The following is a 72,089-nucleotide window of genomic DNA, read 5'->3' on the forward strand; positions in this document are numbered from 1 at the left end:
CTGGGGTTTGGAAGTGGATGACAAACCATTCTACTTTAGATCAGTGGTAGGAATATCACCCAGCTACTGTAATTAATTAGCGTTGGGCAACTGTTCAGTTATGTTTTCTATAACATAAGCAGGTGGTCTCCAACCTTTTTCCAAATGGATTGAGATCCACCTGCAAGCTGCTGCCTCGGCATTAGCTGGCTTCAGAAGAGAAAGCAAGGAATGAAAGGATGGGGAAAGGAAACCATTCGTTCACTTCTAGAGGTGGTCCCTGTGGAAGGGGATAGTGTGTTGTGGACCGAGTACTGTTGAGCTGATGATGTACCGGTTCCTCTCAGAAAATTTCTTCCGTCTTTAGGACTAAAAGAAATTAACCTTCTTCTAACATTTTATTTACATCACTCGTGTGTGTGGTTCATCTTGGAACATGAATAGATACAGAATCTTATGATGGATTTTGAAGCCTTTCCTTTTGTTTTAATCCCAGAACGCGGTACCAACTTACCTGCTATGCTTTGCCAATTTAACCAAAGAGGAAACTGAGCTATTTTTTTAACTATAGGCAATTGCATTCACCATGCCTGTCAGAGAGGCAGGCCATAACTTACTTGCATTGTGTTGTTAGTTTCTGTGGTATTATCACAGAAGTCTGTCTGCCTCTAGTAATAATTCTTAAGATCAGATTTTTCCACCTCAATCTTTTATTTTACTTTACCCTTGAGTCTGATTTGAAAAAATAACTTTTTACAAGAATGTTTTATTGTAGGACAAGCAATGCCCATTGATGGGAACTTTAATGATCCTTTATAGGATTTTCTACAGACTGACATCTCCAGTCCACTGATTTAACACTGGTTATAACTCAAATCAGGGCTATATAGGGTCATTTATTTCTTGACACTATCAATTGAAGGTATTGGGTCAGAAGTGGTGAAATTCTTTATGTACATACTTGGAATTAGCCCAGGATTGTAAATTTTCTGAATGGACCTGTGTAACTACAGTATGATATCTGTATATTGCTTGTATTTTCTGTAGCTCCCCACATAAGATATTCTATAAATAAGTAATTAATAAGCACAATAAGGGGACCACATAAACAGGGAAGATAAAATTGCCATCAGAATCTCTTAAGAATATACTATTTGTGTAATGAGACTACAGTAACTCCTCACTTAACGGAGTCCCGGTTAACATTGTTACGTTGCTGATCAGTTAGAGAACATGCTCGTTTAACGTTGCGCAATGCTCCCTTATAACATTGTTTGGCAGCTGCCTGCTTTGTCTACTGCTTGCAGGAAGAGCAGCCCATTGGAGCTAGCTGGTGGGGGCTTGGAACCAGGGTCAGCTGGCAGCCCCTCTATCAGCTCCCCTGTGCAGCAGCTGCCCAGCAGGCTATCAAGTGCTGGGCAGTTCAGCTGTCTCCACCCCCCCACTGCCGTGTGCTGCTCCTGCCCTCTGCCTTAGAGCTGCTCCCGGGAGCTTCCTGCTTGCTGTGCGGGGGTGGGGGGAAGAGAGGGGCTAATGTAAGGGTGTCCCCCTCCCGTCTGCTCCTGCCCCCCATCTCCACAGAGCGGGAGGGGGAACAGGACAGGGATCAGGATGGAGGGAGTTTGCGATCTACTTAAAGGCAGTGTACTTACAGTGGGGTCAGTGTACTTAAAGGGACAATGTGTGTCTCTCACACACGCACGGTGTGTGTCTGTCTCTCTCTGCCATGCTGTCTCCCCTCCCTCCATTCAGGCTGCCTTGTAGAGTGTGAGGCTACATTAACAACAATGTGTTAGCCCTTGAGGGCTCAGCCGAGTGCTAGTTCATCATTTAGCAGTAAGGCACTCCCTGGGAAATATCCCACTCTCTGACTTCATCACCTCAACCAAGCTTCACAATCATCATCGCTGTGTACCAATATTAAATTGCTAGTTTAAAATTTATCCTGTGTATATCTGTGTGTGTGTATATATAGTCTTTTGTCTGGCAAAAAAAAATTTCCTGGAACCTAACCCCCCTTATTTACATTAATTCTTATGTGGAAATTGGATTAATTTAACATAGTTTCGCTTAAAGTAGCATTTTTCAGGAACATAACTACAATCTTAAGTGAGGAGTTACTGTAATTAAACTCGAGGAGTGAACTTTACCCCTGTGCAGTGGGCTGGCCCAAGGCTTATGCATCATTGAAAACTCATATAAGCCCTATTCTCCTACTAGCAGCCCAGTGAAGCAAGCTGCTTGTCTTGGTACACATGGAGGTGGGAGGGAAATCATTTGGTAGCTTGGCATCCCCCTTCTCTGACCCCACTGAGGGCAGAGAAGAATCATCCTCACAGTAAGCCAGGTGAAGATGATTTCAGTTAAAAACAGGCCACAGTACGGATGGCCTTTCCCTCTTCCCACTCCCCCAAATATCTTCAAAGAACTGGTACAGTCTCTATTTTGCTTAGCTGGCCTGTTTTCTCTTCTTGCTTGTTTGGGAGAGTTGGCAAATGGGACCACCTCCCTCTTCCTCCCCTCCCAAAACTCTTGGGTGCTGCAGACTTCTGAAAGAATGTGCTTTGCCAGTATACTATGGGGGTGATTCTCAGCCCCTTACTGTTCAAGGGTCCATAAGGAGAAGGATCAAGAGCAGCATTCAGAGAAGTATCCTACACAGGATCAGAGGCAGGCAGAATACCACTGCACCTGGGCCTTTGAGTGCAGGTATGAATCTGTTTTAATGACCCAACCCTAAGAAAGGCAGTATACTATCTGCCCACATTCTGGAGAGCCATGGACCAGGAATAATGCCAGTCATCTTTCTCTGAAGACATGGGAAAGGTGTGAGGTAATGGTCACTTAGTGTTCCCAACACCCTGAAGAAATCTTTAAGTAAAGAGAGCTAGTAGTTTTTAGGGTAAGGTAATTGGAGCAGAAGGTTTGTTTTTTAGAAGATGCACGGATTCCCAAACATTAGGACTTCCAAATCTGTATGTCATTCAAACTCTAGATTATCTGCTCATCACTACTCATAGTATAAACTCATACTCTTATCCTCCATTTCAGTAAACAGTCGTCAAATGCATAGTCCGTATTTAGCCTCACAAACTGTATTCCCATAGATATAAACCTATAAAGGAGTCGTTCAACATCCATTGTCTCATTATAAGCTGCCTCCGCCCTTGTTCTTTGTGAAGTCTCTTGCATATCTGTGTTCCTGACAAAACAAAATGTGGCTAGTTGAACATACCTTAGGATGTAACTGTCAGTTTTCAGGGTCACTGCCCTGGTATTTTTCTGTTAGGGCTTCAGGCTCCCAGCCATCACCTTCATTGGTGGAGACGTGCATCTTTCTTCCTCCTGATTGGGATTTTTAAGGCTGCACAGCCTCCTGCCTTACACTATGGTAGCCCCAGCAATACAGTCTGCCTAAAGGCCAGCACCTGTGTGTTGCTTTCTCTGTGAGGATCATGACCATGTTCTAATCAGTGACCACGCAGCTCTTCCAAAGCAAAATACATTTATTCTTAGGGCAAAAGCAGTACGGAGAAAACTTATGAAAATAAATTCCTACATGGTTCCCTAATAAGCATATCAGAGATCACGCATCTTCCACATGGGGAGGCCAGTGTCCCTTCCAACCCGTCAGCAAGGGTTGGGCCTTTCTTGGACAGAAGGTGCTGTTTGTTTGCTGAATCAAGCCCCTCTGTCCATTCAATCGTGTCTTTTTATATCAAAAGTCTTGCTTTGTTCCCCCAGCCTCCAGAAAGTAGGTAAAACCTGCCCTTCTCCTTGTTCCATAGGAGATCAAGCTTCAAAGGCTGGAAATCTACAGATCCAATCTTGGACTTCTGCATTAATCACCCCCTTAGTGATTCCAGAATCTGCAGGAACCCCAGCCTCTTACTGGACCCACCAGGAAGCCAGGTGCGCGTGTGCGTGTGCGCACGCACACACACACACCCCACTTAAAGGGCTTTGACTATCCTATACTTCATACTCTCTGGCTCATCTCAGTATAATGACTCTTTGAGGTTTTAATGCTTTAAACACAAAATACAATATGGTCCCCAAAGACACTGCATGTAATTACAATATCTGTCACACTAATATCTGTTAATATGATTGAAAGTAGCACAGGATGAATCTGTTACAGTTCTAGTCTAACAATTGACTATACAAAAATAGCATGTTCTTACTCAGCACTTCTGCTTCCTATGTATTTTCAGAGAAGCATCACTTCTGACAAACATTTTCACTAATGTTTACTCAAATTAACACAGTACAGGCAAGACAGTTAAGACTGAGTGGGCAGGATGTAATTCCTACTCAGCTATAAGATCAGTTAAAGAAGTTACTAATTTAGGGACAAACTCTGTGTTCAGTGGCATGTGACCAACCACAGCTGGGGTTGTGCAGCTGTCATGCAGGCCATAATTTGCAGATGATATGATTTGAATGGGTATCACAGAGAGTATTATTTGAGGACAATGGGATTGTACATGTGTAACTGAGAGCAGAATCTGAGCTGCAGAATCTTTTGGGCTAGCAATTTCGTCATTGAGAATGAAACCAACTTAAATTTGAAAACCTAGGGAGAACTTACATGGGTGGCAGCTAGTAAAATTGTTGACTGAGAAAGTTTGATTTGAAGTGTCACTCAAAAAGCAAGGCTAATGTGAACCCATGTTTAGTCACTTTTCGGAACAGAACCATACCTTAAGCATATGTAAAAATCTGTGTATATTTGATGTAATCCAACTTAATTTTTCTATAATGAAACATTTTAATTAAATTGGAAAGGACTTTTTCTGTAACAGTGGGCTTTGCTACTGTGTAAGTGAAAATTAGTTCGGAGTATGGCAGTTTTATGGAATCAATAAGGCACATTATGAAAACTCCAAGCACAAGTATTTCCAATCCTTTCTATTTTGGTGAGTCTGAGAACAGATCAATGAGTTTATATCAGCCTGCAGCAATACCACTATGTCTTTCTCAAGTAATTGGGCAATTCACAGAATAAAATATTCCAGCTAGGGACATTTTAATGTTCATTTCAGTAAGTGGTACATTTATTTGTGTTTGAGGGAGTTAAAAAGACACTAGGTAGCCATCATTTGTTTGAGATAATGATGCACTGCAAATAAAGAAGAGTTTTCAAAATAAGACTAGAAAGGGAAACTTTCTTCTCATTACTTGTTTCTCATTACTTCATTACCACTGAATCCTGTATTCTTAAGTTTGAGTCCTTGCAATGTGCCAAGCAGACTGAAGGCCTCACAGCCACTTTGAAATGTTGGAGTGTTATGATTACACTACACTACAGACAAGCAGAGTATCCCATTATGCTTGCTCTTCATGGTTTTATTGGGTGCTTAAAAGCAGGATTTCATTTAGTTAGTGATTTCTTGCAGTTGTGATGATGATGCCCTTGCAAGGTGTATTGCTTGCACCAGCTCCCTTGGTAGTAAATTGGGGCGAATGTGTCTTTTAAAGTGAAGAGGAGGAAACATTTGTGAATTGGATATTTAGATTGGGATTAAAACTTTTGAAAATCTCCAAGTCCCATTGTGAAAAGTGATTTGGGCACGTAAGAGGCTAAGTCTCTTTGAAACTCAGTGGAATTTAGGCTTCTAAGTGCCCAAATTATTTTTTTGAAATGGGACTTAGATCTAGTATAAAATTTACAAAAACCTCTAATTTTGTCACATTAGTCATGTTGAGAACTACCTTACTGTAGGTGTAGTCCCATTGAAATAAATGAGCCTATTTGCCAAGTGAAATTACTCTTCAGCATGTATATGGTTGAATTCTACCACCTTATGTAAACAGGGTGTGAAGCCTGGACCCTGTGTAATGGTTCAGGCCGCAACATTATTATTAGAGTGGAGAGCATAGAGAATTGCCACCAGTAATGTACTTGCAGATTAGAGTTCTGAAGCTAACCCAGATTGTCTGTCAACTGAACACAAAAGCTTATGTACCAAACCCCCAAAGCTGCAATATGAAAACTTTGTTGGACTTGACTATCCAAATCTAAATCCCGCCTTTTGAGTGCTCCGATTAACACAGTGTCTGGATAGTCTGTGGAGGGTTCATTAGAATGTCTAGAAATAGTGTCCAAGTGTGAGATATGAACAACATTTACGTGACCATATTGTAAACAGGGCTCCTTTGCAACATAAAGGGACAGAGTGTGTGCAGAAAGAAGGCATACCAATGCTATAGCCTCCTCTCTCCAATCCCCAACGGATCCCCACCCTACATTAAGCAATGGAGACACATTGTGACTGAACCAGAGGCGCTGTGTTTGTGTCATATGCACTTGGCACACTTCTGTTCCAGTTTGATTTCTCATCCAGCCTTCCAGTGTTGGGATATAGTTACTCCAGAGAGAATACATTGGCCAGGTTGTCACCTGGCTTAAAGTAAATTGGCCCCTACTCTTTCTTCTCTTCTCTCCAAATCCCCTCAATTTTATTTCTTTACCTTTCTCAAGAACTGAAACAAACTGCTTGAGCTAGAAGGAATTAGACTGGGACAGATGGCAGTACCTGGTGCCAATGCTTTACTCCTTACAAGGCTTTACAGCAGCTTTCAGTTCATTTCAGGCAAGAGAAGAAGGCGAGGTTATGGGAAGGTGGCTCACTTGCATATGCCAGTTCAGTCTACTTTTCGGAAGGCTATAGAGAGCAGTTACATTATTCTGCTTGCCCATTCTTGTCCATCCTCTAAGCAAGAACTCCCCCTTCCCCAAGTCCTGCTCCCTCCCCAAATGGGACTCCTTCCCATCTGATTAACTCCCTCACCCAGTACCAGAATATGAACCTTGCTCCCCATGAGCCAACAGTCTTCAAGCTGCCCCTCTGCCTCCATCCCTGCTTCCCTACATGTGCTGCCAGCTCTATGCCTTTCCCAGCCTGTCCTGACCTTCCAGTGTTAACCACCTCCTTTCTATTAGTTCCTAATTAGAAGAAGGGTTGGAAATCGACTAGATAGACAAATTAAATCAGGATGGTAATCCAGAGAAGGAAAGGAGGTTCCTATCTGGGAAAGGGAGGGGCAGAACCAGAACTGACTACTGCCAAGAATCGTGATCCACCCTGCCCATAAAAAGCGACAAAGAGTCCTGTGCCACAGGACTCTTTGTCGCTTTTTACAGATCCAGACTAACACAGCAACCCCTCGGATACCTGCCCATAAATTAACTCTAGTTCTAGCCAGGCTACTATGCCAGCAGCCTTGCTGAAATCCGAGAAGAATGTCCAGCCCCTAATCAAGCACACATCTGGCTACTAGCTAAAATCCTAAGAGTTTAAGATTTACAGTTTTTTATTATTCATTGTTTTTAAAAAATGAGATGCACAGTGTAGCCATTAATCAAATACAAATAACTGTCTTTATTAAATCTGTCTAAATTAGGCAAAACAGCTAAAGCTTTAATAGGGCATGATTAAGGCTGCGAGTCTGTCACGGAGGTAATGGATTCCCTGACCTTCCATGACCTCCATGACTTCTGCAGTTGCCCAAGTTGGGCAACCCCTGGGCCAGCAACAGCAGCAGTTTGGGTGTGTGGGAGGTGGCGAGGGGCAAAGGGTTGCAGGGGGCAGGGTGGGCGCTTACCTTGGGGTGGAGGGCTCCCCGGCTCCAACTGGCATGGCCCTGCAGCTCCTAGATGGCGGAGGGGCTAGGGAGCTCCGTGCCGCACACTGCCTGCACCCACAGGCCGCGCCCCTGCAGCTCCCATTGGCTGTTGCTCCAGGCGAATGGGAGCTGCGCAGCCAGCACTTGTGGGGGGAGCAGTGCACGGAGCCCCCAGTGCCTCCGCTGCCTAGGACCTGCAGGAACATGCAGAGCCGGGTAGGGAGCCCCTGCCAGTCCCATCAACCCTCCCCCCGCCCAACACCAGCGGGGGTCCCGGGCTGCACACCATGGCCTGCACCACCCCCCTTCCAGGGCCGGTACAACGACTAGGCAAACTAGACGGTCGCTTAGGGCACCAAGTGGTTGGGGGGCATCAGGGATTTTTCCTCCCTCCCCTTCCTTTCCCTCACGCAGAGTGCGGCGTGGCTGATTGGGCGCCTGGGCCTGATTTAGATGCTCTCATTGGCCTCCAGCAGGCAGAGTCCCTCCCGCGCTGTCCCCCTCCTCTTGCCTCAGCGTCGCGTCGCCAGCAAGCTGCAGGGGAGGGGCTGTGTGCTCCGCAGCCTGTTTGGTTTCGCTCCATGTGGAGCCAGCGTCTGACCGGCCTGGGCATAGTAAGGGGAGTCCCAGGGAGGCTGTCAAGGGGCGGGGGAGGTTTGGATGAGTTGGGAGTGCTGGGGGGGCTGTAAGGGGGCGGGGGAGGTTTGGATGAGTTGGGAGTTCTGGGGGGGCCCTCAGGGGGCAGGGGTGGGGAGAGGGATCGGAGCAGTCAGGGAGCAGGGGGAGGGTTGGATGGGTCAGGAATTCTGGGGGTTCTGACAGGGGGCGGGGAGCAGTTGGATGGGGCATGGGAGTCCCGGGGTCTGTCTGGGGGCAGGGATGTGGATAAGGGTTGGGGCAGCCAGGGGACAGGTAGGGGGTAGGATTGTAGGAGGGCAGTTAGGGTGGGGGGGGTCTCAGGAGGCGGCAGTCATGGGTCAAGGAGCAGGGAGGCTTAGGTAGGGGGTGGGGTCTCAGGAGGGGGCAGTCGGGGACAAGGAGCAGGGGGGTTGGGGGTTCTGAGGGAGGTGGGAAGTGGGAGGGAGTGGATGGGGGCGGGACTCAGGTGGGGCTCTACCCTCCCGTCCTCTTTTTTGATTGTTGAAATATGATAACCCTAAAAAAGCAGTGCCCTGGCTTGGCAGGGAGGAGACGCCTTCCGGAGGCACCGAAGACCAAGACCGTCGGCTTGTGGGGGTGGCAAGCCCCAGACATGGAGGAGCTGGCGCAGTACAGGGGGGCAGCAGCCCTGCAAAGGCAGCGACATGGCTATTGGGGAGCAGCCCCGCCCCCAGCCCCTCCTGCCCAGGCTGCGGCCTGGCGCCCCCCCCCCCCCGGGGGGCTCCTGCAGGCTACAGCAGATGCATGCGCCCCCCAGCTCCCATCTGCCCCCCAGCTTCCCCCTCACCATGCTCGGGCTCTGTGGCTCCCGGGCATGTGAGCCACCGGGGCACGGGGCCCTGAGCCTGCTCCGGGAGGGGCAGCGGCGATGGTGGCGGCTCACATGCCTGGGAGCCACAGAGCCTGAGCACAGTGAGGGGGCAGCCAGGGAGCGCATGGGGGGCCGGCACCCGCATGCATCCACTGCAGCCTGCAGGAGCCCCCGGCGGGGGAGCGCTGGGCAGGAGGGACAGCGCTGGCTCGTCCATGGCTGGGGCTCGCCGCCACCACAAGCAGGACGCTCTAGCTCTCCGGTGCCTCCGGAAGGCAGCTCCTCCCTGCCGAGGTGCTGCAGCGGCCCAAGCCTGGCAAACCCAGTGAGTGGACTCGGGGCGGGGGCTGCCGGGGTGGGGTGCACCCTCCAGGGGAGTTCAGGGGGCGGGGAACCTGGTCTGGGGAGCAGCCCCTGGGCATGGCTGGCCCCTGGGCAGGCTGGCCTCTGAGGTCTATAAAGGCTCATTGGGATTTGCCCCTCAATGAACCGATGTGCGGGGGGGAAGGGGCGCAAGGTGGAAGTTTCGCCTAGGACGCAAAATATCCTTGCACCGCCCCTGCCCCCTTCCCAGCGCACCAGCGGCGTCCTGGGCCACATCCCCAGCACCCGCTGCACCCCCAGCCGCCCACCCCAGAGCACCCGTGGCCCCCCACCCAAGTTTTAGTTAGGGGTATATAGTAAAAGTCATGGCCAGGTTATGGACCGTGAATTTTTGTTTATTGCCCGTGACCTGGCCATGACTTTTACTAAAAATACCAGTGACTAAAATGTAGCCTTAGATATGATTATGCTGAACAAAAGATACAACAATCGATTGCTCATAAGAAAAATTAGTCACCTAACAAATAATGAAGACTGAAATCTAATATAGCAACTCCAATTTACAGCTGAGGATCTAGCTATTGTGGCTGGCAAATTACATATATTTGTCCAATATTTTACACCTCATTAAGGGCCCAATATAGATACGAGGGTGACAAAAACTCTGGAAATGCTAGTGATTAGATAGAAAATAGATAATCTAACTTCCATCAAAATGAATGGCAATTGCTCAAACATTTAGGTGGGAGTAGTAGGTAGTTAGTAAGGAATGAACTTTTAACCAATACTACTAGTAGTCAAGGTTTTTTTTTTTTTTCTTCCTTAAAAAAATTCATGTGGAGATTCTACAATGTGGGACAGCATCTGTCTTTGGGAGTGGGGTAATATGCTTAAAAAGTTGGTGTTTCCTTCGCAATGAATGAAGTACATCTTAATGCACTATAATATAATAGCGGTGCTTAGTCTTTGTGTTCTTTGCTTATGGGGCACTGAAGGAGAGAGGTTCTTTGGAAAATGTGGACCACGTAGTCTTGCTAAGCAGTTTATTAGGATTATCAGCAGCAGCAGCACTTTGAAGAGCATGTTTATGCAAAGTTCTTATTTGAGTAAAGCAGTTACCTTGCTTGCAGATACAGGAAGATACACTGAAGTACCTGACCTGGTCATCATTACCTGCAATGTTTCCAGTAGAACCACCAGTTACTGGAGAAATTAGGGTGTTTGGAAGCCTCTAGTAAGGGAAGTTGGCTTATTTGGTTTATAACTTGAAGGATTTGTGTTCAGTGTTTTGGCTTGTCCTACTTTCACCACCTGGGCAGGGGATGGTGGTTCTGTTTATTTTCCGTAAAAGTACTGATATCTAGCACAATGAGTCCCCTTTCCAGCTCTGTCTAAATCATGTCATTGGCATAGGACTTCAGTATGGTCACAAATCTATTAAGCCTTTCTGACACACAGGTGTTTCACCTAATAATTGCTAAAAGTATTCTAGAAAAATGAAGTCCCCACGCTCCATAAATTTAGTATCCTGGTTGACTGGTTGGATTAACTCAGCTGGTAAACAGTAAATTACAGAACCGGTGTATGATCTTGGAGCATATCTGTAGTTGTCGTTAACAGTCTTGGTTGTATTAATATAGGTCCTCTGGTCTGAGTCTGGAACAAAGTCACCTGCCATGGTGAAGATGTGTTTATGACTTGGGCTTCAGCTGAGTTCAGATTTGGCTCAGTTTTGGAGTGTTACTGCAGCATGACTTTATTTTAGCCAAACTGGTTCACTGATCTCTAGTTACATTGATGGGTAACTTCCCATCTCTTCAGCACATTAACAGGTGATTTGGAGAGATCCTAGATAGAAATAAACTTCTGCTATATATAATAATGGTTTACAGATTAGGCTATGTTATGTCTCTCTTATTAAACTACTCTGTAAGCATCCTCTCTCCTGTTCTCTACTCAGTATTCACTTAATCTTTGCCCTATTGATTCAATCTAAAAATATAGGCTTCCATCTGTGTAGACCTGTGAAGTAATTGATGTAAAAACACGTATTTCCAAAGACTGGCTAAGAAATACTGTTTGTTTAAGTTGGATCCAAAACACTAAATCCAATTTTAGTGAAACTGTAAATTGAAAAGCTGTGCAGTCCATCTGGATAAAGCTGCCTGATGCCTTCATTTCCCACTTCAACATCTTTTTTCCAACTGCTAATGATCCATTTGACTGTTAGGGGCTACCCTGTGGGTTGTGCTGCTCTCAGGAGAGGGCAGTTTGGTTCTTCTCAACTTTAAACCACATCAAGAGCTGCAGCCACAGTAATTGTCAGCAAGTTTCAGGGTCATCATGAACAAAGACTGTATCTTGCTAGATTAAGTATTAGACTTTTAGATGCATGTTTTCACTTTTATTTGCTTGTAACCATCTCTACCTTTATCTCTTTTATTTGGTATCACTTATTCCATGCTCTTTTGTTAATAAACTTGTTTTAATTTTACTATACACCAATTCAGTGCAGTGTCTGAAGGGAAGAGTGTATTTACCCCAGTTAAATTGATAAGCTCTGATGTACCAACTCTTTAACAGAGCAGCGAACTTAATACAGTATCTCCTGTGAATAGTGGTAGGGTCTGTGCACTGCAGAGAAACATCTCTGAAGAGCTCAGGGACTGAAGTTCACTGATTACCTGCTAGATGAGGTTTAGGCCAGGAGAGCCTTGAGGAGTTTGCTGGTGAGGAAGACAGACTGGTGTGACAGGGAGGTGACACACAGTGTAATCACCAGCAAAACTCACTCTTGCTGAGGCAGAGTGGTAACACAGTGGCTCACAGTTCTGGGTATCCCTAGCAATGTGCTACACAGGTGCATCATGTTTATAAGCCCATGATGTTTGGACAGACTGTTATTTCTGGATGTCTCCATGACTGCACTGCATACATTTCATACTCCCTAGTTTTAAAAATTACTCTAGTGTTCTGTCTCCAGTGTTCCTTTCTGATATCCTACCCATTAGGACCAATGATATGGCCTTTCCCACTCATCACACTAAAATGGTATGATGGAAGAGTCTCTTCTGGATGACTGATGACTTCAGAAACCACTGGGGAGGTGAAGGCAGAGGTAACTATTAGCAGGGGTGCGACTGTTAGTGATTTACAGAAATTAAAGAGAAAAGATAGTGGCTGAGTGTAAGTTAGTGTTGTGCAATATACAGAGAAAAGTGAAAGGAAAATAACCTGGATATTATAAGGACCTGAACTTGCCAAGTGCTGAACACCCTCAGTTTAAGGTCAACCAGAAGGCCTGAAAGTGTAAATGGAAATTGTCAAATGCTTGACGAATACTACACAGAAAAATGATTGTCAGTTCCCCCCTCTAATTCTTTAAAGTTATGGATTTTATTCTTAGCCTTCCCTTTGGTATTTTAATCTACATGTCCTTAGTCTGATCCTTCTGTTGGCCCATGATTTATGGAATGGTTTGTGAGAAAGGCTGGATGAAATATTTTGTTAATTTTTTTAATAAGTGTTTTCACTTTGTGAACTAACAGCAAAGGGATCCTATCTTTTATTGGTGTTATTCAAAATTGTTTGAACACTTCAAACTATAGATTAACAAACTTTAGCAAACACTCAGTAATTGTACGTTGATTTTCAAGCATTGTGATTGATCATCCAAATCACTTTGTTGTTTGTTCCTTGATTGGATGACCTATCCTTTACAAACGCGAGGAATACCTAGAGATTGATTTTAGGCTGTGAATTACAGGGAAGAGGATGTGTGTGGCTGGGGTGGGGGGTAGTACCCATAGGTATCAGTAGATGATAAACCAAGTGAGTTTTCAGTTTCTTACTTGCTGTTTCCTCTTTACAACAAAAGAAGTTGTTCTTGCTGAGATATTCATTTATTCCTGGGAGGCTGGGTGGGGAGACACAAGCCACCAAAATCAAATCGTGTGGGCTTTTTACACCAGAACTTACATTTTAAAATGCTGTCACCTTCTTGCTAAGTAATTGTATCTGCACAGTCCCAGCTTCAAATGATGCAGCCAGTTCCTTGTCCAACTTATAGACTCAGACTTCAAGGCCAAAAAGGATTATTGTGATCATCTGATCTGATCTCCTGCACATTGCAGGCCATAAAACCTCACCTACCCACTTCTGTAGTAGTGGACCATAACCTCTAGCTTGAATTACTGAAGTCCTCAAATCATAATTTAAAGACTTCAAGAAAATCCACCATTTACTCTAGCTTAAACCAGCAAGTGATGCCTGCCCCATGCTGTAGAGGAAGGCGAAAAAAAAAACAGGGTCTCTGCCACTCTGACCTGGGGGAGAATTCCTTCCTGATCCCAAAGAGTATCAGCAAGACCCCCAAGTCAGATGCCTGGGAAAGAATTCACTGTAGTAACTCAGAGTCCTCTCCATTTAGTGTCCCATCCCACTGGAGATATTTGCTACAGGCAGTCACAGATGGACCACATGCCATTGTAGGCCGTCTGAGCATACCATCCCCTCCATTAATTTATCAAACAGTCTTGAAACCAGTTAGGTTTTTTGCCCCCACTGCTCCCCTTACTTAACTGTCTCTGTACCAGGACTCAAGTAAGTGCAATAGTGCATGACTGAAAGCTCTGTCACATACGTTCATACAACCAAAAACTTTAATAGAAAAAATAATGAAGATGGCTGACTGGAGATTCAACTGAGAATGGGAAGGTGCTCTGGGAATACTTTCTTACCTGAGCTCTAACTTTGAAGTTGCTGACAAAATTCTGCATTGGTTCCTAATAAAGTGATGCAGTGATATCTAATAGTTAGAACCAGATGCTGGATGTAAGGTTGATTATCTGTGCATTCCTCAGCAAATGAGTTACCACCCTTTTTTTTTTCCCTAGTCCTCCATTTGTGAAAGTGATAAAATACCTGCTTGACAAAGGTGCCATGAAAATAAATGGTTTGCAGAGTACTTTCTATCTGCCAGATACGTATTAATATCTATCATCTTAGTATCTGAGCACCTCTCATATATTTTCTTTAAAAAGACACTTCTTTATATCTCACTTCCTACCCAACATGTAGCAGTAAATGCTTGATCAGAATTAGGATAGAAAGAGAGTAGTACTTACGATGGGAAAGTTAGGTCAAGTTCTGCATTGGGTTCTCTAAGTAGTTCTCTCATCTCTTCTGATAGCAAGTTTCATAGTCTTGGTCCCATTCCTGTGAAGGTTTTATCTTCCATGCTCCCTAGTTTCAAATTATTGGAGAGTAGTCTGTTGTTCCAGTTCTCCAATCTTGGAGATCATGGCAGAGAGAGGCTTTAAAAATCAAGATATAAGTGGTGAATGTTACTATTAGTATTATAGCATCTTTCCTTTCTTCCCTTCTTGCTCTCCTTTTTCTCAAAGTACTGACTTAGTTTTTCTAACTTTTTTTTCAACAATTGAGACATCAGTTTCTTAATCTTGTGTTGCTCCGTTTCCCATTTCTAGATTATCCTTTTAAATAATTGGTTGGCCAGCACTGAGTATTTAGTATGTCCACACGATCCCCCCAAAACCATTGTCAGAATAACTTCCTTAGTAGTTGCTATTCAATACATATGTTTACTTTAACACTGTAAAAAAGATTCATTGGTATAGAAACTAACATTATACCATGCGATAACCCTAGATAGTTGACTCCGGTTAGAAATTTATGAGAGATGAGCTGGTGTTTATTTGAGTACAAAGCGAGCATAGAGGACCACACATATGTATCTGGCAAGTTTTGAGTACAGAGCTTTATTCTGGATGGCATATGGAATATTAGCAAGATCAAAGGCATGTGAGCTCTGCAGGGATTCTAGCTTTCCCTTGGTTTATCAGCCTTGACAGTTGAAACAGAAGTGTGGTGATATGCAATTTGATAGTGGCTCATATGTTGCTGCAGCACACCACATTCTATATGTTACAGTAAGATATATTGCAATAAATATATGCCATTTGCTATCAGAGTAAAATTGTAATGGGGAAGGCTCAAGTAATGCAAGTTTATAAATGTGGGTGTACACAGACATTTGGTTTCTGGGTAGAAATGCCTCTATTATCCTTATGAGCATCACAGACAGAGGATAAAGAACTGAGGGTAAGAAACAATCCAGATACAAGTTTCCACATCCATGTAAAATGCTTTGAAAGTAGCAACATATGGGAGAAGGTTAGAATCTTCAGTTACGTCTTGGTCAAGGTTTATCATTAAAATGTTGGGGTTTTTTTAGTCCAAGTGTTTGGAAAAGTGATTTGTAAAATGACTGTTTATCAATCAGTAAATGAATAAATAAAAAACAAAACTGTCTAAAATGACCATGCATCCATCTGGGTTTTATATATAGCACTGTTTTAGTTACTTAAAATGCAGATAATTTACCATTTGTCTAGTCTGTATGTACCACTGCCCTCTAAAGGAAGGAATTAGAACTCTCCATCTGTATCATAGGCCTTAATCTCTTAACAGTTGACTGACACTCGTTTAGCTCAGTGTTTGTGCTATTTGAACAGGAGTTCCATCCTCACAATCACTGCCAAGTTCTAAGTAGCCATGGTGCTCAGCACAGAGAGAACAGCGAAGGCCACGGATTTATCACTATAAAAAAAAAACTGGAATGAAGCATCACTGATTCAACTAGCCAATGAATATCCTTGTTGCATTTCTGTGACTCACATAAGTGAATCTATTGCTATATGTAAGAACGTATCTGCCTTGGAACTATTTTTATTTCTTAGGGGTTTTAACAGTTTTCCTGCTTCTCAGGTGGGGAATGGGTGTTTTGGGGTGCTCAATTTGGTAGTCACACTAACACTTCATGGAAGTTCTTTAGCTGTTGTTTTAGTATCAGACTTCATTGTCTTTACTCAGTTTAGTTCAGTGGGGGAGAAAGTAGATGTGACATTCAGTGTTGCTAGCTAAATCAGGTTAGGATTCAGAACTGACCTAGTGTTGGTCTTTGGGAAGTGTTCATTGCTGGACAGTTCCCCACTTTTGACATGTGCCCCTATCTGTGCTTAGATTAATGATCCAGGATGCGCAAAAAGCCTGAGGAAGTAAGACCCACACTAGCAATTGCATTGTCCAATTATATTCTTGTTTCAGACCAGCAGATTGAGGGTAAGGCTCCTCTGAGAAGTGGAAAAAATGTGAAAATGCACAATAGCCCTATTTGTAAGTGTTAGTGAATTTATAGCCTTAGCTGGGGTACTTAGACACTAGAGACTGTCAGTTGTTTAATGGGCAAGCAACCTTTGAAGAGCTCAGACTCAGCTATAAGATTTGCTCCTAATAGTGCATATGATTTATAGCTTTAGTCCTGTATCAGAGGGGTAGCCGTGTTAGTCTGAATCTGTAAAAAGCAACAGAGGGTCCTGTGGCACCTTTAAGACTAACAGAAGTATTGGGAGCATAAGCTTTCATGGGTAAGCACCTCACTTCTTGCATCTGAAGAAGTGAGGTGCTTACCCACGAAAGCTTATGCTCCCAATACTTCTGTTAGTCTTAAAGGTGCCACAGGACCCTCTGTAGCTTTAGTTCTGCTTTGCTTATTTCATCTTCCACTTGCAATGTTTCTCCTTAACTGGATGGAAACAACTAAAAATTTCTGACAAATGATTCACTGATGTGTACTTTTGTGTCAGTGCAGCAGCCTGAAACAAGCTTGGGATCAGTCTCAGGTGTCAGTCTGTCTGAGAATGCTTAAGAAGAAGCATAAGAGGTAACCTGCTCAGATCTTAGATGGAACTGAAAGGGTCTTGCATCCTTCACTGGTGTCTCCTTTGGCTGATGGAGTAGCCTTTATAGGGAGTTCCATCTGCTGCTTCATCAGGAAGAATGGTGGCTGGACTAAGAGTGCGTGGCATCTTCAGCAGGGTATGGAGGTTCCCAAACAAATGCTTTTTGGGGTTCAGCCTGTGCTTTTATTTTAGTCCTTATATCATACTCAAGAATGAGATTAGAGTTCTGGGTCATTTCCATGTGTTTTAGATGCGACAGCTTAGCTTCCTCATTATATGGTATAAAATTAACCCAAGAAAAATTGTTTGGAAAGGACAAGCTTCCTAACCATAGCCTCCTAAGAGAAGTAATGGAACCCTCTTTCAATTCTGTGGAAGGAAGAAGAGCTTTCCCATTTGTAATAGTAAACTCAACATTAACTACGGAGCTGCACCTGGCACTTCCATAATGATTCCATGCTTCACTTTGTAGGGTTTTTTTACGTCAATGAGCTGGGAAGCTAGAAGACAACTCTAAATATAAAAGTTGTCTTAAGCAAATCTCTAAAGTGTGTCCCTGTTGTCTGAACATTCCAGGGCTTCCTAGCGTGACCACCAGCATTTTATTTTTGTGCAACTCAAGATGTTAAACCAGTAACAACTTGTAAAAAAACAAAACAAAAAGAAAACACCCCCCCTCAAATGTGAAGTAAAATAAACTTGAGTGTACTAGAGATTTAGAAAGGTTAACTTCAAAAGTTTCTTGGTAGGTACTGTGATACTTATAACATTTCAAAAAGCTTTGGGCTTCTTTTGAAGAAAGGGCTGTATGTGCATAGAAGTTACAGGGGAAAGAAATAAAGTATACTAAAGTGAGAATGAAAAGAATGAATACAGATGAAATTAAAAAGGCTGACATTAAGTTTTATGTTGTTTGCAGTATTGTACCTGTGTTTGTCCCAGGATAGTCAAGGTAGGTGAGGTAATATCTTTTATTGGACCAACTTCTGTATGTACTGGTCAAAGCATTATAGATGGTAAGTCTTATGGGAATTATTTTGTTTGTTGTATTTTCTCATGAAGTAGCCAGACTTAACAGTGACATCTTTCTTCTTCTTCTTCTTCTTCTTCATATTGGGAAGTTTCCATTTTAAATTGCAAAATTTGATATCTTCCATAGTTTGCAGTGGTGTGGTAGCTGTGCTTTAGTCCCAGGATATTAGAGAGACAATGGACTAACTTCTGTTTTAAGATTAAAAGCCTTTTTTTCCTGACCCAAGACAAGATAGTGAACTATATCAGATTATGTGGCTAGCTCTTATCCATGGGTAGGGCCCTACCAAAGTCATGGTCCATTTTCATCAATTTCACGGTCATAGGATTTTAAAAATAATAAATTTCATGATTTCATCTATTTAAATCTGAAATTTCATGGTGTTGTAAGTGTAGGGGTCCTGACCCAAAAAGGAGTTATGGGAGAGGGAGGTCACCAGGTTATGGCGGGGGATGGTGGTGGTGTTGCGGTATTGCCACCCTTACTTCTGCGCTGCTGCTGGTGTCAGCACTGCCTTCGGACCTTGGTGGCTAGAGAGCGGCAGCTGCTGGCCAGGTGCCAAGTTCTGAAGGCAGAGCTGCCGCCAGCAGCAGCACAGAAGTACAGATGTCATGGTATGGTATTGCCACCCTTATTTCTGCATTCCTGCCTGCCAAGCCCGGTGCAAGGATATTTTGCGCCCTAGGCGAAACTTCCACCTTGCCCCGCCCCCTGCACAACAGTTCATTGAGGGGCAAATCCCAACAAGCCTTTATAGACCCCAAGGGCCAGCCATGCCCAGGGGCTGCTCCCCAGAACATGTTCCCCCCTCCCCACCCCCTGAACTCCCCTGGAGGGTGCACAGCCCCCCCCATGAGCCCACCCCACTCCGGCAGCCCCCATCCCAAGTCCACTCACTGGGTTTGCCAGGCTTGGGCCGCTGCAGCAGCTCGGCAGGGAGGATCCACCTTCTGGAGGCACCGGAGAGCCAGAGCGTCCTGCTTGTGGAGGCAAGTCCCAGCCATGGAGGAGTCGGCATGGTGCAGGGGGGCAGCAGCCCTGCAAAGGCGAGGACGCGGCTACCGGGGAGCAGCTGCGCCCCCTGCCCCTCCTGCCCAGCGCTCCCCCCCGGGAGCTCCTGCAGGCTGCAGTGGATGCATGCGGGCGCCGGCCCCCCATGCACCCCCGGCTACCCCCTCATCGTGCTCAGGCTCTGCAGCTCCCGGGCATGTGAGCCACCACTGCCGCTGCCCTTCCTGGAGAAGGCTCAGGGCCCCATGCCCTGGTGGCTCACATGCCCGGGAGCCACAGAGCCCGAGGATGGCAAGGGGAAAGCTGGGGGGCGCACGGGAGCTGGGGGGCGCATACATCTGCTGCAGCCTGCAGGAGCCCCCGCGGGGGGGGCGCCAGGCCGCAGCCTGGGCAGGAGGTGCAGCTGCTCCCCACTAGCCGTGCCGCTGCCTTTGCAGGGCTGCTGCCCCCCTGTACCGTGCCGGCTCCTCCATGGCTGGGGCTCGCCACCCCCGCAAGCCAACGCTCTGGCTCTCCGATGCCTCCAGAAGGCGGCTCCTCCCTGCCAAGCCAGGGCACTGCTTTTTTAGGGTTACCATATTTCAACAATCAAAAAAGAGGACGGGGGGGGGGGTAGAGCCCCACCTGAGTCCTGCCGCCATCCACTCCCTCCCACTTCCCGCCTCCCTCAGAACCCCCAAACCCCCCCTGCTTCTTGTCCCCAGTTGCCCCCTCCTGGGACCCCACCCCCTACGTAAGCCTCCCTTCTCCTTGTCCCCTGACTGCCCCCTCTTGAGACCTTCCCACCCTAACTGCCCCCCTAGCACCCTACCCCCACCTGTTCCCTGGCTGCCCCAACCCTTATCCACACCTCGGCCCCCAGACAGACCTCCGGGACCTCCACGACCCATCCAACCACTCCCCACCCCCTAACAGGACCCCTAGAACTCCCCACCCATCGAACCCTCCCCCTGCTCTCTGACTGCTCCGATCCCTCTCCCCAACCCTGCCCCCTGACAGCCCCCCCCGCAGAACTCCCAACTCATCCAACCCTCCCCCCGCCCCCTGAGAGCCCCCCCAGAACTCCCCTTACCATGCCCAGGCTGGTCAGACGCTGTCTCCACATGGAGCGAAACCAAACAAGCTGCGGAGCACACAGCCCCTCCCCCGCAGCTTGCTGGTGACGCGACAATGAGGCAGGGGGGAGCGGGGGAAGGACTCTGCCTGCTGGAGGCCAATGGGAGCGGCTAAATCAGGCCCAGGTACCCAATCAGCCGCGCCACACTCTGCGTGAGGGGAAGGAAAGGGAGGGAGGAAAAATCCCGGACGCCCCCCAACCACTTGGCGCCCTAGGCAACCGCCTAGTTTGCCTAGTGGTTGCACCGGCCCTGCTGCCTGCAGAGCTGGGCCCTCACTCAGCAGCTGCCACTCTCTGGCCACCCAGCTCTGAAGGCAGCAGCACAGAAGTAAGGATGACAATACCCCGACCCCCTAAAATAACCTTGTGACCCCCTGCAACTCCCTTTTGGGTCAGGACCCCAAATTTCAGAAATGCTGGTCTCCCCAGTGAAATCTGTATAGTAAAGGGTAAAAGCACACAAAAGACCAGATTTCACAGGGGGAGGAGGGGGCTAGAGGGGGCTGGCCTAGCCAGCCTTTTGGGAACTCCCCCTACATTTATACAAGGAACCCTCAGGTGGTATAGAGCCATCATAGCAGCTCCTGTATTGGCCCCTGGCATAGGAGGAGAGACGAAAGGGGAAAAGGAGCATTGGCATTTTTATTTTCTGGTGATTGCCAGATGCCAGAATGGTGCCATGGGCTTGTTTAATTGAGGCCATGTGTTCAGGCTCAGATCAGTCCCTGTGGCTACAAAGAAAAATTGCAGGATCTGGCTGTATTGTATATTTCTATCTGTCTCTGTGTGTATGAGTGATATATATATTATTCTCTGTAATACATTTCATTCGGTTATTGGAGGATCTGGGCTCCTTAAAACATTAATGAATTTAACAGCTCATGCATCATAAATTATAAATTACATCCTTATAGGTGAAGAAACTGAGGCAGAATGTAAATGATACATCCCTGGTTATTTAAGTAATTTATGTAGAGCTGGGAACAGAACTCATCTGTCCTATGTCTTACCTACAAAGGACATCTGAAGTTTACAAACAAACTTTATTAAAAGATTTGAGTGTTTCATCTGAATCCAACTAACACCCAGAAAACATTACCTTACAGAAAATTTTCACATCACCATATAAACCTTCATTAGTCCCCTGCATTTGACTTACACCACTATAGTTAATTTAACTTTGCCCACCAATATTTGCCAAAAATAAAGAAAGGTCAAAATTGAAAGGTCAAAAGCAGACATAGGCGCTGGAATGAAGGGTGCAGGAGGTACTGTAGCACCCCTGGCTTAAAGTAGTTTCCATCCTATACAGCAGTGGTTCTCAAACTTTTTTTTTTTTTGCGGCTCACTTGAAAATTGCTGGGAGTCTCAGTAGACCACTTAATGTTCTTTCCAAATGTTGTTTGTACCATTAGCTAACTATTGTAAAGCACTTTGGATAAAAGCGCTATATTAAAAAAACTTAATAATAATTAACGGTTTTTGTTCTACAAATAAAAGCACACAACTCATATTTTAATATCAGTAGTCTTACCTTTCTAATGCGATGGATGTGACCTCTCTCTCCTGCCACAGCAGCCCCCAAACTGCGGCTGGGAAGGTGGGGGTCCCTCCCTCTCTCCCCCACCGCAGCAGCCACAGAGCTGAGGCTGGGAAGGAGGGCCGTCTCTCCCCGGTAGCTGCAGTCCTGGACCTAGGGAAAGTCACCTCTTTCTCTGGCTGCCGCAGTCCTGCACATCCCAAATTCCACATCCCCCCTCTTTTCATCCTATTCCCCCCAAAGGCCACCACCTCACCTTATATGTGCATCATCTCCAGGATCCAGGCACCTAATTAGTGAATCCATGCCTGCATGGCTCCACTAATTAGGTGGGTGGCCCTTCATTCTCTCAAGTGCCGCCACCCAGGCTCTCAGCATCCCCTCTATACAAATTGTTCCAGCACCTCTGCTAGCAGATTATAAAATTGTTTTCTGTTCAAGTGATGAATTTCCAATAGAGAGTAATTTTGCACCTACCTGCATGTGTGTATGTGTGTGTGTTTATATATATAATTAATGTGGTAAATTGAACAGGAATGTGATAGCACCTGTGTAGTTGTCACTATTTAGGATATCGCCTGCCCTGTTTACTAATTCACTTCCACTGGGACTTACTCTATCCTCCCAAATCCTGAGCAGCTCATACAGACATTGTTTAAAAAAAAAAAGAAAAACCCAAACTGGTAGGCATGTTTCTGCCTTATCCCCCTTAGATGTGATAGAGGCCCCCTCAAAGTACAGTACACGACATTAAGGGCCAAGATGAGTAGATTTCAGTCCTGCACCAATGACAGGCTTTTTATGCATAAAAACTACAGCTTTAAAGTTCATTATTATGCAGTTCTTGGCTAGAAATCGGAGGAGTTCTCTACTGTACAGAAGATTCCCAACCTGCCAATTAACCCAGCATTCACTTCTATCCAAAAACTGTATCAAGGTATCAGACTTCATCTACACCAAAAACAGTCAGGATTTTAAATCTAATTTAGGTCTCTTTTTAGTGTTTTTTTGTATAGCAGGACTCAGAGTTATTAAGGTACCTGGCTTTACTAGCAAAAGATTATGAAACAGCGCCAATAAATTTTTTAAAAATGAAACCTTCCTAAATGTTTTTTTTTTTTGACACAGTATGTAGCATGTACAGAATATTTAATGGTGTAGTATGAAGGTTTTACAGACATTTGTTTGGGATGACCTGCATAATTCACTCATGGCTTCACTACTTTTGAGTTATGTCACTATCTCAAACTCATGATAAACCTTTGACGCTCTCACCTGTCCTATGTCATATGACCAAGGTTTTCCAAGCATGGATAATGATTTCAGGTGCTTAACTTGAAAGCTTAAAGGGGCCTGATAATTAGAAGACAGGTGCTCAGCACTTCCTGACAATCCGGCCCCTTGGAATCTCAAGTTAGGAACTCAAAATCACTAACCTCTCTTGGAAAGTAGTAGTGACTTCTGAAAATCTAGATCTGCCTGTGTGTATGAAGTATAGAATATGAGAGAGAGCGCACTCTGAACTCAGTGTTAACAGCATAGCTTTCAATGGCTTCACTGCACACAGGGCAAGGATATTTCGTGTTCTTCATCTTTCACTTCTTGTTATAGTGATTCTGTGAAGTCGGGAGACATACTAAATATAAAGCAAGAAAGAAAAGATAGGAAACTTTGATTGCTTTGAAAGTTAGACACATTAGGCATGGATTTCATTTACACTGCTGTGATAACTAAGTCACCCAGCCTTGGCACAAAGTCAATAAAGAGAACCACATTTATTTCTTCTCTTTTCTTCTTTTACTTTGGTTTTGTACTTTTGCTGTCCTTTTTCTATCCCCCTTAAGTTTAATTTCTCCATTGATTTTAGTTAAGCTTTCTTTAGGCTCCAACTTGCCAAGGTTGGTGTTTTTCTTGAGTAGATACTTGACAATTTTGACCTTAATATATTTCCTCAAATCTCAATCTGTACAATGAGGGTAATACCATCTTGGCTCATAAGGTGGTGTAAAGATAAATTCATAAATGTTTGAAGCACTTGTCATGACAGTATCTGAGTATCATAGAAAAACCCATAACTAAATAAATTCTGATTCTATGCAGGGCTTAAATAGTATGCAATAAATACGGTAGGGACTACACATTGAATAATAAGGATAAAAATATTGACTAGCTATTCATTCAGTGACTGCTGTCCCTCCAGTGCTCTGTATGTGCTAGGGTCCCTGAAAAATAGGGTGATCATGTAATTTAAAGACTGTATCATAATGCATGTGCTCAAAAGGATGAAAAAAGATTGCATAGGCAACCTTGAGTTAGTTCTAGTATTTCCTAGGGCACGGGTCCCCAGCGCGGTGCCCGCGGGGCATCTATGTGCGCCCTCGTACTGGCCGGCGGACGAGCATCTGCCAAAATGCCGCCATCAAGCAGCGTCATCCAGAGGCGTTGCTGCTGAAATGCCGCTGATTTTCTGCAGCATTTCAGTTGCAACGCCTCTGGATGATGCTGTTTGTCGGTGGCATTTCGGCGGCGACGCCTATTGACGTTGCTGCTTCTTGGCAGCATTTCAGTGGATGCTTGTCCGCCGCCACGGTCCTCCGTGGCTTGTCGTCTGGTGCCTGCCAGATGAAAAAGGTAGGGGACCACTATCCTAGGGTTTGTGAGCTTGACTTTGCAAAGTCTTAACTTGACTTTCTCTTAATATAGATATTAAGCAAACTAAACATGGGACATGCCCTTCAACTCAAGTTGTATTGGGAGTCAACATGTGTTTGATATGGTAATCTAGCCAGATGTTGTCCACATATTAATGGAATGCTAGCTTAATGGGGAGAGAACATTCTCCAGCCAAAGAAAAGCAGCAACTAACTTAGAAACTCCCCTTTCCCTTTCATCCCTGTGACTGTGAACATCAAAACCTCATTTAGATGCTAACTTTAAAAAAAATGAGATGTGAAAATATGTTAACTCTTGCATTTCCTAACTATGTAAGGATCAAGCAGCCATATGAACTCCGTCTACTCATGAAGATGGATTTGGAGTATTTTCCATTCCTTTTTTATTTTGAAGAGCTCAGTTGTGGCAGTAAGAGAAAGCAAGGTGGTAGGTGTGCCACATTAGTGGAATCTCCTGGATGCAGGGTGGATCAATTTTAAACCAAGGCAATTTAAATCACCAAGGGGAAATCCTTGATTTAAATAATTGATTTTAATCAACTTTTCCATTTGTACTTTAGTTATTTTCTAAAGAAAGGTACATTCTCATTGGTTGATATAACCATTAAAACATGTTTCATTACAACTAAATAGAGCCTTTACGCTAGGTCTGATACATCTCTTACTACCTAGGAGGGTACACTATAAATATATACATTTATTTAGGCAATTGTATAGCTTAATATTTTCAGATTCTTATTATTTGTATATTTTAGAAAATAATGAACAATATATTGCTTATTTACTAGATAATTAACTTTTGCTCATCATTGTGTCAAGCTGAATTTGGATAGTAACTGGAATTTAATTAAACACACAAAACTGTGTGTTTATTTTTTATTTAAATGTTTAGAGAGATTATAATAAGTATAGGCCTTAACATATGTTGTATTCAGTTCAGATTTAATTTTAAAAGATTTTTAAATTTTTAAAAATTTAAAAGAAATTTAATAACAAAAAATTCAATTTAAATAAAAATAGGGCTATCATGCGATTAAAAAAATTAATCACAATTAATCGTGCTGTTAAACAACAATAGAATACCATTTATTTTAAATATTTTTGGATGTTTACTACATTTTCTAATATATTTATTTCAATTACATCACAGAATAAAAAGTGTACAGTGCTCACTTTATATTTATTTTTGATTACAAATATTTGCACTGTAAAAAACAAAAACAAAAAATTCAATTCACCTCATACAAGTACTGTAGTGCAAATCTCTTTTTACATTTGTACCTTCAACTTTCATGATAATTATGTACAAAAAAGACTGCATTCAAAAATAAAACAATGTAAAACATTAGAGCCTATAAGTCCACTTAGTCCTACTTCTTGGTCAGCCAATCGCTCAGACAAACAAAGTAGTGATTGTTGATCCTTGCATGTGTCCTCTCTATCTCTCTCCTCGTGCCTCCAATTGAGGAGATAAAGGGTGGGGTGGACTGATCGCCTCTCCAGTTCCTTCTTACTGGCACATGGCCCGGGTTGGAACCGTCAGTGTCCAGAGCTTCATCTTTATCCATATATCTGTACAGAATATGTATATTTGTAAATAGTTTTAAGAAATTATTGAGTTTATTCAATAGTTTACTTAAAAGTCTTTATAGCTAGATAGTTTAGCTTCCCTGTCCTTGGGAACCCCCATTTCCTCCATCACCATACCCTGTTACAGGTATTGGATTATGCCCAGGATTCTAGGCTTTGTGCTTCCTGCCACTGTTCCTTCTTGGTCAGTGATTTCCATCAACACTGCCTGAACTGCCTCAAGGAAGTCCACATCCAAAGCCCTGGCTGGGATGATTTAGTTGGGGATTGGTCCTGCTTTGAGCAGGGGGTTGGACTAGATGACCTCCTGAGGTCCCTTCCAACCCTGATATTCTATGATTCTATGATCGCAGCATGGTGCAGTATCTGCTGTTCATTCCCCAGGCATACCCGAGAGGATCTGGAAATTCACCTTAAGAAGCATCTAATGAAAAAATCCATGAGGCCGTAGACACACCAATCATCCTGACATAGTAGTGCACCTCCTCCTATGAGATCTGACTGTGGAACAGGGAAGTCTGCACCTACAGATCCCTAAGCAGGATCTAGTCAGGACAACAAGGAGGATTCTCATAAACATGAGAGTAAATCCTCCTCCAAATCCACTTCATAGAAGTGGGATTCAGCCCCGCCTAAATCAAGCAGGTCTTCAGGCTCAACCCAAGAGAACTTAGAACATCCGAAGGGCATGACAAGAAAGCCAACAAGGGTTCTGACAGTAGTGGACACGATCCAAAGACAACGGTGACTCCAGTACCATCTAAGCATAAAATCCAGGATCTGACTGCACTGATAAAAAGCAATCAGTGAGAACCTCCGCTACCAATGATATCGACTCCGTCTTGCATATCTGTGGTACAGACTGGCAGACAGGATCCCTCATACTCCAGGAAGAGCCGAGTCTTATGCTTTTCCTCAGAACAGTTTTGCTCTACTGGATCCAGTGTCTCTTTCCCCATCAGGTCCTTCCCTCATGAATAGGGTGACCATATTTCCCTAGGCTAAATATGGGACACCTGGTAAAATTCCATCTGAGAGTGTGGTTTTTGGATGGGAATCAACCTTAGAATGACAACAAGGAGTCTGGTGGCACCTTAAAGACTAACAGATTTATTTGGGCATAAGCTTTCGTGAGTAAAAACCTCACTTCTTCGGATGCATAGAGTGAAAGTTACAGATGCAGGCATTATATACTGACACATGGAGAGCAGGGAGTTACTTCACAAGTGGAGAACCAGTGTTGACAGGGCCAATTCAATCAGGGTGGATGTAGTCCACTCCCAATAATAGATGAGGAGGTGTCAATTCCAGGAGAGGAAAAGCTGCTTCTGTAGTGAGCCAGCCACTCCCAGTCCCTATTCAAGCCCAGATTAATGGTGTTGAATTTGCAAATGAATTTTAGTTCTGCTGTTTCTCTTTGAAGTCTGTTTCTGAAGTTTTTTTGTTCAATGATAGTGACTTTTAAATCTGTAATAGAATGACCAGGGAGATAGAAGTGTTCACTTACTGGCTTGTGTATGTTACCATTCCTGATGTCCGATTTGTGTCCATTTATTCTTTTGTGGAGGGACTGTCCGGTTTGGCCAATGTACATGGCAGAGGGGCATTGCTGGCACATGATGGCATATATGACATTAGTGGATGTGCAGGTGAATGAGCCCCTGATGGTGTGGCTGATGTGGTTGGGTCCTCTGATGCTGTTGCCAGAGTAGATATGGGGACAGAGTAGGCAACGAGGTTTGCTACAGGGATAGGTTCCTGGGTTGGTGTTTCTGTGGTGTGGTGTGTAGTTGCTGGTGAGTATTTGCTTCAGGTTGGGGGGTTGTCTGTAAGCGAGGACTGGCCTGCCTCCCAAGGTCTGTGAGAGTCAGGGATCATTTTCCAGGATAGGTTGTAGATCGTGGATAATGCGCTGGAGAGGTTTTAGCTGGGGGCTGTATGTGATGGCCAGTGGTGTTCTGTTATTGTCCTTGTTGGGCCTGTCCTGTAGTAGGTGATTTCTGGGTACCCGTCTTGCTCTGTCAATCTGTTTCCTCATTTCCCCAGGTGGGTATTGTAGTTTTACGAATGCTTGATAAAGATCTTGTAGGTGTTTGTCTCTGTCCGAAGGGTTGGAGCAAATTCGGTTGTATCTTAGGGCTTGGCTGTAGACAATGGATCGTGTGATGTGTCTTGGATGGAAGCTGGAGGCATGTAGGTACGTATAGCGGTCAGTAGGTTTCCGGTATAGGGTGGTGTTTATGTGACCATCACTTATTTGTACTGTAGTGTCCAGGAAGTGGATCTCTTGTGTGGACTGGTCCAGGCTGAGGTTGAACCTTAGAATGGTCACATTATGAAGGTGTACAAAGCATCCTTACCAATAGTAGAAAGGAATCCACTAGAAGATGTTATTTAGCCAAGTGGAGGCATTTCTCTGTCTGTGCACAGCAAAGACTTATCTCCTCTGAAGCTGCAGATACTCCTTTTATTTTGGATTATTGTCTTTCTTTAAAAGAGCAGGTCTTTCTAGGGCCATCTGGCAGCAATTAGTGCATACCAACCATCTTCACCTTCACATGGTTATTCAACCTTTGCTCATCTGTTGACTAGCAATTTCTAGAAAAAAAAACTAATCAAAAGCTTTCTGCCAGTAAAAAAGCCTACTCCTCAATGGGACTTGAATCTTGTTCTTTCTGGGATCACTAAGCCTCCCTTCAAACCATTAGCTCCATGTTCCATGTCTCTCCTATCCATGAAGGTTTCATTCCTGGTAGCCATCACATCAGCCAAGAGAGTAGGTGAGTTGGGAAAACCTTATACCATATTCTATAAAGACAAGATTTCATTGCATCTACACCATAAATTCACCTTAAAGTAGTTTCAGTTTGTCATCTGAAACAGTTGATTCAATCACTGGTGTTCATTCCAAAATCACATGCATCCTCAGAAGAAAGAAGGCTTCATTCCCTCAATGTACTATGGGCTTTAGCCTTTTACCTGCAAAGAACAACAACAATCAGAAAATCTCCCAGACTATTTATCTCCATAGCAGAACGAGTTGGGGGTCATGCTATTGTGACACAATATACCCCATGTTCACACCCTACGTGCTATTGTAATAATGTTTGTACAAGGTATGCCTTGTGAGGTATCATTTAAAAAGTCATAACTTGCTGATCAATAATATCATGGCAAAATGCACATAGCAACATTATATGTAAAGTTATGAACATAAGCTGACCTCATGACTGAAGTATGTTTCCCAGATAAGTCTGGGGAGAGGTTAAACCAGTTCCTAAGAGACAAAGGGTACGCTGACGCCTCAGCCAGGTGTCAACAAGACTGATAGACTATTACCTGTTAAGTGGCCATTCTTTGGAAAGGAAAGGGGCAGGGACAAAAATCTACATTTTAGCAAAGGTACAGCATGGAGTTTCCTTTCTTCACCAGACTCTCAGCTGGAAATGCTTCTCAAAGTGGGGACAAGACTGTAAAAAGAAGGGACAGGCACCCGAAGACACCCTCCTCTCTCTCCCTGTCTCTTGAACTGCACCTAAGACAACAAAGGAAAACAGCCGTTGGAGTCGGGATGGGTGGGAGGAGGATCCTGACCTGAGAGTTTGGTCAGTAATCTGCTGGAGCATGTGGTGAGAAAGCTTGCTTTGCAACTATGATAGTTTAAGTAGATATAGGTAAATATTTTATCTTTATTTTTCTTGTAACCATTTCTGACCTCCATGCCTCATTACATATACTCACTTAAAATCTGTCTTTTTGTCGTTAATAAACTTGTTTTACTCTTTTATCTAATCAGTGTGTTTAAATTGGAGTGTCTTGGTACTCTATGTAAGGTAATAAGCTGGTATATTATTCCTTTAAAGGACTAACAGGCTTAATATATTTGTGCTGTCCAGAAAGGGCTGGCCAGTAGAGGACATACATTTCTGGAGGAAGATCTGGGACTGGGTTGTGTTGGGGTCACCCTGCAGTATAACCAGGGTGGTAAGAACCAAGGTGTAGCTGGCTGGCTGCAGCACATGCACAGACATAGCTATGAGTGATTTACATGCTGGAGGTTGTTTGTGAGCAGTTCAGGGTGGAGGCTACACCATCAAGGCATTGTAAAATGTATCCCAGGTTACATGGCAGGGGTGACACAGCTACTCATTAATCTGGATTGTGTCCTGGTATGTCACAGCTATATCCCCTCAAAGAATCTCAAAATGGATCTTGGACTGTCTTTTGCTCTGCTATCCGGTAGCTAATCTCCCTCCCCCACAAGGGCTCATTCCATGAGAGCACAAGCAACGTCTATGTCATTGTTTCAAGAAGTACCTCTACTTGATAGTTGCAAAGCAGCTACTTGGAGTTTCATCCACATGTTTGTAAGGCATTATGCTTTAGTCCAGAATGGCGGTGCTTCATTTGGCTCTGCCATCTGCATCCTCACACCATCCTTCTGCTTGAGTGCTGCTTGTCAGCCACTCAGTGGTATACATTTAGGGGCCAGCACTCAAAGAAGACAAGAATGTTACTTACCTTATAGTACCTGGAAGTTCTTCAAAATGTGTGGTTCCTTGCTGTGTCCCACTACCTGCCCTCCCTCTCCTCTTCAGATCATCATTTGATTTATGGTTCAGGAGAAACTGGGGAGGCAGTTGGTCCACCCCACCCCTTATCTCCTCAATTGGAGGCACAAGGAGAGTGAGGATGCATGTGCAGACTAGGGAATGCTGTTTTCAAAAATTCTCTGGCTCTGTACACATGAAGTGCATGCGTACCCACAGTAGAATACACATAGGGACCACATGTTGTCTCAATAAGCCTCCAGTTCTATAAGGTAAGTAACTTTTTCTCACTGACAGAAAATGTTCAGTTTTCAGCCAAAAAATTCTGCTTTTGACTCCTTTTGTTAAAAATATCGCTGGGAAATTGCTAATTTTTTTTTAAGGTTTACTTTTCCAAATTTTCCAGGGGGGGAAGCCAACTTTCAAACTAGCTCTAAACTTTACCTTTTTCAACTTCCTATGTGATTTTTAGTTCCACAGCATTAGGGTAACCTTTGAGTTAATAGAACTGAGCTGGTATCCTTGCTTTGCTTTTTGTTCTGATCCCCTCTGCTTCTGATAGGGAGCTCATTTAATGCCCCCAAAAGTACTGATTCTCTTTCCAGCTTAAATTAACAGCTGTTTTAATTAAATGACTGAGCTGTAATTAAAGCTGCCACTTGTTATCCCCATGTCATTTCAGTTGTTGCTGACATGAAACAGGCATGAATTTTATTACTGTGAACTCACAAACTGGAGAAATCTTCTACCTCAGAGCATATCTCTACACATCAGTCAAAATCATCATTGAGTGTGAAGCAGCCTTTTCATGTATGTCTTATTAACTATTTCTTTAAATGTACTTGTAGACTTAATAAAATCAGAAATGGGCTTTGGGCTTTATTCACATCATGCAATACATCAGTTTTCAGTAAAGATATACCAGGCATTGCTTGCAACGTATTTTTGCTTCTACTGAACTTTTCATCCAAGAGTTTAAAGGTTCTTTCTGTATGTGAAACATCATTCTGTATTTAAGGGAGTTCTTTCACCAGGTACTGAATTGCAGCTACCCCTGTAATAGACTACAGCAACCATTTACAAAATGGTGTGCAATGACATACCTAAGGGTATTGTCTTCCAGAGAAATTACATCTAGGTGTGGTGTTATAGCTTCAAGCACTTGCAGGTTTCTGATCCTGTAGATTCTAAGAATCTAGATGTATTAACATGACTGCAAGGTAGCAAAATGCACCAAAGTTCATTCTGCCTTTAGGCAATTGAGATACTAACTCATCACTGTTGTCTTAGGAGGCTGTTGTGCACCTTCTCCTTGACGTAAGGCTATTCGTGGCTTTCTAGGCAAAGATAATCAGTTGCCTTAAATGTTTCTAAAATTGTGTATGCAGGGAAAGGGAAGAATGCCTGAATGAGATGCACAGATGTACCTGAAAGTAAATCAGTGAGTTAGATACAGACCTTCTCACCACCATTTTCATGCACCTGCTTGCAGAATAGTTGGTGACACTGTCTCAGCTGAGCTTGTGTCTTGGTTCATTAAATGCGATCATTTGCCTGGGCAGTCCACTGGCATTCTATTATCCTCTCTTGGAGGCAAGGGAACCTCTGCATTCCCAGGATAGGATTGGCCCCTTTAAGCAGACTGTTGACATGGCTAGAAGGAACTGCAGTCTTGATTTAGAACTGGACCAGTTTGGCTCTTCCATCCCATTTTTAAAATGAATCCAGCTTTCAAATAGAGATGGGCCTGATCCTAAATCCAGACATCAACATGGTCTCATCCTCCAAATTTTCGAAGAATCAGCTTCAAACTTTGCAATTGGCTGTACTCTCCAGAACAGGTTAAAGCCACACATCGTCAGATCTAAGCATTTCACCCACCCCGCACTTCGTCACAGCTTGTATCCAGATCCCAACTTTGCAGATCAGGGGCCCATCGCTGTTTTTAGCATTAACACACATGAATGCCAAAGCTTTGTGTAGGAAGATTGTTTTCAAGCTTTCCTCTGCAATCATGAGGGCTAGAAACATCCTTTAAAAATCAGAATACACATACATGGTTCTAAGTTCCAGGGTTTGAAGAACATTATCTATCAGGACACGTGCAATAAAATGATGAGAGTTGGCAGCACTATATTCCTTGCTGTCACAGGTCCTTTTGAGACTTTATATGCAGAGTAAGAGTGGATGCTACAGCAATTCCATGTAATCAATTTTAGGATACTTTTGTGATGGGTTCTTGCAGCTAGAGAATTGCAGACAGGCTGAATGTTTAACCCCTGAAGACTGTTTCTTATGGAAGATCAAAGACAGCTGTAGTGATAGCTGCCTGCAAAGTCCCCAACAATGGCCCTGGTTCTGTTCCTCCTTATATTGGTAAAGTTCACCCACTTTTTTGGAGTTACTCCTGGTGTATATTGGAGTAAATGAGATCAGAATCGAGGATAGCATCTCTGTTGTGATTTGGAAGAAGCTTTCATGTTCAGTAAGCTGCTGTTCTCAAACTTCAGGTTGAATAGCTCTCATAAGAATAAGACTATCTCATAAAATTAAAACCTGTGCAGTCAATTAGTGGGTTTTTGGGTTAGTAATTAATAGTTTTGATTGACATTTTGTCTGATTTCCTCAGAGAAAAAAAACAATCTAACATTGTTTTAATAGCTTTGTTCTAGGAAAGCCCTGAAAGAAATATTAAAACATGTTTTAATGTATGCTGCACCAACCAATGAGGGCCAAGTAGGTCAGAATTTTCAAAAGAGCTCAGATTAGACTTTCAGAAGAGCCCAGCACATGGGTATTAAATTCTGTTGAAAATCTGCCTCCAATTGTGGGTGCTGAGCACTTCAGAATCTGAGATCTTATTTATTTAGATTTAAAATATAAGACTCCTATTCAAGGCTCTAGGTGCCTTAACATTAATACAATAAAATCCCAGCAGTTTTAAATTAGTCATTTCACAGGACTCAGACTGCTAGCTAGACACTTAGAGAAATGTCTCTCCATCCCCTTATCATTACAGGAAACACACTCTCGCCCTCTCTATGCACCCTATGAAAGGGATGTCTTTTGTAGCATACCCAGAATGTCACTAAATTCAGACTTTTTCAGACGAACGCACGGAGCAAGTTCTAGAGTTGCCGAGACCTCACAGAGAGAATCCTGCCAGCCAATTCCCCCTTTCTTATAATGAGAATACATCTTTTGAAAGTCTAGCCATGCTATTATTAATACTTTTTGCATATGTAAATAGAAGATAGGTATTGTGTTTGACTGGCATGTTATATACTTTGTGCATTCACTAATGTCATCTAGTCTCTAGTGACAAATCATAGCTGCATGCACATATCAAGAACAACATACAGTATGGCCCATCATTTGGAAACTGCAAACTAGTAGCATCTGTACAGTATCCAGTCTACAGATGCAAAAAGTGTGCTGTTCAATATTAAGCTCTATTTTACTGATCAAATCAAAGGCAGATTGGAAGGCATGTGTCAGCAAATTTATCTGGTTTGTTTCTGTTCTAACCAATATTTTTGTGAAGTGCCAAGTGATTCCAGAAGCTTTAAAAATAGCAGTAGGCTAAAATAAGCTAAACTGTTAATCAAAGGAAGTCTTAGACATTCACCCATATTTTCTAATTGACAAGAGGGCTAAAATTCAGACAGTGTCATGCAAAAAGTTGAAAGGCACTATGTTTGGAGCAAGTTTTTATTTAATGAAAAGTATTCTTAACTGTTAAATGTGTGATTCTTGTGATAAGATGCTCTCAGAGGTTGACAGTCTTACATTAGCCATTGTTTCTAATGGCCTACATTGCTTTCTTTGCTCATCGAACCATTGGCCAGCATACGTCTGTTCTCTCATCTTTCAGTTTTTGAAGAGGAAATCTAAGTGAACTATCACTGGAAAGAAGCGAGTACCTCTTTAAGAGAAGGGCAGGATGGGAACCTTGTCCCACAAGAGTGGGAATTACACAACAGTGTATTAACAGAACAGTTCCATTTATTTCTTCTTCTACTAGTACAGTTATCTGAATAAAGTCAAAAAGACCAAGTTCTAGATATTTGAATGAAGTCAAAAGAATAAAATTCTGGAGATATGTTCTGCACCAAATTTTCTCATTTTGTGTATGTTGGTATTAACTGAGACTGTGCTTTATTCTCCCCATCCCCCTCCCACCAGAACACACACACACACCTCAAATCTGTGCATCTATGCTGAGTTCTGGCAATCTGCTGACTCCATGTCAGTCCTCCTGTACTACAACATTTTAGATATCTAGTGGAATACAGAGACTGAGAGTTAAAAATCCTAAATATACCAAATCACATTCTTTCTGAGAATCGGGTCTGTGACGTTGCATTCTATATGATCTTATGAAGGTATGCTGATGAGTATGAATATAATGTAACTGGAATATACTTCATGCAAAAGGTCTCTTATAATTACAAAGCTTATAATCTACTGAGTGTGGTCATCCTATTTGTATAAATGTACCACTCTTGTATCTGAAAGTAGAAATATGAAATATAACTCTGAGGGCCTATTGTAATTATGCAAAGTGAGGGCCATTAATGATGGTTTGGAATCTTGAAGGCTCCCATCAACGAGGACAATTGACTGCAGATGGCTCTGTTTTACTTGTAAGTCTTCCTGTATATGTGTGTGCTGGCAAGTGGGTAATGAAGTCTTACAGTGACATGTGATCATGTCACCTGAACTGGAATCCATCTTTAACCTGGTGATTTTCCATTGACAAGGAGGTGGTGGGAACCCAGAGAGGAACAAAAGATTCCCGCCTTATGCAAAAGATATATAAGTGGGTGGAACAGAGCAAAGTGAAAGAGCCATCACGAGAAATCCCCTAGCTACCACCTGAGCTGGAACAAGGGCTGTACCAGGGGGAAGGATTGTGCCCAGACTAGGAAGGCATCCAGTCTGTGAAAGAAACTTATTGAAACATCTCTGGGGGTGAGATTTTATCTGTATTCAGTTTTATTAATGTATTAGGCTTAGATTTGCATGTTTCATTTTATTTGCCTTGGTATTTCACTTTGTTCTGTCTGTCACTACTTGGAACCACTTAAATCCTACTTTCTGTATTTAATAAAACCATTTTTCACTTATTAATTAACCCAGAGTATGTATTAATACCTGGGGGGGGGCAAACAGCTGTGCATATCTCTCTGTCAGTGTTATAGAGGGCGAACAATTTATGAGTTTACCCTGTATATGCTTTATACAGGGTAAAACGGATTTATTGGGGATTTGGACCCCATTGGGAGTTGGGCATCTGAGTGTTAAAGACAGGAACACTTCTGTAAGCTGCTTTCAGCTGAGTCTGCCGCTTTGGGGCACGTGCTTCAGACCCTGGGTCTGTGTTGGAGCAGACTGGAGTGTCTGGATCAATAAGACAGGGTGCTGGAGTCCCACGTTGGCAGGGAAAGTAGGGGCAGAAGTAGTCTTGGCACGTCAGTTGGTAGTTCCCAAGGGGTTTCTGTAATCCAACCCGTCACAGGGTCCCTTTAAGGTGTCTGAAGTTAGGCATCCACAAAAAGCAAAGGCACCCAAAAACACTAGTCACTTCAAAAATAATTAGCAAAATTTACTCTAACACTTTCCTTATGATAGGACATGGAATTGCTATGCATAAGATGGGTCTTGTCTTCTGAAGTGTGTAGCACTGGTCTCTGGAAAATCTTATACTGAATCAGATTTTTTTTTTTCCCTTATAGTGAATGTTTTTGCTGGGAGTAGAATGAGAACCAAAGAACAGTGAGGAAGACCATCAAAAAAATTCAGGTAAGCATATAAGTTTTGGGGAGCCCATAGAAATATCCATGAAGAGAATTGCTGAGTAATAGAAAATGCCAACTTCCAGAAGATTGGGTGTAACAGTTAACATTCTGCTCCTGTTCCATACTGCAGAAAAACACATATGCATCATTTAAGGTATATCAGTAATCTAAATTCTAGTTGTCCTTATGCATTCCCTGTTTTCTCCAAGAAGATGGAAACACCCAATTCAATTCTTAACAATGATGCTGTTTCCTATTTATGGGTGTTGAATTTATTTAGAGGGTACAGTGTACTGCAGCTGACTGGCTTTGCTTTGCTTTGTTAATGTATTGGCTCATGATATGCCTTCTGGACACCTAGAAAAAATGTGTGCCAGAACATGACAGACAGCTGAGCACAGGAAGCAAAGAATATCACATCCAGTAAATCTGTTGGTGACTCTTATATACAGCAGGCAGAGCAATTATCCAGGTGGGAATTTGGGCAGACAGCAAAGCTAATATGCTTACTTTTCAGTAAGTGCCAACAGGTCTACAATGTCCACAAGGCCTTGGCTTTAAATCACATTTGAAAGACAGCACCTTCAACAGCACAGCATCTCCAATCACCCTCCTCGGGGCATCAAATGATTACACAAAATAATGATGCATCATTAAAGTTCACATATTTAAACACAAGTTTTGTGAAGAAATTAAAGTTCCTCTAGCAACTGTAATTTGCCCATAGTGCATAGATATAGTAAGCATACATTTTAACACTAATAAAGGTGTGCATTTAGCAGACTAAATGTATGTGAGTCACTGCAAGATAGAAAACGGTAGTTGACAGTGAGTGAGCTGGGGAGATTGGGCTGTCACATCAAGGGTGGAATCAACACTTAGAAGGAAAATAATGAAGTAACATTTTACCAGCTAGGTGGATAGCTTCTAATGATGTTCAGTTTCTGGTCACCATGCCTTAGGCACACTGCTGATGTGCAAGGAGCCCCAGGGTGGATCTGCTATGACATGCATATTATCAATGTGATCACACAGATTTCAGTGGTCACAGTGAGAAAGGGGGAAAGGAAAAAGGAGATTACAGTTAAAAATGCTAGTACCAGAGTTCCATTCTAGCTGGGAAGTGATGCCCATTAGGGTAGAATAGTACCTGAAACATACAGACAGCTACTTGACAGGACAACTAAGAGCCCCAGCATAGTCACATGCACACACATGGATTGCTAATTGAAAAAGAAAAATCCCCTTTTTCTCATATGTAAAAATATGGCTGGCAAACAATGAATAACTTAAACAAAACCAGACTTTCTTCCTCCTTTTAGTTTGCTTCCCAGGGCCCAGTTTATGGGAGAATGAAAACAGCTGTTCATATATTCAGAACGATTAGTATATACTTTGCAAGTGCAGCCCACTTCTCTTGGGAAGATTTTGTTTTGCTAGAAAATAGCCTTTCATAAACTCTCTAAGAGAGGCTGTGCCAGCACCTTTGCGCTTTTTCTAGAGGAAAGGTATGCTTATACCTTACACCTGAATGGAACTCATCATATGAAGTATTAACACACACAAGTGGTTCTTCCCACCCCACAACATTAATGAAAATCAGTTCAATTCAATCATTTCTGAATGGTAAGTAAGGACTTGGGGAGGGGCCAAGGTAGCTAGAAAGAAAGAAAGTAGTGGTGGGCCAGAACTGCAGGTCTGAACTACAAACACCCCAAAGCTCAGGTTTGTTTACAGAAATCAAAAGTTTTGTTTGGTCTGTTATATTAATGAAGGCCAGCTGGGAAAAAAACTTAGATGCATGTAGGTTTGAATTTTGAATCCCTTTCTTAAAAGTTTATGATATTCACATATGATTGGCCCCATCTCTTAAGAACCTCCCAAACATTTACCTCAAACTTCAACTGAGACTTTGAGGTTTGAAGCTGTGCCACTATATTATTTTGCAACAAAGAGTCCTGTGGCACTTTATAGACTAACAGAAGTATTGGAGCATAAGCTTTCGTGGGTGAATACCCACTTCATCAGACGCATGACTATATTATTTTGTCATTTTAATGTGTCCTTGAAGTTCCAGGGTCTGTCCTGGTCCCTAGACTAAATCAGAAAATCCAAATGTCTCACATTTCATAATACTTTCACCCTGATCAGAAGCAGGAAGTATTGCAAGCATCATGGGTATGCATGTACTCCCCAAGGATTTCTAGTTCAGTCTGATAAACTCCAGAGGTTTGGATAATTCAGATAAGCAGTCTGAACTGTCCAAGCTCTTGGCCTTGTGAGGTGTGCTAGTTAAGACATAGATTGTCTGTCTGATTTGACTGGTCAGAGGAAGCATGTCTTGGCCCTTTATCATCACTGTCATCAAGACAAATCTCAACAGGATGTAGCCCTTGATGTGTATACATCCAAAAAAATCTCAATTGTGAAAATAAAATCCGTTGTTTGGAGTGTCGTGTTAGATGTGTCGGTCCCAGGATATTAAAGTGACAAGGTGGATGAGATCATATCTTTTATTGGACCAACTTCTGTTGGTAAAAAAGCCACCTTTCACCAACAGAAAAGAAAATCCAGTAATTCATCTCGTGGTCGAGGCAAAGCTCAATCATCATACAACCCTTACTTCCCAAATTTTGTAGGGATATCACCATTACACCGACTGTTCCATTCCTCCCCTAACTCCAGATGATGCTTGCCAGAAGCTGCTTGTAGTAAGCTTGGGTCAGTGTTAGTGTTTCATAGGTCCAAAATATTTCATGATTCAGATATGCATTATTTCTTGGAAACAAAAACAACAAGGAGTCTGGTGGCACCTTAAAGACTAACAGATTTATTTGGACATAAGCTTTTGTGGGTAAAAAACCTCACTTCTTCAGATGCATGGAGTGAAAATTACAGATGCAGGCATTATATAGTGACACATGAAGAGAAGGGAGTATCTCACAAGTGGTAACCTCCATCTGTAATTTTCACTCCATGCATTTGAAGAAGTGAGGTTTTTTACCCACGAAAGCTTATGCTCAAATAAATCTGTTAGTCTTTAAGGTGCCACCGGACTCCTTGTTGTTTTTGTGGATACAGACTAACACGGCTACCTCCTGTTATTTCTTGGTGCACTCTATCCCATTAGGCTGAAGAAACCTTGTATAACTTAAACCAACTATACTGATGTCTAAAGGGTATATAATTGCCAGTTGTAACAGAGTGGCTTTCCTCTTAAGGATTGGAGGCCTGGGGCCTGCCAACCTTTATTACTAAGGAGGCACACCTGATTAGGAATCACATGAAAAAAAGCCAGAGGCAGAGCGACCAGGGGAGCAGAGCGGACAGGGGGTTGCAGACAGGGGAGTTTGAGAGGGAGAGCAAGAGATCCCGCTGCCGAACAGGCTACCAGGTGAGAGGTGAGAGTACTAGCTGTTGGTGTGAGTGAGTTTGCTCGACTGTTTGAATTTTAATTGTGATTCTGATTTCAGGTGACTTCAGTTTCAGTTACAGCTGCTCTGGCAGTTGGGACTGAGTGCCTGACCTTGTTCCCTTGATTGCCTTTGATTGGCCTTCCCCAGTGTGACTCACGAGGGGGTGGGATTGACCGAGGCAAGCAAGCTTTAAAAGCCAGAGGCAGAGAACCAGGGGGCTGCAGACAGGGGAGTTTGAGAGGGAGTTTGACAGAGGGAGGCCTACGATGGTTAGGAAGACCCACAACACCTGTGCCATCACTGCTTCTGTCTCCTCCACCTGTGCCTGTAGCCAGACAGAGCACCTGAGCATGGATGCTTCTACCCAGATCCTGGTGTGGTTTTGCAGGGACTGTAACTTGCAATTTCCACTTACTGATATCCAGGCTGGGGGGACCATCCAATGTGAAAGGTGCCTGCTGGTGGAATCTCTCAGGCAGCAGGTGGGAGAGCTACAGGAGGAGGTGGCTAGGTTGAGGAGCATCCAAATCCACGAGCAATTCCTGGACAGTGTCCATGTGGAGACAGCTGAGGTAGCTGTCCCAGTACACAGGACTGCTGACACACCACTGGTGGAGGAGGAGATGGCTCAGGGTGGACACTGGCAGCTGGTTACTTCTGGAAGCAGGCAGTGCTCCACCCCTGCTCCGAACCCTCCTGCCTTGGTAATAGGTAACTGTTATGCTCTTCTTGATACAGGAGAGAAGGAATCACCCCCTACAGTAAAGGAGGAGCTCCCTAAGGCTGGGAGGTCTGCTGCCACCACTGCAAATAGGAAACATAGGTTAGTGGTGGTCAGAGACTCTCTGCTGAGGGGGACAGAGGTGCCCATCTGTCGCCCCGACATTTCATCTCGGGAGGTATGCTGCCTGCCAGGGGCCCGTATCCAAAATGTTACAGAGGCATTGTCGAGGATTATCCAGCCCTCTGACTACTACCCCATGCTACTCATCCATGTGGACACAAATGATACTGCGAGGTGTGACACTGAGCAGATCAAGAGTGACTACAGGGCTCTGGGAGTACGGGTGAAGGAGTTTGGAGCGCAGGTGGTATTCTCTTCGATTCTTCCTGTCAAAGGTAGGGGCCTGGGCAGAGACAGATGCATCATGGAGGTGAATGCCTGGCTGCGAAGATGGTGTCGCCAGGAGGGCTTTGGCTTCCTCAACCATGGGATGCTATTCGAGGAAGGACTGCTAGGCAGAGATGGCGTTCACCTTTTGAACACAGACTGGCTAACCTAGTGAGGAGGGCTTTAAACTAGGTTCGACGGGGACAGGTGAGCAAAGCCCACAGGTAAGTGGGGAACATGGAGACCTGTGAGATGGGCTGGAAACAAGAGGGAGCGTGGGCTATAATGGCAGAGAGAAAGGAGGGCAAAACTGGGAGGCAAGATCAAACCAATATCTTAGATGCCTATATACAAATGCAAGAAGTATGGGTAATAAGCGAGAAGAACTGGAAGTGCTAATTAATAAATACAACCATGATATTGTTGGCATCACTGAAACTTGGTGGGATAATACACATGATTGGAATGTTGGTGTGGATGGGTACAGCTTGCTCAGGAAGGATAGACAGGGTAAAAAGGGAGGAGGTGTTGCCTTATATATTAAAAATGTACACACTTGGACTGAAGTGGAGATGGACATAGGAGACGGAAATGTTGAGAGTCTCTGAGTTAGACTAAAAGGAGTAAAAAACAAGGGTGATGTCATGCTAGGAGTCTACTACACGCCACCTAACCATGTGGAAGAGGTGGGTGAGGCTTTTTTTAAACAACTAACAAAATCATCCAAAGCCCAAGATTTGGTGGTGATGGGGGACTTCAACTATCCAGATATATGTTTGGAAAATAACACAGCGGGGCACAGACTATCCAGTAAGTTCTTGGACTGCATTGCAGTCAACTTTTTATTTCAGAAGGTTGAAAAAGCTACTGGGGGGAAGCTGTTCTAGACTTGATTTTAACAAATAGGGAGAAACTCATTGAGAAATTGAAAGTAGAAGGCAGCTTGGGTGAAAGTGATCATGAAATCATAGAGTTTGCAATTCTAAGGAAGGGTAAAAGGGAGTACAGCAAAATAGAGACAATGGATTTCAGGAAGGCGGATTTTGGTAAGCTCAGAGAGCTGATAGCTAAGGTCCCATGGGAATCAAGACTGAGGTGGAAAAACAACTGAGGAGAGTTGTTTTTGGTATGCATCCGAAGAAGTGGGCTGTAGTCCACGAAAGCTTATGCTCTAATAAATTTGTTAGTCTCTAAGGTGCCACAAGTACTCCTGTTCTTTTTGAGGAGAGTTGGCAGTTTTTCAAAGAGACACTATTAAGGGCCCAAAAGCAAGCTATTCCGCTGGTTAGGAAAGATAGAAAATGTGGCAAAAGACCACCTTGGCTTAACCATGAGATCTTGCATGATCTAAAAAATAAAAAGGAGTCATATCAAAAACGGAAACTAGGACAGATTACAAAGGATGAATATAGGTAAACAACACAGGAATGCAGGGGCAAGATTAGAAAGGCAAAGGCACAAAATGAGCTCAAACTAGCTACAGGAATAAAGGGAAACAAGAAGACTTTTTAACAATACATTAGAAGCAAGAGGAAGGCCAAGGACAGGGTAGGCCCACTGCTCAGTGAGGCAGGAGAAACAGTAACAGGAAACTTGGAAATGGCAGAGATGCTTAATGACTTCTTTGTTTCAGTCTTCAACAAGAAGTCTGAAGGAATGCCTAATATAGTGAATGCTAATGGGAAGGAGGTAGGTTTAGAAGATAAAATAAAAAAGAACAAGTTAAAAATCACTTAGAAAAGTTAGATGCCTGCAAGTCACCAGGGCCTGATGAAATGCATCCTAGAATACTCAAGGAGCTAATAGAGGAGGTATCTGAGCCTCTAGCTGTTATCTTTGGAAAATCATGGGAAACGGGAGAGATTCCAGAAGACTGGAAAAGGGCAAATATAGTGCCCATCTATAAAAAGGGAAATAAAAACAACCCAGGAAACTACAGACCAGTTAGTTTAACTTCTGTGCCAGGGAAGATAATGGAGCAAGTAATTAAGGAAATCATCTGCAAACACTTGGAAGGTGGTAAGGTGATAGGAAATAGCCAGCATGGATTTGTAAAGAACAAATCATGTCAAACCAATCTGATAGCATTCTTTGATAGGATAACGAGTCTTGTGGATAAGGGAGAAGCGGTGGATGTGGTATACCTAGACTTTAGTAAGGCATTTACGGTCTCGCATGATATTCTTATCAATAAACTAGGCAAATACAATTTAGATGGGTCTACTATAAGGTGGGTGCATAACTGGCTGGATAATTGTACTCAGAGAGTAGTTATTAATGGTTCCCAATCCTGCTGGAAAGGTATAACGAGTGGGGTTCCACAGGGGTCTGTTTTGGGACCGGCTCTGTTCAATATCTTCATCAACGACTTAGATATTGGTATAGAAAGTACACTTATTAAGTTTGCAGATGATACCAAACTGGAAGGGATTGCAACTGCTTTGGAGGACAGAGTCATAATTCAAAATGATCTGGACAAATCGGAGAAATGGTCTGGGGTAAACAGGATGAAGTTTAATAAAGACAAATGCAAAGTGCTCCACTTAGGAAGGAACAATCAGTTTCACACATACAGAATGGGAAGAGACTGTCTAGGAAGGAGTATGGCAGAAAGGGATCTAGGAGTTATAGTGGACCACAAGCTAAATATGAGTCAGTGTGATGCTATTGCAAAAAAAGCAAACGTGATTCTGGGATGTATTAGCAGGTGTGTTGTGAGCAAGACACGAGAAGTCATTCTTCCGCTCTACTCTGTGCTGGTTAGGCCTCAACTGGAGTATTGTGTCCAGTTCTGGGCACCACATTTGAAGAAAGATGTGGAGAAATTGGAGAGGGTCCAGAGAAGAGCAATAAGAATGATTAAAGGTCTTGAGAACATGACCTATGAAGGAAGGCTGAAAGAATTGGGTTTGTTTAGTTTGGAAAAGAGAAGACTGAGAGGGGACATGATCGCAGTTTTCAGGTATCTAAAAGGGTGTCATAAGGAGGAGGGAGAAAACTTGTTCACCTTGGCCTCTAAGGATAGAACAAGAAGCAATGGGCTTAAACTGCAGCAAGGGAGGTTTAGGTTGGACATTAGGAAAAAGTTCCTAACTGTCAGGGTGGTTAAACACTGGAATAAATTGCCTAGGGAGGTTGTGGAATCTCCATCTCTGGAGATATTTAAGAGTAGGTTAAATAAATGTCTATGAGGGATGGTCTAATCAGTATTTGGTCCTGCCATGAGGGCAGGGTACTGGACTTGATGACCTCTCGAGGTCCCTTCCAGTCCTAGAATCTATGAATCTATGATTCTCTATAAGAGCAGCAGGAAGAAAGTGGGCTGCTGATTCTGCACAGAGAGAGAGGGAGTTCTCAGGGAGTACAGAAGCTGCCTAGAGCAAGCAGCCTCCAATGGACAAACTTGGGTCTTAGGCCAGAATGAAATTCAGAGGCTGCTGGGAGTGAATAGGCTCCAGCAGAGAAACTTGGGGACTGAGACAACAGGTAGGAAAGGTCTGTGAAAATGGATGGAATTGAAAACTTTATTGTGAATATCTGTTAATTTAGTAAAGCGAGAACCAAAGAAGGGATGGGAACGGACAAATGTTTTTTTTTGAGTTTAAGAAGACCCTTAAGGGGGAAATTGAAGCTGACTGCCTGTAGCATCACCTCAGGCCATGAGAGTATGCTCAGGAGGCAGCCAATCTGGTGACACCCATCAACATGGGTTAATGGAAAATAGGTCTTGTCAAACTAACTTAATTTTTGTATGTGTGTGAGTACAAGTTTGGTTGCTAAAGGTAATAGTGTTGATTTAATTTATTTAGACTTCTGTAGGGCATTTGACCAGGTACCACATTTGGATTAAAATTTAAACAAAACAAAATTAACATGGCACATATTAAACAAATTAAAAACTGGCTGATAGGTCTCAAAATGTAATTGTAAATGAGGAATCATCAAGTGGGTATGTTTCTACTGTGATCCTTCAGGGCTTGGTTCTTAGCTCTTTGCTATTTAAATTTGTTTATCAATGACCTGGAAATAAACATAAAACCATCACTGATAAAATTTGCAGACAGCACAAAAATTAGGGGAGTGTTAAATAATGAAAAGAACAGGTTATTGAAACAGAGTGATCTGGATTGCATGGTAAACTGGGCACAAGCAAATGACATGTGTTTTAATATGGACATATGTAAATATATACATATGGGAACAAAGAATGTAGGATGGGGGACTCTATCGTGGGAAGCAGTGATTCTGAAAGAGACTTGGGGGGTCAGCTGAACATGAGTTCCCAGTGCGATCCTTGGATACATAAATAGGGGCATCTTGAGTAGGAATAGAGAGGTTGTTTTTACCTCTATATTTGGCACTAGCGTGCATACTATATTCAGTTCTGATGTCCACAATTCAATAAGGATGTTGCTAAATTGGAGAGGGCTCAAAGAAGAGCCACAAGAAGGATTAAAGGATTGGAAGGCATGCCCTATAGAGATAGACTGAAGGCACTCTATTTAGTTTAACAAAGAGAAGGTTGGGTGGTGACTTGATCACAGTCTGTAAATACTGTACCTACATGGAGAACCAATATTTGATGATGGATTCCTCAGTCTAGTAGACAAATCTCACATGATCCAATAGTTGCAAGCTAAAGCTAGACTGGAAATAAGGTCAAAATTTTTAATAGCAAGAGTAATTAACCATTGGAATAATTTACCAAGGGTCATGGTAGATTCTCCATCACTGACAATTTTTAAAACAAGATTGGATATTTTTCTAAAAGACCTGCTGTAATTCAAACAGGAATTATTTTGAGGAAGTTCTCTAGCCTGTGCTATAAGGAGGTCAGACTAGATGATCACACTACGATTCTTATGCCACCCTATCAATCCTGAATTTGGCTCATGGTGTGCAGTACCCTGATCCCTCTTACTATATGTGCAGCAGTATTTGGACCTTCCTACACTATTTAGAAGTAGAGTTCTACTGGATTTAGCCCAGGTCTTTGAACCAGAAGCTCTTTAGTTGTAATCCCAGCTCTCATGGTTCACCTTGGACAATTCATTTAACATCTGTTTTAAGTCTGTAAAATTAGAATATTTCTCATCTACTACACAGGCATGTTGTGACAATTGACGTCTGTCTGGTGCTCTGAAAACTGGGGGGGCGGGGGGAAGTCTGTAAAATATTAAGTACTATTGTCTCGCTGTACCATACAAATATCATATCTAGAGTGGGGTATTTCCTCAGTTGGCTTTATTTGGCATAGATTCCACTGATTTAAATGGAGCTCCACTAGTCTGCACAAGCTAAGCATCTGGGTCAGTATATTTTAAAGAGTGAATACCATCTGTGTCTGCCTTCTCACTATTAAAACTGCACATCATTTCAGTGATGAATCCCAAAAGCACGTGAAGCTTGCCTGGTTTCATTAAAATTCAAAACTCTCATGACAGGTTTACTAAGAAGTTTGTGATTCCTTTAAGCAAACCTGGGCCAACTGATATTCTCAATGTAAAATAAACTTTCCTGAGTTTCACTTGGATGTTTGGAGTTCATTCCAATCAGGAATGTAAGGCAAAACTCAAGGGTACACGGGAAGCATTCAGACAAGCCACCTCCAAAATGAAATCACCAAAACATATTCAGCTCTGCTTGTACAGATCTTCTTAAGAAATATTTGCATTACTTTGCTGAAGTTTGTAATTGCCCAGCCCAGCAAGGACCTCATTATTGGTGTTTTTTAGGCTAGCATGCCAGTTTATACTCGCAATACCTGTTAATATTGCACCAATATGAGCTTGATGTGACTTAACTGGAATATTGTGAAGCACTGAAGGGATGATTAAAGCAATGCTGTTTCTCACTTGAAAGCTCTTCCCAGCTGCTTTCTTTTAGCTGAATCTTTGTGGCTGAAAAAAGTGACATTAAATGCAGGAAGGGAAGAGCGCACCAGCTGCTTAGTTTGATGTTTCGATAATGTTGCCCTTGGACTAACAAATAAACTCACAGATGTGTCTGAACACCAAGCATTATAAAGTTTGGCTACAATTTGTCATTTGAACTCACATTTCAATTCAAATCAGTTTTCCCTGGGTGCTTGTTTTGACTGATTTCTTCTTACTTTCACTAAAAGCTCAGTGAGTAACTTGCATTCCTAAATGCCTGTACTTTGAACTATGATTGGACCAGAACTAATAATTAAGGACATTCAATATGGATCAGTGCTTGGACCAGAGACTTATGAAGAAAATCAGGAAGCTGTAGAAGTGGTGATGTAACTCAGCAGATGCTAGCCATTTTTCTCAATATTGACCTGGGGGGAGGTGCACTTTGTATTAAAGGTTACAATGTTGCTGGAGGTGCCATCTCTAGGATGAGAGACAAGTGAAGCAGGGTCCTTGCAATGTAGTAACTAGAGGCATGGCACTCATGGTTTTTGCTTTTCAAGTATTTGCACACAGAAAAATTATAGTTTTTACAAAGTGCCTTATGTTTGACATTTGAAGGCAAGAATGTGTTAATATAGCACCTTGCAGACCCAAGCACCCCAAATCATTTCACAAACTGTACATCCACATGGATGAGCAGGGTCATCTGTGATGGAATGCAGCAGATTAATAGCACATACATGTGCTACATGCTGTGGTTTAGGATAAGAACACCACTCCAGCCAATTTAAATTGCAGGATTAATTTTGCTAACTGTTGGAATGAAGCTGGGATATCAACTTTAGCGCCTTAGTACCAGTGAAAATCTTTAACTGTGAGTTCTTGGTAACTCAGTTTTAAATCACTTAACATCTTTTCACACTATCCCCTCTCACTCACTGTACAGGAGACTTGATTCAGGGCTGACTGGGGGACCTACTGCATCACCACCACAACTTCCTTCAGCACCTGAATTCTCCTTGGGATGTTTCCACATCCAGGTACTTACATGGCCAAGTCAGTTCAATATGTGAAATTTGACTGTGTTCACCGATTGAAGTGTCACGTTTGGAGGTACACATTTCTAAATACAAAAATAAATTTTTTATCACTTTTACCTCATGTTGAGAACTTTTTGCTCATTTCCATGAATAATATCTCAAAAATCTATGAAGGAGTAATTCTTCTTTGTGGTCTGCAGTTTATGGGTTTGTCTAAGACTGAAAGAAGAAATATCCCCAAAGAGACTAGTACCATTCTATTTTTGACCCATCCCAGAAATGTATACTAGCATATAGCACCATCATTCTCCTGGGATCTGCAGTCTGATTTTGTTATCCCAGATAGCACAATCCCTCAGTTCAACTATGTGGTACTTAAAGAGCCTCTGAAATTTATTTTCTATGATTAATAAAGTAGTAACAGGAAGGTATGCATCCCTTAAAATTATGGTGATTTCACTCCATTGTTAACCGTTAAAGGCACTTTTTTTACTGGGTTAGTGTCCTTTACTATTTCTGTTGCCAAACTCCCTCATATATAAATTGTATGAACAATAGATATTTTGTCCTAAGGCTATTTTTGTAACTGAAGCACATCCTCCCAGTTAAGACCTCTTAAATGACTGGTATCTTGAGCAGTAGAGACAGCTTAAGGAAACAAGAACTGAAGACAAATGCAACCGTCCATCTAAAATAGTCTCTACCCTACAACTAACCACAGAATAGGGAAACTTTGAGTAAACCCATAATCTTTTCTCATAACTATAGTAGCTGTGGGCCTTACTTATACTTCCCAGGCAGGCTGAAATTATCATATCTATCCAGTGGACTGGAAATAAGCAAAAGGCAATGTGTATTGTTTCATTAAGGCATTGGGATTTCTTCTAGTAGGTGCATATAGATAAAGCCACAGGACTCTGAAGAGATAAAATATCTCTCTAATCTACACTCAGCCCCCATTTTGATCAATTCTTTCATGAATCTGGGCTCTGCTTGGTGCAGGGGAGAGGGACCCTGCCTGTGAGCCGGTTATGGAGTTCTGATTCTGCACCAGCCTAACCCAGCATGGTAGAGCAGCATAAGGAAGATCAGTTCAGCAGAGCTCTATTCTGCCATACCTGCTGTCTGCCCTCTACATAGAGGTGCTGGCATAGAAGCTGCCTCTCCTGAATTTGCTGGCCATTCATCTCCAGAATCTGGCCCCCTTCCAGCACCCCTGCAGAACATAGGGCAAAATCATATTTGTGGTCCCATTGACTTGGCTCATAGCAGTAAGAACTGAATTACTTGATGTAATGAGAATAGCTTTGCTTAACAACTCAAACAAAGGGTACAGGAATATTATTATCAACTCCATGATAGCCATGCTGCGATGACCATGGAAACTCCAGTTGAGGACATTATGAACAATTAATTGACTTTAGTCTTGACTTGGGATTTTGAGAATATCACTTTACCATGGAACTGATTAAAAATACCTGTTGAGCTAGATCTCCTTTTACAAGCTTTACTTCATTGACATTAGTGGTAATACTGTTGATATACATCCATGTCAGAGGATTACCAGGTTCAATAATCAGAGCTAAATGTGTTTCTCCATTCAATCTTTCATCTGTGTTACAGATGAAAGGCTGGTGGGGTAGACCTGAAGAATGTAACTTCCAAGGCAAAGAGTAATCAATGTCCTGAATGGATGTCAGTTCTAACGAGGGTTTACATAGAGTGCTGAAGTTGTATAATTGCTGTGTCCTACAATATTGTGAAGACCTATAATTCAGCTTCTAAACAACTGCAGAATCTTACTGAAACCCATGGGGATTCTCCCTGAGGAATGCAGCATCAGACCCAGAGTACTTAATACGTGATATCAAGTCCTTATGCCCCCAACCTAGTATACAGTACCATATAGTCTCAATGGGAACTTGATACTACAGTATCACCCTGGGAATGACTAGAAAGAATGAGGTGGAAATCAATGATTTTGGAATTCACATATTAGCACTGGTAATGTAATAAAGCTAATATTCTAGCAACAGGAGCAATCATTTCACACTCTGGAGTGTATAATTTTGATAGATACCAGCTGAGTAAAAAATACCTTTTTAACACTGTTCCCCTGTTCACAAATCTCCTGAACAGAACTCATGGTGGCTTATTACTTTGAGCAGAAAGTTAGCTGTTATGATTAACTAAAGTAGTAGAGTACATGTTCAGAGGTTCTGCAGTGCTTTGGAAACTAACCCTCTACTTACAAATAGTTGACTTTTCCAGCCAATAATTTTAAATAGCACAAACAAAAGGGAAGACCTTAACAGTTTACCTAAAGTTCTATTCTGGAATGGTTCTTTTCGGTGGTGCAAGAAAAATCCATTTCTTACCAGTACGGGGGCAGGATGGGGGGCACGTGACCTCTTCACATAACCCTCCACGTAACTCCACCCCAGTCCAGGGACCCCACGCTCTCTTCATCCCTTCCCCATGATCCACACCCTTTACCAGCGGAGGGCGGTGGGCTCTGTCCTCCTCCCTCTGTGCCTTCGGAACTGCAGCAGTGAAAGGAGCAGAAATTGGGCCGCAGCTTCTCCATCTGTACAACAGCAGCCCCGCTGGAGGACAGGGCAGTCCAGCAGCCACGCCAGAGGAGCTGCCGGCATGGGGCCGCCCGGTGGCCCCACGTTCTGCTCCTTTCCCCTCTGCAGTTCCTGGAGCCGCAGTGGGGAAAGGAGCAGAATGCTGGCAGCTCCTCCGGTGGCTGTACTGCCCCCAGCTATAAATATCTTGCTGCTACAGCATACTGGATCGTACTACGCTACTTGCACTGCTGGTTCTTTTAGCCAATTGCTAACATGCGGTGCCTCTATTTATTAAGTGGTTTAAGTACAGGATAACTTAAAAATCACCACAAAATATATCCGCGAGAGGTGTAGTTAGTACAATCTTTCCCTGTATGAGTATTATATGGCCATCATGAGGAGCTTGATGATGAGTTGAGTTTGGCCTGCAGGTAAATATGTACATTTCTCTCTGACTAGCAAGATCCATGCTGCCCACCCAAAGCTAGGATTGGCCCAGAGACCTTTCATCCAAATGCACTTCTCAGATATTTATACTTCTATAATAAATGTTCAAAAGAACCAGAGGAAATCAGTGCTTTTAATCTACATCTTAGATTGTTCATCACCTGTATAATTTTGATATGAGAAAAATATAAGGGCTAGATATTTAAGCATGGGGCATGCAAGTGAAATATGCACACAAATGTGCTCTTGCAAAAGCTTTTAAAATTGCATGTGCAAATCAGGTAATTGCACATACAAGTAGTTGATAAAGTTGCATGAAGAATCACAGCAATTGTACAGACATATTAGGCAGTTATTGAAAAATCTGGTGCTTGGTGCTTTTTAGTAGAAAAGAGATTTTGTTCACAACTACATTTTAAAATCACAGGCACTTTTAAATCCAAAATGATCAAGTGGCTTAAGTATTGACAGAAAATCCACTTTTGGTTAAGATTTGTTACAGCAGGGGTTAGGCTACAGTGGTTCTCTGCAGCCATATTCCCTTCCACTAAAGATGAGAGTTAGGGGAAACGCTGTTATAACTTTAACAGACTGAATGGCATTTCTGTCCTTGTGGATGTAGCAGATGGAAATTTTGTTTTACATTTACTCGCTGCTGTTTCCTTATGTTCTTTCAGGGCAGTGCTGTACTGATGTTAAGGTCAGCCTCTGAACGTGAGCACAGCAGTGCTCTAATATGAGAATTCCTCCTGTTAATGTTTCATTTCCACCTGAAATTGCACATGGATTTTCTATAGAATTTCTCTTCTTTGATCATTTGAACTGAGTTCTAAAATAGGCTGCAGAAATTTCCTAGAAAGTTCTGTCCTAAGTTCATGTCAGCACCAAAAAACTTAGCTGTTTTCAGTTCAGCTGCTGGAGACATTTTAAAGAAAGCAGCCTTTCCCTGAGCAGCCAAGGGACGAAGTCTGTTGCTTATAGCACAACACTGGGACTAAGAAGACCTGAATCCTATTCCCTGTTTTTCTCTACTTTGCTGTTTAGTCTTAGACAAATCATGCATCTTTACCAAAAGATTCATTCTTTGTATAATGGGGTTTATACTAAGCTGGAAAGGAGTTGGATCTTTGGATGAAAAGCACAATGTAAATGCAAACTATGATTAGACCAACATGAAAAGTATCTTTTTTGGTTTCTATCATAGCATTGTGCAATTTCATTGCAAATAAAACAAAATTCAACTAGTTTCTTAAGAATTCTTTATAAATATTCTATGCAAAGATCATCTGTTCAAGAAGGGTTTTTTTTAAGTTGGTACAATCAAATGACTATTGAGCATAAAGCATTTCAGTTTGGGGCAGTAGCAGGAGTTGCATTTTGAATTATTTCTAATGTACCATCACTGGAAATGTAAATTACCCACTAATTTCATGTAATCCTGCTTCCTTCCCCTATCCACAGAGGGTCAGACATGCCAGTATGGATCAGCAATGATAGGATAAGAGGCACCAAAATGAAGACACTGGGGAGGAACAGAAACAGCATGTACGGGGTAGTAATGTAAAAGGAGCTTTTGGGGACGATAATGAGAACAAGGACTAGAAACTAGTGAAAATTAGGGTTTCCAAGTGTCCAGTTTTCGACTGGGCACCAAGTGTCTGGTTACTGCAATCAGCCTCTGCCATCTGGAGGTCAGGAAGAGCAGCTGCTCTTGGAGAGATGGAGAGAAGCTTAATCTGAGAAACTGGCTCCTGACTCTGGCGGAGAGGTAGGTACCGGTGCTGCCTGAGGAAGGAATCCTGACAGCATGCGGCATTTGAGGAGCGGGGTTGGTGGCCGGGCTCACTGCCTATGATGGCCCATCCCACCTTCTCAGCTTCCCGGAGCCCTGGCTCTCTCTGGCTTCTTGCTCTGGGGACCGACATACGCCCCACCACGCCCCAGTTGGACAGGCAGACAGGCAGGCTCAGCATCAGCTCCTCCCAGCCTGGCTCTGCAGGCAGCAGGTGAGTCCCAGGGGTGGGGGGAGTGAGTGACGGGGGGCCTGTAGTGTTTGCTTTTGAAAAATTGGAAAGTTGATGACACTAGTGAAAGTGAGTAATAGAAGGAGGAGGCATTTGGAGTTGAGGAATGAAGAAGCACATGTCTGGGAGCAAAAGAAAAATGAGGCTGGAACTTGGGAAAAGTAATTAAGATTTTTAAAGTGTGCAGTGAGAAAGAAACCTGTGGGATAGACACAGATAAAGAGTCAGTATTAGGAGCTCCATCAGGATTTGAATCACACATCTCTGCCTGCCACTGTGCCAAGTATTCTACTTTTCTGTATCCTCTGCTGCTGAAAACCCCAACAGATGGAGAGGCACACGATAAAAGAGAAGGTGGAGGTGCTCAGACCCTCCCTGCCTGCTGCCTGTAGGAAAAGTCCATGTTGCCTCTCACTTTGCATTTTTCACAGAACAAGGATATCTAAAGGAGCAGCTTTTCATCAGTATGTACAGAGACTTGTGTTGGTCCTGGTAGGGAGTCTTAGGCCAGGTTAGAGAGAGGCAGGCTTGCAACAGGGAGTAGATGGAAGACAGGCCTGTAATCAAAGAGGACACAGGCCGGGAATATACTCATTAGCTTTTCAAAATGAAAATCAACATCCCAGAAGGGCTGGTTAGGGAGAGACCTTTTCTCCCCAGAGAAGCCAGATCTATTTACTGAGAAGACTTTTTTTTTAAACTAGAAACAGCCAAATCATTACATCAGACCTTGTTTGCTTAAAACAGAACACTCAGCAGGCCAAATTCATTGGTGGCGTAGTTGCTGCTTTTCAAACTCATTAATTTTAATCATCCTATGAAACTGTTTAATTTTAAAGCTATTTCTTTAACATGTTTCTTACTTAGCTTTTCTCCCCTAATGTTTTTACTTTTTCTGTGTTTTCCTCTAGTTTTCACATGGCTCTTCCTTCCACTAACTGATAAGTAATAGCCAACATGGATTTGTCAAGAGCAAATCAAGCCAAATCAACCTAATTTCCTTCTTTGACAGAACTACTGGCCTCATAGATAGCGGGGGGTTGGGGAGGGAGAGGAAGCAGTAGACATGATTTATCTTGATTTTTAGTACAGTCCCACATGACATTCTCATAAGCAAACTAGGGAAGTATAGTTTAGATGAAATTACTATAAAGTGGGTGCACTTGTTGAGTAACCTACTAAAAAAGTAGTTATCAGTGGGCATCTATCAAACTGGAAGGCCATATCTAGTGGGGTCCGGCGGTGGTCTGTCCGAGTCAGGTATCATGCAATATTTTCATTAGTGACTTGGATAAAGATTTGGAGCGTATGCTTATAAAATATTCAGATAACACTAAATGGGACGGGGTTACTAGTACTTTGGAGGACAGGATTAGAATTCAAAATGATCTTGAAAAATTGGCGAATTGGTCTGAATTCAACAAGATGAAATTCTAGAAAGATAAGTGCAAAGTACTACACTAAGGGTTGTCTTCACTATCAGGGTAAATCGACACAAGTTACGCTACTCCAGCTGTGTGAATAATGTAGCTGGAGTCAATGTAGCTTAGATCAACTTTCCCTGGTATCTTCACCGTGATGCATCAATGGGAGATGCTCTCCGGTCAACTTACATTACTCTTCTCTGAGAGGTGGAGTACCAGGGTCGACCGGAGAGCACTCTGCCATCAATTTAGTGGGTTTTCACTAGACCCACTAAATCAACCCCTGCTGCATCGATTGCAGCAGCATAAGATTCCTTATGATGAAATGAAAAATGAAATGCACAGATACGAAATGGGAAATAGCTGGGTAGGCAGTATTATTGCAGAAAAGGATGTGGAGGTTATAGCTGATCACAAATTGAATATGACCCAACAATGTGCTGCATTTGCAAAAAGGCAAATATTCTGGGGTGTACTAACAGGAGTCTTGTACATAAGACATGGGAGGAATTGTTCCTCTTTACTTGACACTGTTAAGGCCTCAGTTGGAGTGTTCTGTCCAGTTTTGGGCACCACACTTTAAGAACAATATGGACAAATTGGAGAGGGGTCAGATAAGATTTAGAAAATCTGGCCTATGAGGAAAGGTTAATAAAACTGGGCATGTTTAGTTTTGCAACAAGAAAACTGAGGGGGCGCTGATAGTAATCTTCAAACGTGTTTAATGGCTGTTATAAAGAGGATGTTGATCAATTGTTCTCCAAGTTCACTGAAGGTAGGACAAGAAGTAATCATCTTAATTTGCAGTACAAGAGATTTAGCTTAGCTATCAGGAAAAACTTTCTAATTATAAGGATAGTTAAGTCCTGGACTAGGCTACCAATGGAAGTTGTTGAATATCCATCATCGGAGGTTTTTAAGACCAGGGTGGACGAACACCTGTCATGGTAGTCTAGGGTTCTTTGGTCCTGCCTCAGCTTGAGTGGATGCACTAGATGCCCTCTCGAGGATCCTGCAATTCCTACATTTCTAGGATTCTATCCCTTGTGCTTAACAAAGGCTGGATTCAGCTCCCTTGAGAGCTCACTGGTTTTGCTTCTAGAGGAATCATTGAAGGGCAATCCTTACTTCTCCAGAAGTTGAACGTGCTCCATTCACAGTGCTTCAAGACTAAGGCAGCCTGACACATTCAGTATATTTCCCTTGAACAAATTTGTAGGGCTATTTAGAACTCTTCAGATGCTACTGTACTAGGGAACTACTCTTCAGCCTGGCGTTGCTGACAGCAGCTGCCTTTGCACAGTTCTCCATTGATCCTTCCCAACGTATGGTAAGCTGTTAAAGGATAGTTTTGTGTGGGATGGATCATAGATAAAATGGATTAAGAAGTCAAAGGCCTTTTGTAACACTTATAAACTTTAATTGGAACCGTAATGGGTATGTGTGAGGCATGCAAAGCCCTTCTCTCTGGAAAGAAGTTTATTTGCAGAGCATTTTTTTAAATGCTACAAAATTTCTAACTGTTTTAAGTATTTACAATGTGTTCAAGTACTGAATTAGTGTCTGAGCAACATGGCTTGCAGCATATACTCCTGCTTTCTACTGTAGGCACCAGTGACAGCCCCAGTACAGTAGATACTAAGTTATTATAGTGATGTAAGTACCTAGATAGAAAGATGCTGGAATCTTTCCTGTGTAGTGAGAGGGTAGCTCACTGTTCATGGCCACTCACTCCTGAGCACCTTTTTGGTTACTTTGTATGCAGAAGCAGGGCTTAAACTGTAGTGGGTGTCCTTATATTAAATAACCAGAATAGCCTTAGATTTCAGAAGGCTCTTCAAAGACTGAAGATGTGCAGCCCACTGAAGAGCTTGATAGCTGGGCCACTCGGAGCCATGAAACAATCTCCCTTTGAAGACAAAGTTAAAGAAGGATTATTGGGTTTATGTACAGCCATCAGAACACTGAAAGCTGTGGCACTCACCCATCCTTTATATAGCATTCTTTTATCGAGGAAGTCTGAACTGTAATAGCAGTTCTAAAAAAGTCAGTCCATTTCAAGTGGGTTTCATGCTAGAGCTTTCTTTGTCTCACTACTTTGTCCCTGTGAAATTTGATGCATTCTATATCTTGTTCTGGAATAGTGATTTCTTGCCTCAGTTTGAAGCTTAACTTCACTATTCTAAAGCAATAGCTGTAAGGTTCTGAACTATGAGATACTTATATGGTGTTCTACTATACACAATAGCATTACTTTTGCTTCAGCACAATTTTGATTAGGATTCATGGGTGGATGAACCTTTCTGTCCCTTACCTGGTCTTTCCTTGATTTGCTAATGTTGTTCTCTGCTAGAACCTCCCTGTTCTTTGCAGTCTTCTCCTAGGAGCAAGACTGTATTTACATTTTAAATTAAAATGATGCCTCTGCTTTTCCCAGCATGTTCAGCAGTTTGTTGTAAAGTGAGAGACAAGAAAGTAAAATGGAGAAAAAGAGAGGCTATCAGTCCAGCTCTGGCAAGTCTACTGCCCTGGAGTACAAGCTTACTTTTCTTCTCAACTTCCTATTTTCAGTGAGAAGAGTAAATTTATAGTGGGTCCCACTCTCTGGTATATCTCTCTAGAACTGTCAACCCCCTAAACCTGCTAACAATGTAGCTGAGAGAAAGGAGGAGAAGGAGCTTCCTCTTCCACCTTTCGGTTTCCATCTGTTGTCTCTTGTCTCATATTTAAACTGTAATAATAATCTTTCTCTCAGACTTCAATTTTAATAAACCATATTACCATCAATTTTATAGTAAGGATTTCAATCTGACAGGTTCTGTAAATAGTGCTGGAGAGATGAATTAGTGGATACAGGACAAGTAAGACAGTGAAAAGCAAGTGACAAATTGCAAAGCCATATAATAATTTTTTTCACAAGCCTCTCTTGTCTGTCACAAGGATATCACCTCTGTGTGTGTAAATCATATAAACATACATCTAATAAGACACTAAAATAGCTTAAGTTCATTCAGATGTAGACTAATAGAAGCGTGATAGTGTATACATTGACTAGAATGAAACACTAAACTCACAGGGAGAATGTATGAGCCAGCTGATTTAACATGTCAGTATCTGTAATCTATAAATATACCTTTTGTAAAATCTATCTCAGTTTAATTGTGATCAGGAAAAGGAAACCAAAAGCACTTTATTATATAAATACAATAGATTTTGTAGACTCAGGATTTATATTGTCTGTTTTAACAATGCAAGTTAGACCACCAAAACAATATTGAAGCTGTAATAGGAAACTGTCTCACTCTGGATTTATGAATTTATAAGAGAGTATAGTCCGTTTTCTTACGAGATTCAGCAGTAAATCACTACTTACTTATTTACCTAGCACTCTCATTATTCCCCCTACCTTCCTGTACAGCTATGGATTACTTTCTATACCTTATTATACTTTAACAGTTCTAAGTTACATGGCAATTGCCATTTTTATTTTATTTAATACAATAGCATCCTTACTGTTGCTTCTCTACATAATATGATATGAAGGATTTGATCATGTATTAGTGTCTGTAAAAGGTTTTTTTTCTGGTTTCATATTATAGAATCAGTACATTAAATTTTCAAGTTTTTGTTCTCAGTCTGGTTTTCCACACAAGTGGTCCCTCTTTAACCTTTCTTAGGAAGTGGGCCTTATGAGCCGAGTTTTCAAATTGCATGATAACCTTTATGTATATGGCCCCAGATTTTCAAACAGGAGCTTAATTAGGTTTTTTTAAATAACTGGCCTGTTTTTCAAAAGCACCCAATTTATCCAAGAGACTTTATTGGGAACTACTGAATGCTCAGCACTTTTGAAAAATCTGGCCAGTTACTTAGAAACCTAAATATGGATTTAGAAGACTAACTTAAAGCTTCTATTTTCCTGTTGCATGTACAAACTGGGTAACTGCCTGTGCTAACTAGTCTGTGTTAACAAGCTTGTTAACTGTTCACACAAGTGGACCCCTGGCCTGTTTTAACGTTTGGCCTATGAAGCCTAGTATCTAAGTGTGCTACTTGGTCTGTAATACTGTTTTTGGGGAGATGAGGAAGTTTGTTTTTGGTTAGAAAACTGAACACTCCATTTTGATTGTCTTAGAAGGTTTTCTCCTGTTCCTTTTCTGAGTAGGAAGTAGCTTTATGTCTCCATTGTCAGATTATTGCCATCTTTATTACAATTTAATAATCACCTTATACCTGTGTCAGCAGGTGACATCTCCCTCACTGTGGGTATGTCTACTGAAATTGGGATGTGTGATTGCATCACGTGTAAACATATCCATGCTGGCTTTGATCTGATCTATTTGATTTGTATGTGCATCTAGATAGATCAAAGTTAGCTCAACTATGCCTACATGTGCTGTGATTACACCTTCCAATTGCAGTGTAGACATATCCTAAGTCTCCATGTGATGACTGGGAAAATAATTTGTTACCCACAACAAAGCTCTCTCACTGAAGTGGATGAGTACGGCTTAAACATGGTGCAGGTCAACCAACTACATGCCACACACCCTCATCCATTAGGCTCTTTCTAGCACTTTCAAGAAGTCCCATAACTGGGGGTGGAGGACTGTGGTAGGGAGTAGAAGAATGTGCCTGAAGAAAATGTATTTGGGACAGCCCTCTTCAACGGATGCAGTCTGAACTGGCTGACAGATTTGAATCCATTTCAGAATGCCTTACTGTGCCACTGCTCTCACTGCAGAATGAGACAATGTTTTGAGTGAGGCTTTGAGCCATTCAGTCTGCCTGCCTGTTTGATATTGCATCCTCAGAGTACTAACACAAGGCACACAGGTGGAAGTGAGAGATTATAGTTGTGTGCTATTGAATGCTGAGTTTTCCATGTGTCACAATTACAGAAACTGCTGTGCTCTGCAACGTTTTTCCAAATCCTGTGTGAAGTTTCACAGTGTCAGGCTTTAATAGCACACAGGGTTGTTTATTTTTAATCTGTGATGGAGTCTAATGGGTGCCCATTTGGCACCTCTATGAAACGTTGAAGAATTTTCTATTCATTTTATATATTACCTATGCATCTATTGTTCTTTGATTTTAAGAACATGCTCATGTAGTTAGTTTGATGCCGGGTTGGCTGTGCACCATAAAGCACATGTGATCATGTCTCAACAAGATTTGGGGGTCATGCATGGGAGAACATACTGTGAAATGAATAGATTATTCAGGAGCTAAAGAACATATCTGAAACATCATATAGATGTTTAATCTAATGTGATGCTAATCACTGCCTAAAATCCTACATATGGAAAAGCTTGTCAGTACTTAGAGCCCTGAGGCAGGGGAGAGAAGAATCCTGTTTTCTATCCCCAGCTCTGCCTCAGCTAGGTACAACACCATGTAGCAAACAATTTACCATCTTTGCCTTTGTTTATGACTCTGTAAAATGGGTGTAATGTTAACGTTCCTGTGAAGTAGAATAAGCAGTTATGAGGATTGTTAGTAAAACAATTTGGGAATCTTGTATTAGATGCACTGAAGAAGTTCTGAATTATTATTATTGCTGTTAAGGTTAAGATTTTGTCACTATTATTTTTAGTAAAAGTCATGGACAGGTTGCAGGCAATAAACAAAAATGTAATGAAACCCATGACCTATGTGTGACTTTTACTAAAAATAATGGGGAGAGGGTTGCTGGAGGGAGGACCGAAGCCTTAGCCTGGGGGGGTGGAGAGGGAAAGAGCCTGAGCCCTGCTGCTGAACCACAGCAGCTGACAGCTCCGGGGCCTCTGCTGAATCCCCTGACAGCTCTAGGGCTCCTGCCGCATCCCCAGTGGCTCAAAGTTCCAGGGCCCTTGCTGCTTGTGGCAGCTGATGGCTCTGGGGTCCCCCCTGTGGCACCTCAGAGTTTGAGGGCTCCTGCCAACTGACAGCTCTCGCCCTGCCACCCCAGGGCTGAAGCGGAAAATGTCACAGAGGTCTCTGAAAGTTACGGAATCCATGACTTCCTTGACCTCCATGTCATAATCTTATCCTTAATTATTGTATATTATGGTGGAAATTTACTTCTACCCAAGTTTTTTACAAAACTGTTTTCTAAGCTACTTTCCTGCTGCACAAGACATAGGCTTTTCCCCTTATATTTAGCTCACTTTAGCACTTTTAGCACTTTATATTTTAGGACTTTAGCACAAATTTTCACTGAAACAACCATTATCTTTAATTCATACTTTAGTCATATTCTGAAACAAAAGAATTTAATTAAAATTGATTTCCTTAGTTATTTTAGTGCTTGTTTGTTTGTAGACATACTCTTAAGGCCAAATTATGCCTGGCCTTAACATGGGCAAGCCAAGGAGTTACATGTCCCATCACTCTGCATGGGCATGCTATCTCTCTCCAAACCTTAGGCCTGGGAGTGGATGGGGAAGAGAGCAGAGACTTTGTATCCAAGGTTCTTTCCAGATAAAAGACCCTACTCCTCCATTCACCACCGAATGGACCAGCCAACAGGGCTTGCTACACCCAGAAATGTGAGGTGAGCAGGGGAGGAAAAGCTACAATTCCTTCCCAGGATGGTTCTTACGGGAGCACTGCTGCCTACTGCCCCATAGTCAGGCATTGGGCAAAGGCTAAATCGAGTTCTGAAGTGACGAATTGTGAAAGATACTGTTGATACTATTCTGACACTGGAGGTATGTAAAGAATTAGAAATAAACTCCCATGAAGGAACAAAACCAGGATACATTACAGTATCAAAGTGTACTTGACTGGTGAAATGTATATATCACATATTGAAATAAACTGTGTGTCACACTGAAATGGATAAATAATCCACTTGGGGGAAAACTGTACTCACTAGGAAAGTAGCTTAGCTACTGCATCTGACACATTGCCTGTTAAACCAGATATATTTACTGAACCAGATAATCATTGCTTTTTTTCATTCCAATGTCAAATTCTGAATTAGATGTATTATTCATTGCATGTGACAATACAGTATATAACCTAGTGGCTTGGATGCAATATATCACAGTGTTGCACTAAACTGAACATCACCTGCTAAATCAGTATATCTACTGAGTAATATATATTCCTCTTAAACCAAATATATCATAATAAACTAGATAATATAATAATAATAATAACCTGCTATATCCAGAATTTAATGTACTAAATCAAAATTACCAATTACTAATTGAAATTATATCCCCTACTGTAGCACAATATAAATCAAAGGCATTTTCTGTAAAATTCATGCATCATTTGAAAGATTAATCCTCAGGCAACTATAAATGTTTTTCTACTACATTCATTTGGCCAAGCTGGAAAACGGTAATAGCCTTGAGGTTAAATACACAACACAGTATGCTGGAGCTGATATAGCAGTTACTGCTGCATACGTCCAAAGCACTGAACACGCTACACCAGCTTCTGAATCATCATGATAGTTAATGTACTACAAGTAGTCTTCCCTGAACCTTAGAACTGAATAGAGGTCATGCATACAACACACTTGGGCATCTCTTATATTGTCCTCTGGGACAACAATGAAATAAAAGTAAGTGAGCATTTAACACATACAAAACTAAACCTAAGGATAAGCAAACACAATGACAGAAACAATGAGAATGAAGAGTCTTTGCCCTGAGTAAAAATCATGCTCATCTGAAAGTAATTGAAATGACTGAGAAGCTCCCAGGCTCTGTTTGGTCCTTTTCTTTTCCCCCACTCCCTATTTGCAACCAGATTCACTCTGGGATGCAAAGACTTAAGAGAAGGCCATAAGCTAAGAGGAGCAAGTAGCTTAATTTGAATATTAGGCTTGATCTGCAGGATTGATGTCAAAAGGAGTCACTTATGTCCTATGGCAGGAGAATGATACTTAGGAAGCCTTGCCTTGACATGGTAGGATTGAGACTGATCGCTCTTTCTCAGTTCTGTTGATCACCCATCTAATGTCTCTTGATAGATATGCATATAGCAACTTAATTTAGGGAGAGATCTCTCTAGAGACCATTACTCTCTAGAATCTAGAAACACTTTTTTGAAGATGCGGTCAGGAAAATTGCCTGGTGTGTGTTCTGCATAGAAAGGAAATGACAGATATCTCCAAAAAGAAAATCTGATATTAAGTTGGGTTGTATCACTCATTGTCTTCTGCAGCAGCTTCAATAATGCCCTTACTACTCAAGGAAAACAAAACAGAGGTTGTACAAATGTCTAGTGTTTGCTTTGCATTTTATAAGTAAAGGATTGGGTATCAGTCCAAACCAATAAGCTGAGCCAGGGAACGTCACAACAGATAAGAAAGTGATAATTAATGTTTTATGTAGAGTGAACTTCTATAATGCTAGGTGTTTATTTACCAGCAACTTTAAATTAAGTAACTGATGTATCTGAACACAAATTGATTGTTTTAAAGAAGCTTATTTTCATAGCTAGTTGTATATTTGTTAAACTAACACTGTTCTACAAATGAAATAGTTATATATATTCAACACTTTGTTTTATGGGCATCTCTCAAATATAACACACATTTGAAAGATGTCCATAAAACAAAGTGTTGAAGCATTTGATAACATGGGGATGAATATTAGCAAGCAATTAAACCTGATTTTGGTTGCCATTGTTTCTGCCAGGCACGTACATAAGTCTAGTTTCTACAGGTCATTACAATCTGTATGTCAAGTCAGTCACGTACTGCCTTACAGCATCTGAGAAGGTGAGTATACTAGGTATCCCTGAAACAGACTCTTCTATAAGACGGGACATTTTTTCTTCCCTGTCCTTCATTACAATTGTATAATATTGCTATCACAGAATGGCTGTCATGTTCCACCCCTGAGGTGGTGGCATTTCAATGATGAGTGACAACTATATACAGTGTCCAACCTATGAAGACAATTGAAATCGTTCTAGACAAAAAGTGCTGGGTTAATATATTTGTTTTTAATTCCTTATTTATTGTAAAAAGAAAAATGACAGCTGTGGTCGTTCTTACCCTTGGGCAATTCTTATGCTCTTGCTATATCTACCCATTCCCTGTCTGTCTTCCAAGGAAAAGCACTCTGTACATGCAAATTCTTACTTTTATTACTAGACAATTGCCTGATTTTTTTTAATTCATAAATGTGGAAATGTAGAAATAAGAGATGGTTGTAAAATCTTTATTGAGGGTTAATCTGAACCCAATTCAGTGAAACTATCATGTATTTAAGTGCTTCACTGAATAGGGATGGACTGTTGTATTTAAAGATAAGCACGTGGTTGATTGCTTTGCTGAATTGAGGCCTATGTGCAGAAGTTCAGTATTTTTTAATAGATACCTAGGCCTACAGGCATGCTATCCCAATCCTTACAACCTAGCAGGCAGGATCAGAGGGAAAAAAAATTTGAGTTGAGTCCTCAGTGATTACTGTTTGCACTTGGTGTCATGAAGTGTTGGTAGCTTCTAGATATATCCAGGAACACCTTACTAGCGGGTGAAACTGACCCAATAAGTTTCATTTTCCATTATCAGATTTGCAAGAAAATGCAACATTCACCTCACACATCTCACACTTTTAACACCAAGAATGGTTTAGGCAAGTTTGAAATAGCTATCCAGTAAATATTTGTAAAATTAAAGCATATTTCAAAATAATAAAGGAAATTTATGGTCATGGTCAAAAATAGTGAAGTTTCATAATATTGTGTTTTAGTGTGATGCAAAAACGGGTAGTTTAAGCAACTTCAGTACTGCAGCTATATTGTAAGACTCAGCCAGTCACCGAGAAACATCAAATGGTCCTCTGAAACCGCTGCTTCTCAAGGGGAAATGAAAGTAGTAGTCCTAAATTATTAAGTAATGGTTGTGTGCCGTTAAACAGCTTTCATGCGCTACAACAATTGGAGGCATCGTTTAGTATTAATAATGATAAATAGTACTAACAACAGATCTCTCCCTATGTGGCCAGAATGAATGAGATAGTGGAATTTAGGTCTTTGTATTCACCTTTCAGCTTTTTGTTATCCTAGAAAAAACAGTAATTGCCAGCAACTAATGTGCTGCTTACTCTTTTAATTAATACCCTAATTATTAAGTGCAGTTATAACCATTTGTAAGAACATACATGGTTTAAGACTTTTTTGTTTATCCCCCCACGACCCATACAGACAGCTGAGTTGCTCAAGAGAGGACACCGGTAATTTCCCGATGGGAAATGAGTCATTTTGAGCCTACTGAAATGCTGTATGATTTTCATTGTGTTTGTAAAGTGGTAATTTGCTTTTCCTCTTTGGACTGTTGGCTCATGATAGACTCTGAGATTAAAGTACTAACATTTAAAATTGGGAGGATAAACTATGGGAGCAAAAAGGTCCAGCACCTCAGTAACATTAGAAGCTGTTCAAAGATCTGCCAGCTGTGAGGCAGGTGTATAGCTGAATAATGCAGTCACTGGCTAACTTTCTTTAGGTGAAGAAATGGGGGCATTAAGAAAGCTTCCTATGAAATTTCACTATTACCTGTTTCAGGAGTTGCAAAGCCTTCTTGAGGCATGGCATCCATATAATGAAGGAGTTACTGAATTACCATTTTGGGCCAAATACTCAACTGTTATAAATAAGCATAGCATTGGGAGGATCTGGCCCCTTATGTCTAAACTGAATTAAATTAAACACATTTTTGTATATGTAATAGTTCATCCAAAGCATATGGCACTTCCCATCAGCATTTTAGAAGACAGAAGAAAGAGTTTACTTAAATCTGCAAGTAAAATGTGTGAGGGGTTTTCCCCTCATTTAAGAAGCTCTGTGTTTCCAAGCCAGGATACTTTGGTAATCCCTGAGGATAGATGCAATCTGTGGGTATTTCAGTATCCACAGTTCATTGCTCACATGCATTTCCATGTCTGTTCATACTAATATGGAAGATGCCCAGTTTCTAAAGTGTCATTTCCATTTAAATTCCTATTTCATAAAAGAAAACTATGGATAAATACGTGCTGAAAACTCTACATCCAATTGATTAGCATTTATGGGGCACTTACATTAATTATTCTAGTTCACTGTTACTGTAGAATCTTACTAATTCACACAAATGATAAATGAATGTAATTGATCAAAGTTTACAAATTAAGTGAACAAGCACAGTGGAAAAAGCAAATATACATTGCCATTTCTGAGTTTTATACTTTGTAGCACATTAGTAAAAATACTCTGTTATTTGTAAAACTAATGGAATTAGCAAGGCTTCACTGCAATATTTGCTGTTAAATGTTTGCAGAAAGGTGCAGATTATAAAATTCTGCTGTTAAGTGAAGTGTGAATTAGCAAATTTCTACTGTATTTATTGCCAGGTTTTTATAGCACTATCAGAATAAGTGACACTTCAAATTAATTAGACATTGTCCCTGCCCCGAGGAGCTTAAAACCTAAAGGCCTGATCCTGTAAAGGTGCTATGTATGCAACTTAACAGATTTCAAGAGAAGCTCTGTACACAGAGCATTTTACTCCTGGAATTCTGTGCCACTGTGCAATGCAGAATTTGTGCAGAATTAATGTTCCCTGCAGAATTTTGTATTTTCCTGCAGAATTTGAGATTTCCCCCTAGCATTTCCGCCTGTGCCTGGCATGAGTGGCTGGGGCTCCCGCTGACAGTCCCAGCCACCCAGGGCTGTTAGCAGGAGCATGATTATACTGTGTTCAATAAAATATGCAGAATTTTGCAGCATTTTAAAATATTGTGTGCAGAATTTTCAATTTTTTGGCACAGAATTCCCCCAGGAGTAGCATTTGCAAGATTGAGGGTGTGTGTGCATAAAAAAAAAGGGGGGGGGCGTAACACTGGGAAGTGACAAGAGTTTTAACTGAGAAGGTGGAGGGGAAACAAAAACAAGGCAAAGAAAAAAAACTGCTTATGGGAGAGCATTAATTATTGTAAGCCTGATTCTGATTTAATTTACACAAGATGTGCTCTGTTCTTGGTATTCTGAATTTACATTAGTTTAAATGAGATCATAATATGGTCCCTCTTTTAGCTTATTCATGTGCTGTTAAGGGTGTTTTATTTGCTTGGGGTTTTTTTCATATCTTTTTAATATTTACGGATGTATCAGTTACAAGTGGAAGAAGGCAATGTAAGACAGTAGTAATGGGGAAGGTGACTGATGGGATTTCTGAGGGTACAAAGATTAAGTACACCCTTTGTGTGCTCCTTAGAAAATCTGGCCAAGTATTTAGTGGTGGTGTGAAGGAAAGTGATGTTTTTTCTTAACTGCCTGGCCTCTATTAGCTTCCCTAGTATAAACTTGCCCATGTATTGAAACTTTTTTGCAGGATGCCTTTCCACACTTAGCCCTTTAAATTTGAGACAAGCAGCTGCAGCTCTGAAGTGGCCATTTTATAAGGGGCTTCTGCTTGCTTAATTTTCTTCTCTCCCAGCTTGGGTTAATGTAGAAGTCTAACAGGTATAAATTAATATTTGGTGGTGATTTTTCCTGGTGTAGCCACATTCATTACAGTTGTTCAAAAGAAACATTTGCCCCCCAGTATGGAGGCCTGGCCTATTTGTGGCCAGAGTTATCAAAAAGTGTACCTTCCTGTGTAAGAATTCCACCCATGACAATGCTGCCCAAGATCAAGAAGATCCAGTGGTTACTAGCTCCACAATTGCTGGACACATAAGTTAGTTCAGTTTCAGTAGTTCTCAGGCAGCAAGCTTTTCACAGAATGGTCACTTCAGGCTTTGACCTTGGTAAATTGGTATATCTTGCTCATTCTGGGCAGCACCTGGACCTTTTCTGCCTCCTCACGCCCCTTTTATACTGCAGTGGGACAATTTAGCTGGCAAAATAGAGTTTTATCAAAGTTAGCTGGAAGAGTTGCATTCCTCTTTCAGGAGTGTTAAAATTAGAGGTAGGCAGGGCACAAATCCAGGCTGAATAGGGGCCTATAGACACCCCCTGACTTTTTCAGTGTCATCTCACACTTGACACTTCCCAAGGGCAATTTCCTTTTAGAGAATATAAGCCTTACCTGACAACCAAATAGATTCATTGTGGAAAATATTGTCAACAAAAGAGTAGATAGGACTCTAAGTGCTTCTGAGTTTAGTTGAAGCACACAGTGACATTGTGGTGGTCATTGTTTAGGATCCTCTTGCTGGTTTAAGCAGACCATCTTTGTTTTTATTTACTACAGTGAAGTCAATGGCCTGACCACCATTTGTAAATATTCAGTTTGATAATATCATTTAACACCAGGTTCTGTTAGAAATAAGTCAGCTAATATAAGCACCATTCAGCTTCCTCTCTTCAGTAGGACAGAAACAGAAGATAGTGTCATGCTTCTCATAACCAGCTTCAAGAATGAACCAAGATAACTCCAGTGTAACATGAAACCAGGGCTATTGGAAAAGTTTCATTAGGAGAATCCTTCCTTGGTATTGGGGCCTGTAGCCAAATCAGCAACAATCATGGTCTGGGAATGAACAGCAACAGATCAAATGGTAGCAATATGCTGATGATGGGGAAAGCAGAACTTTTTCCAGAGAGGAAACTGATAATGGGATTGGGAACTAAAACTGAGGTGCAAAAGTAAAAAACTCACTGTGCTTTTACTTTGGATTGCAAATCTCAAGCTTCACCCTGGTCCTATTACTGTGCTAACCCTTCAGTATCTCTTGGCCTGCCTATTACATATTCATAATCAGACCATTTATAATTGTAGCCATTAACTCTCTTAAATATGTATGGACATTTTTACTTCAATTCACTAGTTTTAATGTCATCCAGGCTGGTAGTAACAAGAGCTGGGCAAATACTTTCAAAATGTGTCATGGATTTTTTTTTAATTATTTAAAAAGGAATTGGCTTCAGTCATGCTTAAATTCCTTATGTGTTCACTGCAGCAGGCAGCCAAGGGGGAGTGAGCAGTTGTGGAGACTGAATTAAACGCAGGTGACCTCACCAAATCAGATTTTAAGACCCATTGGGAGAGAGGGTTGAAGAACTATTGTGGTATCTTTCTTCTGCTTCCTTCTAGGCCTAGTTGGATACAGCTTTATCAAACCAGTTTGCTTATCCCTAGATATGGTGGCCATGAAGCATGATATCTCATGATACATAAATGGCAATACGCTCAGTCTACACTGGAACCAGCATACAGCTCTGTGAAAGGAGAGACTGATAAGGAGCAGATAAACTCTTCAGCATTTCTGGGCAGTTTGATGGCCTGTTCTGGGAGCAGTTTTAGCAATTGTTTTAATAAATGGTACTTGCAACTTTCTATGAGACGTGAAGTTTGGAGAATTCATCCATTCCTGGCTTACTGTAGATGGCCTGTTACATTGTAACCATCACTGTAGTAACCCAATTACAGGAGAGTATCTTTGCTATTGGAAATGCCAGAAACTTTCATTTTCTAAAGCAAGAAACTTTGCTGCTCCAAAGAATGCTTCATGCCCTGGAAAGGAGCCTGCATATGTGTGATTTCCATGCATACATTTCTTTTGTCCTTTCTGATGACTAGCACAATAGAGCTCATAAATGTGCAATGTATTGGGTCAGGTTTATTCCATTTGAGACTCAGGTGTGCATGGAAATACAAAACCACAATGGTTATAGCTTAGAACCCAGTTGAATGGGTAATTGTCAAGCAACACAAAAGTATTTGAAAAGGTGGGGAAAAAAAGAATCAAAATGATCTCCTTATAATGGGGAAATGCATTATTATTTGTGAACAATTTTCACCGTTGAAGGAAGATATAAAATAAAATGGGTCATAAGAAAGAAAACATTGTGTTACTTATATTAACTTGGAAGAAATAACCCCAAAACAGCAATAAATACCAGGAATTTATTTATATACAAAATTGTTATACTCAGATTTGCATATTTACCATAACCTCAATACTAAGAAAAACATTCAACATTTTTCTTACAATAGTTATATGAGCTGAGGGAAGAGAGGCTGCTGTGAAGACAGCCTTCACTGGGTCTAGAACTGTAGTTGTTAGAGTAGAGGACTAGCAACAGACTTTCTAGTGTTGGTTGCTTGAATAAATTAATAAAAATGGGGTAATGCTATCCCGGAATATATAATTGTTGATCTTAATGTTTCTAAAAGTGGTTTGAGCTTCTTGGAACACAAGCACTCTATAGACATCAAGTACATTATACAGAAAGGTGAATTACATATGGAGTCTTATTGCATTGCCCTGAACTCCTGCTTTAAAGCATGGATGGATCTGAGCTACCAAATGCAGATCTGAATCCAAACCTTTCCAAAAATTGAAGGCATTCAGAACCAGAATTTTGGGTTATGCCTACTGCTACTGTTCAGCATGAAACTAGTACAGATTTTGGGCATCTCTTGTCTCATAGCTTTCCTTATTGTATTAGAAACAAGTTATTTGGTAAAGTTTGATTAGTCTTTGCATAATTGTGTTTCTGTGTATCTGACTGATATGATTCACTTACTATGGTTACTGCTCCTGCTCTAGGATCTGTTTAATTGTTCCAAATGATTTTAACAAAGATATGTGACACTTCCAACTTTTCACATAGTTAAAAGTAATTGACACCTTGTGTATAAGTTATAGTTGAAGAAATTAGATTGTAATTAAGCTAACTTATTAATAGTTTAATCTAATTCCTATGATTGCATAGGCTACAGAGAAGCTCAGGTAGCTTACACAGGGTCTTTATGATAGAGGTAACTCAATAGATTGTCACCTTTCCTCTATAGCTAATTTGTAGGCAACAATTCCATTGATTGTAATGACTCAGTGTTATAAGGAAGATTAACAGGAGTACTTGTGGCACCTTAGAGACTAAGGTGCCACAAGTACTCCTGTTCTTTTTGCGGATACAGACTAACACGGCTGCTACTCTGAAATAAGGAAGATGGGATGCCAGTATCAAAAAGCTCTCCCTGATAGATTAGTTGGCCCAGATGTCATGGGTCTTTAAAGATGTAGCTGCATGTTAGCTTGGGCATTGGTGCTTGAAAGGCACCGCGAAGGCACACAGAGCACTGGTCTCCCTAACAGCCCATTAAGCCAGTAAATCCAGTGCTAATTAAGGGCTAAATTCACCAGTACGCTTTGGCTGCTCTGACAAATAACTGGCTGGTGTGCTCTGGTTGTTTTGGTGCACAGGTGAATCTCCCCTTAAAAGTTAATTTTTGAATGGTACAAGGTTGACACTACATAGCTTCAAATCATTAAAAATATCCCATGGTGGCATTCTGTTCTGATTTCTTCTTTTATGCTCATGTATGACATTTTAAAATCTAAAGCAATAACTGTTAAGATTGAGTTAAAGTTTAGATTAGGTACCAATAACTTAAGGGCAAAGACATTATAGGGATGTTTTAATTAACAGAACACTAAGCACTGTAAATCCAGAACATTCAGCTTTAAAGTTACATATAAAAGAAATCCGAACATGTTAAGTTATGGAAATGCACAGGTAAGGCACCCAAACAATGTTAACACCTAAAGAAATGGCCTGATTTCAAAAAAGGCCTGAAATTCAGCAGAAGCTGTTGAAATTAATGGGAGCTGTTGGGTATTCAACTCTTTTGTAAATCAAGCCACTTATTTGTTTTGAAATGGCCTTAGATTAGGGGTAGGATGGGCAAATATTATACCCAATCCAGTTAGACTGTCCACAGGAATGAGGTGATAAACATGGCATGGCTCTCAGATAGTATAGACAAATCTAGTGTTATTTTGGAAGCTATGTGAGGATTCTCCCTGTTAATTAATGTTTTGGAATGTAGGCTGCTCTTAGTTTATAAATACTGTATGATGACCTGGTTTTGGGATGTTTGCTGTATGAGTATACTGGTTTAGTTTAATAACAGGCTGTAGGGAAAAGCAGGGAGGAAGGCATGGCTTAAAATAAAACACTCCTTGATGAACACTTAAGGGTTAAAGCACAACTCCTGAAACGTTATCTGTGAATATCTGATCTTCTGGCTCTGGTCCTCTTACAGAACCGGTTTGGACAAGCAGGGGAAAAACCCAGAAACTAACAAGAACAAAGGAACGAGGGCGGAATTAAAAGTACTCTCTCCAGAGGGAAGACAGTTTGTTGGGGACTTGCTCATGGAAGGAGGCTAAGGGGAGGCTGAAGGAGCTAGCTCTGCCTAGGCTGCCATGGATATGCCTACAGAGCCTGAAGAAGGTAGCCTCTCAGCCCAGATCAACAGGCTCACTTTAGCAGGGCTTGTGCTAGTACTCTAAAAACAGCTTTGCAGACTGCGCTTGGAAATTACAGCTTGGGCTCCAAAGCCCATCCCTATCTAAAGCCTATTAGGATATAGAGCCCAAGATCTGTTGATCTGAGCTGGGAATGGTAGGGATTTAGGTGGATAGACATACATGTTAGACTGTTTTTGTATTTTAAAACTCTTTTAACTAAATGTTTTCTTCCAATTGTTAAAATTAAGCAATGCTTTGGTTCTAAGAAGTCTGTCTGGTCACTGTGTACACCACTGGTCACAGACTCCCAAAGGGAAGAAGTGCAGGTACCAAACCCAGTTGGACTTTCTGGGCAAGCATGGTTGATCTAAGAGTTGGAGAATTGTGGAATTCCACTCCAGAAGAGGTAAAGATACAAGGACTGAAATTTAAGGGAGTGAACTCAAAGAGACCAGGAAGGGGACAGAGGGACAGCTAACTCTGCAACCATGACAATTTCCCTT

The 72,089-nt window shown here is 41.9% G+C and overlaps 1 long non-coding RNA gene across 1 annotated transcript; it reads left to right on the forward strand.

Moving 5' to 3' along the window:
- The first annotated feature begins 18,002 nt into the window (after window positions 1-18,002).
- LOC128841105 (uncharacterized) lies at window positions 18,003-47,985 on the forward strand. Its single transcript, XR_008445773.1, has 3 exons — window positions 18,003-18,118; window positions 36,418-36,484; window positions 47,833-47,985. It is a non-coding gene; the product is annotated as an uncharacterized LOC128841105 (long non-coding RNA).
- The last annotated feature ends 24,104 nt before the right edge of the window (window positions 47,986-72,089 follow it).

This window comes from Malaclemys terrapin, chromosome 7 (genome assembly GCF_027887155.1).
Source record: "Malaclemys terrapin pileata isolate rMalTer1 chromosome 7, rMalTer1.hap1, whole genome shotgun sequence".
Classification (NCBI taxonomy): Eukaryota; Metazoa; Chordata; order Testudines; family Emydidae; genus Malaclemys; species Malaclemys terrapin.